The sequence below is a fragment of the Coregonus lavaretus genome (assembly GCF_964263955.1).
Source record: "Coregonus lavaretus genome assembly, contig: HAP1_SCAFFOLD_437, whole genome shotgun sequence".
Lineage (NCBI taxonomy): Eukaryota > Metazoa > Chordata > Actinopteri > Salmoniformes > Salmonidae > Coregonus > Coregonus lavaretus.
Genome location: NW_028161735.1, coordinates 302,772 through 374,860, shown reverse-complemented (window position 1 = coordinate 374,860; position 72,089 = coordinate 302,772). Strand labels below are relative to the sequence as shown.

At 42.8% G+C, this 72,089-nt stretch overlaps 1 protein-coding gene and 2 pseudogenes across 3 annotated transcripts in view; 1 reads left to right on the top strand and 2 right to left on the bottom strand.

Annotated features, from left to right (window-relative positions):
* Positions 1-1,982, bottom strand: part of LOC311120183 (transmembrane channel-like protein 3) — a gene marked incomplete at both ends in the record, with an annotated part of 26,165 nt that extends 24,183 nt beyond the window's left edge. The window contains one exon of the mRNA XM_084194799.1: positions 1,864-1,982. Within this exon, the coding sequence (XP_084050925.1) occupies positions 1,864-1,982 (119 nt within the window). The remainder of the gene's footprint in view (positions 1-1,863) is intronic.
* Positions 1,983-44,246: 42,264 nt separating this feature from the next.
* On the top strand, positions 44,247-50,220 carry LOC311120182 (macrophage-expressed gene 1 protein-like; annotated as a pseudogene). Its single transcript has 2 exons — positions 44,247-44,690; positions 48,592-50,220. The product of its transcript is annotated as a macrophage-expressed gene 1 protein-like (transcript).
* Positions 50,221-65,051: 14,831 nt separating this feature from the next.
* On the bottom strand, positions 65,052-69,675 carry LOC311120181 (major histocompatibility complex class I-related gene protein-like; annotated as a pseudogene). The gene is made up of 3 exons: positions 69,664-69,675; positions 67,171-67,321; positions 65,052-66,135 (listed from the first exon to the last, which is right to left on the bottom strand). The product of its transcript is annotated as a major histocompatibility complex class I-related gene protein-like (transcript).
* Between the last annotated feature and the right edge of the window lie 2,414 nt (positions 69,676-72,089).

Here is a 72,089-nt window from a genome sequence, read left to right as displayed (position 1 = left end):
TACACAGCCTGGAGGTGTGTTGGGTCATTGTCCTGTTGAAAAACAAATGATAGTCCCACTAAGCCCAAACCAGATGGGATGGCGTATTGCTGCAGAATGCTGTGGTAGCCATGCTGGTTAAGTGTGCCTTGAATTCTAAATAAATCACAGACAGTGTCACCAGCAAAGCACCCCCTCCTCCTCCATGCTTTACGGTGGGAAATACACATGCAGAGATCATCTGTTCACCCACACCGCGTCTCACAAAGACACGGCGGTTGGAGCCAGAAATCTCCAATTTGGACTCCAGACCAAAGGAGAAATTTCCACCAGTCTAATGTCCATTGCTCGTGTTTCTTGGCCCAAGCAAGTCTCTTCCTCTTATTGGTGTCCTTTAGTAATGGTTTCTTTGCAGCAATTCGACCATGAAGGCCTGATTCACACAGTCTCCTCTGGATAGTTGATGTTGAGATGTGTCTTTTACTTGAACTGTGTGAAGCATTTATTTGGGCTGCAATTTCTGAGGCTGGTAACTCTGATGAACTCTGGGTTTTCCATTCCTGTGGCGGTCCTCATGAGAGCCAGTTTCATCATAGCGCTTGATGGTTTTTGCGACTGCACTTGAAGAAACTTTCAAAGTTCTTGAAACTTTCCGTATTGACTGACCTTCATGTCTTAAAGTAATGATGGACTGTCTTTTCTCTTTGCTTATTTGAGCTGTTCTTGCCATAATATGGACTTGGTCTTTTACCGAATAGGGCTATCTTCTGTATACCCCCCTACCTTGTCACAACACAACTGATTGGCTCAAACGCATTAAGAAGGCACACCTGTTAATTGAAATGCATTCCAGGTGACTACCTCATGAAGCTGGTTTAGAGAATGCCAAGAGTGTGCAAAGCTGTCATCAAGGCAAAGGGTGGATATTTGAAGAATCTGAAATATAAATATTTGTTTAACACTTTTTTGGTTACTACATGATTCCATATGTGTTATTTCATAGTTTTGATGTCTTCACTATTATTCTACAATGTAGAAAATAGTAAAAATAAAGAAAAACCCTTGAATGAGTAGGTGTTGTAAAACTTTTGACTGGTAGTGTATATATTTTAATAGTGTGTTATATTGTAGCATTGTAATGATGTATTGATGTTGATTGTTTTCTGCCCAGGGACTACAGATTAAAATGAGTGATCTCGCTAAATCTGGTGCAATGGAATGTTGTACATGGTCCCTGACACAAACATAACAGGAGGACCACAATGGCAACAAGCCCTTGGGCTTTACTGAGTTTTATCCTCAATATGTTATTATATATGTAATGTTGTCTCCAGCTGGAGCAACCTTCTACTTTAATGATCAAATACATTAAATTAAATCACTAACCTGTTTGAGAACCTGGATAAGGATACGTTTCTACTACAACAGTTGCCATGTATAAAATGTAAATTACACTTTTGCAAGTCATAAACAAATTATGCTATGGAGTTGAGGTCAAAAACTGAGAAATAATCATGTCCTCTGTCTACACAATGTATATTCAGTTGGCACATGGAAAGCATCATTTCATATCAACATCAATAGAATAGAACTAAATAGAATAGAGTAGACTGTACACTCTTAGAAAAAAGGGTTCCAATAGGGCTTCTTCAGCTGTCCCCATAGGAGAACTCTTTTTGGTTCCAGGTAGAACCCTTTTTGGTTCCAGGTAGAACCCTTTTGGGTTCTATGTAGAACCCTCTAAGGAAAGGGTTTTACATGGAACCCAAAAGGGTTCTACCTGGAACCAAAAAGGGATCTTCAAAGGGTTATTCTATGGGCACAGCCGAATAACCCTTTTAGGTTCTAGATAACACCTTTTTTTTCTAAGATTGTAGAACTCACCCTGGCTGGTTGTCTTGATAAGGTGAATAAATCCGCCTGGAGTTCTTCCTGACACTCTTGTGTCGCTTCATGGTAGTCGAGGGTCTACTGACCACAGCAGTCTCAGACACGTCACTCATACTGACTGTAATTCAGCACCTGTGTGTGTTTCTGAGTGTGTGTGTGTGTGACAGGGGTCCGTCCACACTTGTGCAAGCTTAAACTTTCAGCTCTGTCTGTCCATCTGTGTGTGGCATGGGTCCATCAGTGTGTGTTAGGGTCAGTCTGTGTATGTGCATGATGAGTGTCCCTGCATGTGTGTGTTCTCCGTGTGTATTTGTTTGTCGGCGTGTGTGTGCAGTTCCGTTCAAACTTTCAGAAGGCACTGACTTGACACATCCCCCTGTGCTCTCCTGCGACTCTCTGCAGACTGATTGAGGCTAAGCTGAATGAAGTCCAGGGGCTGCGTGTGTGTGTGTGTGTGTGTGTGTGTGTGTGTGTGTATGTGTGTATGTGTGTATGTGTGTGTGTGTGTGTGTGTGTGTGTGTGTGTGTGTGTGTGTGTGTGTGTGTGTGTGTGTGTGTGTGTGTGTGCCAGAGCTGAGAGACGGGAGTGGCTGGGGCAACCTGCAGTCCTGGTACCGCATTGGAGCATCAGACAGACCCTCGGCCGCACAAGCCCTGCCTGACTCGCTCCCTGATCCAATCAGAGACATACTGACCTCTTAAAGGGCTAGTGCATGCAACACACTGCACTAGCACACACACCTCAATGGCTGTCATGGGGGAGTTGTATATTTGTGGCTGACACAACTATGGTTGATGTGTGTGTTTTTCTCCAATCAAACTCAAATAATGAATCAGTGATAATATCTTCTAACAGTTAAGCCTATGATTCCATTCAATCAAACCCATAATGCAGTATAGCCACTGTGAGGGGAGTTAATTTTTTGTGTGTTTTTTTACAAAAGCAATTTGCTAATCCATTTGACTCCAGTGAAATGAAACCTTTTTCAATTCACTTCATGAACTGACTGAATTAAAAACTGAATGGAGCTACCCCTGGTAGAGAGTGGATACCGATCATATGTATTTATACAAGTATATGATCATTTAAATAATACAGTGTACACTGTTATTCTCACAAATGTAATTCAGTGTCTTTCCTAAGTAGGTCTAAAATGAAACCCTAAGCATTAAATAAACCCCTTTGGAACCTTTCGCCAGGAACACACAGAGAATTTTAATCCGGTTCACATCCAGAGGTGCTTTCATAAGCCTTGGGGGTGTAGTAAAATCAGATCAAATCACACCTCTCAACACAAATACAAGGAAGCAGTTAGTAAATGTATCTTCTTGGAGAAGTAACACCACGGCTAGTTAACAATTATATGATAATAGACCATATGTTCAGTTGGCTCGTGGCATCTTTAGGCTGTCGTTTTAGAATAGAAGGCAGAAGGTTATCGTAGCCCAAATGAGGGGGGACGTGCATTTTTTAATTGAGCTCTCTGTGAGTGGACTCCATGGAGCACATCAGACAGGAACGACTGTCTATGCGGGAGTCGATGGAATAGTTTTAATTTGAACGGAAAACCTGGAGACGGAATTGTCGGATCATGGTCTTGCATGCTTAATAAGAGATTCGTGCAAAAGTCCAAGGATGCGTCCCAAATGGCACCATACTCCCTACATAGTACACTACTTTGACCAGGTCCTAGAAGGCTCTGGTCAAAAGTACTGCACTAGAAAATAGCGTGCCATTTTGGACATAGTCCAGAAAGTAGTGGTGTTATGAAAACATGTAGTTTTAGTTTCAAGTTATTTCCAGTTATTTTACTTATGTATTGAAGGCTGAATTAAGACAGTGAGTTTGTGAAAAGCCCTGGACTGACTTCTTGAAATCTATGCTTTAATATGTAACAACAAAAGTAACATTTTATTATGTACGGGCACTGACTACCAAGGCCAGCAGGCAAAACTGGTTGCAATAACGTTTGGCTAATGTCCTTTGCGGCGCCATGGGTTTTACACCGGTTGTAAAAGGACTGTTTTTTTTCTTTACACATATTTTTTGTGACAAGAAAACAACATCTTTACCTGGTTGTAATCTGGTTACCTAACAAGAAAACGTCAATATGACGTCCCATGCCAAATAGGGTGGTGTGAATTGGGAAACAGGAAACAGACATGCTAAACTAGGTCATTTTGCTATGTAGATTTACTATCCCTTTAAGGTGCCTGGGCGGAATAGGAGAGATGTGCATGCTTTCCTCTCGTATTCAGACAGACTAGCTATCAAAGCATAGCACCCTCATTATCTACAGTAATTAAGCAGTACTGCCTCACTGGGTTCCTCCACTGTATGGCTTAGGATGATTGAATTAGGCTCAGATCACAAAAAACACTGTCTCTCCCCCTACACACCCTTACAATGAACACACACACACACTCCCACACCCGAGCTCACACACACCCAAGTAATTCAAGCATCAATGGCTATTGTGACTAGTACAATGGGGCTGTCGGCTAAGCTTCAGAGCTTTGAACACAAGTTTCGATACTTCACAAGACATTAATTCGATGAAAAGTTAATTAGAAGTTTGTGAGAGCGTGTTTAAAGGCTTTATTAAAATTATCTCACTGTGACAGTTTAAGGAGACGTAGGTTCCGGCTGTAGGGCCTTCTACATCATCACACAAAGTTTTTAAAGAGTTTTACCTCTGGAGTCTACTTTGAGTTTCAGGATGACTTCGGGATGATATGTGATCATGAGTGGTGGATAAAATCGTATTAAACACCATAAACCTCTAGCCCTCTATAAAACAGCACTGTGGTTTACTTCATGCCAAAAGACCAAGATCAAAATGGCAGTAATCTAAAAGACTTTGGGGCCGTTCAGGACTAGGTTTAATCCGTGTCCGGGAAACGGCCTCTCAATGGTCATTACAGATTTTAGATATAGAAAATCCTCGCCCATAAAATATCAATACTGTAGCTCCATTTAATGGGATGATCCTAGGAATAGATGACAGAAAAGGTGATTCCATCTGTGGTGCCAGTGCTGTCCTTTATAAAAGGCCTATTTTGGTGTAATGCAAAAGCAATAGTGTTGGAACATCAATACAGTCACAATCACATTACAAACGGCTGGGTATTGGACCTCCTATTCTATTTCACAGATTTAAAATGTTCTTCTATATTTTCTGTCACCAGAGATGTCACTGTGAGCGCTGCTTTTATGATATCAAATTCACAAGAAAATACATTTATGGAGCCAATTATTTTCCTCAGCCTGATGTAATGTCCCCGAATTACAATGATAAAACAAATGGATAGACGTAACAAGATTGATCTGTGGGGAAAAAAACAACTCGATTTATGACACACACCATACAGACTTATACAAACACACACACACACACACACACACACACACACACACACACACACACACACACACACACACACTTATACACACACACACTTATACACACACACACACTTATACACACACACACACACACACACTTATACACAAACACACACTTATACACACACACACACACACACACACACACACACGTATACACACACACTTTAGCCTGAATTTAGATGTGTGTGACTTGTTTCTGATAACGATGGGAAAAGAGGGAGATTTTTGTATTTATTTATATGGCTTTAACACATAATTTAGGGTTAGGGCATAGGGATATAGGTTACTATATATATGTTATACTGTACACTATAGGTATGGTATAGGGTTAGTGTATAGCCTACCTTAGAGCATAACAACTGGATTGTGTGGGCCCCTAAAGTGTGTCCTGTAGTATAGAGTATGTGTTTAAGGCCCTCAAACTCAACTCTGGACCTCCAAGCCAGTTCCACTGTGTTTTTTCATTGTTCCCCTCTAACCAGGGACTGATTTAGACCTGGGACACCAGGTGGTGCAATTCATTATAAGGTAGAACAGAAAACCAGCAGGCTCCAGACCTCGTAGGGTAGGGAGTTGAATACCCCTAGTATAGGGTTAGTGTATAGGGTATAGGGTTAGTGTTTAGGGTATAGGGTTAGTGTATAGGGTATAATCAAATCAAATCACATTTTATTTGCCACATGCGCCGAATTCAACAGGTGTAGACCTTACAGTGAAATGCTTACTTACAAGCCCTTAACCAACAATGCAGTTTTAAGAAAAAAATTAATAAATAGATAAATAACAAATAAAAGCAAATAATTAAAGAGCAGCAGTAAAATAAAATAACAGTATGGAGGCTATATACAGGGGGGTACCTGTACAGAGTCAATGTGTGGGGGCAGTCATGGGTGAACAGGGAGTACAGGAGGGGACTGAGCACGCACCCCTGAGGGGCCCCTGTGTTGAGGATCAGCATGGCAGATGTGTTGTTACCTACCCTTACCACCTGGGGGTGGCCCGTCAGGAAGTCCAGGATCCAGTAGGGTTAGTGTATAGAGTTAGTGTATAGGGTATAGGGTTAGTGTATAGGGTATAGGATATAGAGTATAGGGTTAGTGTATAGGGCATGGGGTTAGCGTATAGGGTAAGTGTATAGGGTATAGGGTTAATGTATATGGTATAGGGTTAGTGTATAGGGTTAATGTATAGCCTACCTTAGAGCGTAACAACTGGATTTGAAGTTCTCTGATCTCAAAGTGAAAGAAGAGTCAATCTCCCTTCAGCGGCCCACAGCCCCTTGAAATAAAATAGGCCTAACAACGTCTGTTGCAAATGACACCCTATTCTCTTTATAGTGCACTACTTTTGATCAGAGCCCTATGCACCCTGGTCAAAAGTAGTGCACTAAATAGGGAATAGGATGCCATTTGAGATGCAACCCATGAAACCCAAGGCTCCACATGATCTATGGCCTATAAGGGTTTTCCCATTGAGAGTATAATTACAAGGATGACCTCTAACTCTGACCAAGGTCAGACATGTTAGTCTTTCTTTAGCCTCCATTACCGCCAGTTCATCTGGAGAGCGGTGGCACAAAGCTAAATGTAATCTCCGCCGAGATATCGCCTTGCCAAGTCGGGACTTGGTCCAGCGCTATAACTCTGTGAGACAATCAAGCGGGGAGAAATTGAATCATGAAGTTGTAATGATAAAGGAAGCAGCTGAATGATAGTGTCCCCTTCTGTAAATCCAATACGAGGTTTTATCTACTTTGTAATGAAGCTGATTCGTAACTAAAGGACCCTGGAGACATTAAAGTGACGTGGCAGGGATGGCGTTGTGAGGTATGTAGAGAACACACTCCTAGAGAGGAGTATGGAGACGTGTCTGGACCTAGAGCTGCTGTGTTAGGTTATGTTGAGAAAAGGTTGCAGATTGGTTGTCTAAAGTAGCCTACCATTGGTTGTCTAAAGTAGCCAACCGTTGGTAGTCTAAAGTAGTCTACCGTTGGTAGTCTAAAGTAGTCTACCGTTGGTAGTCTAAAGTAGTCTACCGTTGGTAGTCTAAAGTAGTCTACCGTTGGTAGTCTAAAGTAGCCTACGGTTGGTAGTCTAAAGTAGCCTACCGTTGGTAGTCTAAAGTAGCCTACCGTTGGTAGTCTAAAGTAGCCTACCGTTGGTAGTCTAAAGTAGCCTACCGTTGGTAGTCTAAAGTAACCTACCGTTGGTTGTCTAAAGTAGCCTATTGTTGATTGTCTAAAGTAGCCTATTGTTGATTGTCTAAAGTAGCCTACGGTTGGTAGTCTAAAGTAACCTACCGTTGGTAGTCTAAAGTAGCCTACCGTTGGTTGTCTAAAGTAGCCTACCGTTGGTTGTCTAAAGTAGCCTACTGTTGGTTGTCTAAAGTAGCCTACTGATCATCTCGGCCTAATGCTATTTTATTTTATTTTTGTACACATTTGTATTCATGTTTTGAATTAATCTAATGTTCCATGTTCCATTAGGCCAAATAGACTTGGCTGCAGGTGGCTTAGATTAGAGGTGGCTAGGCTACATGGCGTAGGCCTTTATGTTGGTTGGTTAAAAAGTCTTAAGGAAGTCTGCAGGTGATACGCAGGCTAATTATCAGGATAAAACTAAAAAAGGACACAACCTAGAATAATGCACTTGTAAGAGAGGCAAAATAATGGCAATGCAAAGTTATGAAGACACCGTTGGAAGGGTACACTTGAGATATGAGAATGACGTAATTCAGGTTTTAGATTAGGCCTTGTGTACAGTGTTTTCCTAGTCGAGCAGTTATTCCTTGCTCGGAAACACCTTAGTCATGACTTCTTCTCGCAGGAACTTCACGCCAATAGTGCTAAATCTGCCGGCGCGTGATTCACAGCGCGGGAAGGTGATGCCTGAGCGCTCGTTTCGCTGGAACATCTATGCATCTGCGATGAGGCTAAAAGGTCATCAAGATTTTAATCTCCTATGTCAGCAAAAACATATACAGGGCCTATACTTTCTCTCTCCTCTGCATCAATAGCATTGATAGAACTGACCATTTTGCAACTCCACTTCTTGTTTTGAATGAAATGCTGAATCCTTGTAGCCTTTGAACAATCAATTGTTAGTGAATATGAGAGATCCACAGGCCTGATCCAAAATAAAATATATCTATGGTTATTTATGACAGTGCATAAAACCCTTGGATAATTTTGACTCTGCCACTGATGATGGCACCGACAGAGAAGGGCGACATCTTATGAGTTCCAACCCAACTCTGCTATGTAGTGAGTGACTTTCATTGTGTTTATCTTAACTTTTTGTACGGAAAGTTCAAACTATTATCACATACACTGAGTGTACAAAACATTAGGAACACCTTAGTATTGAGTTGCACCCCCTTTTCCCCTCAGAACAGCCTCAATTTGTCAGGGCATGGACAAAAAGTTGTCAAACGTTGTCAAAGGTTAAGCGACTCCAATGCTTCCCACAGCTGGGTCAAGTTGGCTGGATGTCCTTTGGGTGGTGGACCATTCTTGATACACACGGGAAACTGTTGAGCGTGAAAAACCCAGCAGCGTTGCAGTTCTTGACACACACAGACCGGTGCGCCTGGCACCTACTACCATACCCTGTTCAAAGGAACTTAAATATTTTGTCTTGCCCATTCACCCTCTGAATGGCACACATACACAATCCATGTCTCAATTGTCTCAAGGCCTAAAAATCCTTAATTGACCTGTCTCCTCCCCTTCATCTACACTGACTGAAGTGGATTTAACAGGTGACATAATTAAGGGATCATAGCTTTCACCTGGTCAGTCTATGTCATGGAAAGAGCATGTTTTGTACACACACACTACACTCCCGTACAAAACCCACACACATTCACATACACTACATACGCACAGATACATGTAACACACACACCAACATAACACACACACACATATACTTTTACAGTCATCATATGCTGCTGCTACTCTGTTCTTTATTTTACTCTTATTATTATCTATTCTGATGCCTAGTCACTTTACCCTGCCTTTGTGTACAGTGCCTTCAGAAAGTATTCACAACCCTTGACTTTTTCCACATTTTGTTGTTTTACAGCCTTTTTTTGTCACTGGCCTCTATACACAATACCCCATAATTGCAAAGTGGAATTATGTTTTTTGAAATGTTTCCAAATTAATTAAAAATGAAAAAGCTGAATTGTCTTGAGTCAATAAGTATTCAACCCCTTTGTTATGGCGAACCTAAATAAGTTCAGGAGTAAAAATGTGCCTAAAAAGTCACATAATTGTGATGAGGTGGTGATGAAGGAGTCAGGCGCAGGAGGGTAAATCACAGAATAACAGGCTTTAATCCGCAAAATACAGGTTTACGGAGAAATGCGTCAAACACACTCCAGGGCACAAAACAGGCGCACTGGAAAAAACAAGGCATACGGGAAAAATACTTGTCGATACACAATACACAAGCTCCACCGAGCTTCACTAACCTCCACAAATAAACAATCACCCACAAGGACAAGGGGGCAGAGGGAACACTTATACACGGAGTAATTAGGGGAATAGAACCAGGTGTGTGTGATTGACAAGACAATTGTGATGATGATTGGGGCGGCAGTGGTTAGTACTCCGGTGACGACGAACGCCGAAGCCTGCCCGAACAAGGAGGGGAGGCAGCCTCGGCGGAAGTCATGACAATAATAAGTTGCATGGACTCACTCTGTGTGCAAAAACAGTGTTTAACATGATTTTTGAATGACTTTCTCATCTCTGTACCCCACACATACAATTATCTGTAAGGTCCCTCAGTCGAGCAGTCAATTTCAAACACAGACTCAACCACAAAGACCAGCGAGTTACAGAGTTAGAGTTTAATGACTGTGATAGGAGAGAACTGAGGATGGATCAACAACATTGTAGTTACTCTACAATACTAACCTAAATGACAGTGATAAGGAAGCCTGTACAGAATACAAATATTCCAAAACATGCATCCTGTTTGCAGCAAGGCACTAAAGTAATACTGCATAAAATGTGGCAAAGCAATTAAAGTTTTGTCCTGAATATAAAGTGTTATGTTTGGGGCAAATCCAATACAACACATTACTGAGTACCACTCTAATTTTCAAGCATAGTGGTGGCTGCATCATGTTATGGGTATGCTTGTAATAGTTAAGGACTGGGGAGTTTTTCAGGATGAAAAAGAAACAGTATGGCGCTAAGCACAGGCAAAATCCTAGAGAAAAACCTGGTTCGGTCTGCTTTCCACCAGACACTGGGAGATGAATTGACCTTTCAACAGGACAATAACGTAAAACACAAGGCCAAATATACACTGGAGTTGCTTACCAAGAAGACAGTGAATGTTCCTGAGTGGCCAAGTTACACTTTTGACATAAATCTGCTTGAAAATCAAATTGCAAATATTGTACAATCCAGGTGTGCAAAGCTCATAGAGACGTACCCAGAAAGACTCACAGCTGTAATCGCAGAAAAGGTGATTCTAACATGTATTGACTCTTATGGAAATGAGATATTTCTGTATTTCATTTTCAATCAATTTTGAAAAGATTATAAAAACATGTTTCACTTTATCTTTATGGTATTGTGGGTAGATGTTATATACATATATATATATATTTTTTTTTTACATACATTTGCAATTCAGGCTGTAACATCAACATTTTGAATGAGTCAAGGGGTATGAATACTTTCTGAAGGCACTGTACATATCTACCTCAAATATCTGGTACTGGTTCTCCCTTTATATAGCTCCATTCCTGTTTATTTTATTGTTACTATTGTATTATTTTGAAACTCTGCATCATTGGGTGCGTGCTCAGTCCCCTCCTGTACTCCCTGTTCACCCATGACTGCATGGCCAGGCACGACTCCAACACCATCATTAAGTTTGCCGACGACACAACAGTGGTAGGCCTGATCACCGACAACGATGAGACAGCCTATAGGGAGGAGGTCAGATGCCAGGATAACAACCTCTCCCTCAACGTGACCAAGACAAAGGAGATGATTGTGGATTACAGGAAAAAAAAGAGGACTGAGCACGCCCCCATTCTCATCGACGGGGCTGTAGTGGAACAGGTTGAGAGCTTCAAGTTCCTTGGTGTCCACATCACCAACGAACTATCATGGTCCAAACACACCAAGACAGTCGTGAAGAGGGCACGACAAAGCCTATTCCCCCTCAGGAGACTGAAAAGATTTGGCACGGGTCCTCAGATCCCCAAAAAATTATACAGCTGCACCATCGAGAGCATCCTGACTGGTTGCATCACCACCTGGTATGGCAACTGCTCGGCCTCCGACCGCAAGGCACTACAGAGGGTAGTGCGTACGGCCCAGTACATCACTGGGGCCAAGCTTCCTGCCATCCAGGACCTCTATACCAGGCGGTGTCAGAGGAAGGCCCTCAAAATTGTCAAAGACTCCAGCCACCCTAGTCATAGACTGTTCTCTCTGCTACCGCACAGCAAGCGGTACCGGAGTGCCAAGTCTAGGTCCAAAATACTTATCAACAGCTTCTACCCCCAAGCCATAAGACTGAACAGCTAATCATGGCTACCCGGACTATTTGCACTGCCCCCCCACCCCCACCCCCCACCCCATCCTTTTTATGCTGCTGCTACTCTGTTAATTATTTATGCATAGTCACTTTAACTCTACCCACATGTACATATTACTTCATGGGAAACATTTCAAACAATAAAAGCACAATTATTCTAAACACAACCGTCATTTACATAAAGTACACTTTATACCTCTCTCTTAATGCATTTAATGCATGCCTCAATTTGAATAAACTTCCAGCTGCCAATGAGCCACATTATCGTTTAACTGAGCAAACGTTTTTGTGAAAACACCACTAGGTCATAAAAGCCAATCAATAAAATGCATTGGTGATCATTCTTCTGTGTGTATGGCTGTCTGCAAACAGCACGAATCAATTAAGCATTAAGACAAAACATTATAGCGGCTGTCAGACTATGATCACTGGTATTACATTTCATCTGCTCTGGTAATGGTGCCCTAGCTCAGCAAATCGAGTCTAAACTAATATTACAGACAGCTCACCAGAGCCCAATACTATGAATCTGGTTTGAGGAGTTGGCAAGGTAACTTTGGTCAACGCTTAGTTCAACTCGGGATAACTGGTGACACGAAAGTGGCTCACCTTTTAGCCAGGTACATTTCTATGTCAACGAATCCTTCAGAACTAACCTGCTCCGGCCAGACTAATGTAGGACCAACTCCATTTATACCCGAATGAAGCATGTTGCGAGTTGAGGACCAATTAAATCAGAGTATCCCTCTCGCAAAGATTGCGTCATCATCCCCTTCATTTGAGGAAGACTACTGATTAAATATTGTATTAATAAAAAAATGTTGGTGTTAAAATATAGTAATAATAAAATACCTATCACATTACATATTTAGTAATGACAGAATGCATTTGAAACTTCAGGCACAGTAAAACATAAAATACGGCATTAACTATTTGGAATAAAAAAGTCAGTGACACCAAAGGCTGCTGAATTTGCAAGATAAACTTTTCTTTCATTTTGATTTCGTCACTGACTCGACCATGGATTGATGTTTCAGCGTTCTCAGTGACGAGTTCGGTGCTCGACTAGCCACGTGTGACATGAACGCGCAGTTACAAGCCCAGCTCCAGCAGCCTCGAGTATGCGGCGGGTGCACGATCAATATCCACCTTCGGAGTACGGCTACACAGTAGCCTGAGCTGGAACGTAAAGCTGATTGAGTCTGTCTAGCTTTAGAAAGCCCTGAGTAATTCTAGTTTGCATCGTAGTATACCCCTCGAAGCTGTAAACGGCCAGTGGCTGGATTTGTTAACAGCCTGATGGCACCTTCTAGTGGACTGACATACATTTGCAGCTTGTGAACCTTCCCAGTAGTCAGCGGTGAATAGGTACACAGGGAGGCATGAAAACGAAATGCATTCATCATTGCCCGTTTTTTAAAACTCAAGTCAAATTAACTATTTTCAGACCAGTAGCATATGTACAAAAACGTGCTTTTTTTTTGTTGTACAATCATCTTTGTTTGGCATCAGTCGTCAACGGATGCGTCAATTAAAAAAAACCATTGGCTCATTCTTTAATTTCCAGACACAAAATCCATGTCTGCAGCCTCACACTTCAAAACAGGATGATATTATGTATGGCCTCTTTTCAGCCCGTTATGTATACTGAACAAAAATACAAATTCAACAAGTGTTGGTCCCATTTTCATGAGCTGAAATAAAAGATCCCAAAAAAATTCCATACATGCAAAGAACTTATTTCTCTCAAATGTTGTGCACAAATTTGTCTACATCCCTGTTGGCATTTCTCTTTTGCCAAGATAATCCATCTACCTGACAGGTGTGTCATATCAAGAAGCGGATTAAATGGCATGATCATTGCACAGGTGCACCTTGTGCTGGGGACAATAAAAGGCCACTCTAAAATGTGCAGTTTTGTCACACAACACAATGCTACAGATGTCTCAAGTTTTGAGGGAGCATGCAATTGGCATGCTGACTGCAAGAATGTCCACCAGAGCTGTTGCCAGAGAATTTCATGTTAATTTCTGTACCATAATGTCGTTTTAGAGAATTTGGCAGTACGTCCAACCGGCCTCACATCCGCAGACCATGTGTAACCACACCAGCCTAGGACCTCCACATCCAGCTTCTTCACCTGCGGGATCGTCTGAGACCAGCCACTTGGACAGCTGATTAAACTTTCTGTTTGTAATAAAGCCCTTTTGTGGTGAAAAACTAATTCTGATTGGCTGTGGGTGGGCCTATGCCCTCCCAGGCCCACCCATGGCTGCGCCCCTGCCCAGTCATGTGAAATCCATAGATTAGGGCCTAATTTATTTCAATTGACTGATTTCTTTATATGAACTATAACTCAGTAAAATCGTTGAAATTGTTGCATGTTGTGTTTATGTTTTTGTTCAGTATAGTAAGATGCATAGGGTGTATACTGTATATATCCTTGATGGGTCCTAATACAGTGGACTTGTAAAGATGCAGGTACAGTAATGAACATGCCCCCTCAGTTTCAACCAGCGTGATGCATCTGCAGTCTCTCTCTCTCTCTCTCTCTCTCTCTCTCTCGCTCTCTCTCTCTCTCTCTCTCTCTCTCTCTCTCTCTCTCTCTCTCTCTCTCTCTCTCTCTCTCTCTCTCTCTCTCTCTCTCTCTCTCTCTCTCTCTCTCTCTCTCTCTCTCTCTCTCACTCACTCACTCACCTCACTCACTCACTCACTCACTCTCCGCCTCTCTTTCTCCCCCCCCGATCTCCAGAGAGGCTCACTAGCCGTATGGTAAACACTGTAGTGTAATTGGTTCTACCCCCAGGCGGCCAGGCTCTGCAGCAGCAACAGCATGGAGAAATGAAGACAAATTGGCTGTAAGAGACTTAACCAAACAGAGTAGAAACAGACTGCAGGGAAAATAACCACTCCATTTAGACTTGTTCTGAAGCGGCTGGTCAGAGTTCAGACAGCTCCCTTATCTTTAGATTTTGTGTTGATAGTTTTTTCAGACAGACATGTGGACCAAAGGACTTCCCAGTCCGCTGTCACCGAAAAAAGAAAGACCTAAGATTGAAAGCATTTAAATTTTTCTCTCTATAATGATACAAGCCCACATCATTTTCGAGACGCTATTGCCATCGCCAACAGTTCAGTAGTATATCTTTTGTTGCTTTTTTAGATATATATTTTTGTTTTATGGACAGTGACAGTTGGAAGGTAGAGAGGGAGACAGAGAGGCCTGCAGAAGGTGGGATTCGTAACCCCGTTGCCTGCAGGTATGTGTGGTCCAGAGTAGGCAGAGCTATCACTAGACCAAGTAATTCATTGTTTTAAAATGAGAACTAACCACCTTTCACTTGACCACAGTGTGTCTTTAACAATCAAATAAATTAAATAAATTGGTATCAGAGAGCAGCCGACATGTCAATCAATCAGCACACTAGATGGCAGAAGCGAGCCGTGTCTCTGTCTTGTTCTGTATGTATGGGAGTGACTTGATTCGTCCCAAATGGCACCCTATGGCCTGTGTAGTGCACTGCTTTTGACCAAGCCCTGGTCAAAAGTAGTGCACTATATAGGTGATAGGGTGCCATTTGGGATGTATTTAGATCTGATGGATATCCCTATTAAATGCTCACACAGCTAATTAAAGGCATTCTGTTGTTGCATGCAGTTTGTTTACAGTGGATTGATAATGCCCATTTAAACTAACCTCAGCCCATTGTATCAAAGCAAACATAAGCCCCATCAAATAAACAGTAAATACAACCCATTCTGTCTCCCTATATGCACCCTGGGTAATAATAGTTAATATTTGATGGATAGATTGTGGTGGGGTACTTATCTCCCGAGTGGCGCAGTGGTCTAAGGCAATGCATCGCAGTGCTAGCAGAATCCAGGCTCTGAGGTAGCCGGCCGCGACCGGGAGACCCATGGGGCGGCACACAATTGGCCCAGGGTAGGGGAGGGATGGCCGGCAGGGATGTAGCTCAGTTGGTAGAGCATGGTGTTTGCAACGCCAGGGTTGTGGGTTGATTCCCACGGGGGCCAGTATAAAAAAAGTAATGTATGCATTCACTAACTGTAAGTCTCTCTGGATAAGAGCGTCTGCTAAATGACTAAATGTAAAATGGGTATGCCTTAATTAAACAATGATACAATCTTCATTGGAATATTTATCACACACACACTGAAACGATATGAAGCGTGTTTCATATTAAGAGTTTGTTAGAACTATAAGGTTGGCTGGCAGCTTCAAACAGACTGCATTTGCTGCTGCTGCAGTCGAGACAGAGTGAGCCAGCACAGACATGAAAGGCTCATCCTGTTGGAAAGAGAGAGGAGCGCCAGTGAACTCTAGCTGAACTTGTCTCCTTGCTAGAGTCGCAACTAGAGCAGGTTATTTTAGATCGTTCTGCAGAGAGAAAGAGAGAGGTGACATTACTGATTTTTTCTGTTGGGTTGGTTTGAGACCTCTGTGTTAATTTTTAGGTCCACCAGCTCAAGTTCTGCGCTCGTGTGTGGAGCAGAGACATGCTCTAACTCTCCTCTCCTCTCCTCTCCTCTCCTCTCCTCTCCTCTCCTCTCCTCTCCTCTCCTCTCCTCTCCTCTCCTCTCCTCTCCTCTCTCTCCTCTCCTCTCCTCTCCTCTCCTCTCCTGCAGTCAGCAGAAACCAAAAAACACAGAACCCAAAACTGTTTCTCCTCCTCCTCCATGTCCTCCCTGCAGATGCACTGTGCAGCCAGTCACCGTACAAACCATTCTCTTTATTTCTGTCTCAGGGATCAAACGCTGAAACACAGACACTGAAAACACATGCTGGAGCATCACATAAATTACCTGGTTTTCTCTCTCTCTCTCTTCTCTCTCTCTCTCTCTCTCTCTCTCTCTCTCTCTCTCTCTCTCTCTCTCTCTCTCTCTCTCTCTCTCTCTCTCTCTCTCTCTCTCTCTCTCTCTCTCTCTCTCTCTCTCTCTCTCTCTCTCTCTCTCTCTCTCTCTGTATTGGGGAATCAGATCATATTGTGGAGATGTTAGGGACAGAAGACAAGAAGGGTTTTAGCTGTGTTTCTGTATAAGCACTTTGTGACATCTGCTGATGTAAAAAGGGCTTTATAATTACATTTGATTGATTGATAGGAACGTGAGCAGCAGACTCATGCTGATTAAATTGCTGTAAGAGTGCGTGCCAGCAACCAAAGCCTTCTGTTGAAACATTACAGATTAAAGTAAATCCCTGAGCCCAAACGTATCATGCCCTAGCAGAAGGTTTATCTTTTTAGAGGACTATCTTAGTAAATTAAGACCTCGGGTAAAGTATCAACTGTCTGTTGACGGTTTGGTTGATCGTGTTAATCATGCCTAAAAGAAAATGGTGAATATTATCAATTTTGTGCAGAATTGTTTAGTTTTTTGCATAGAATGCGATTTTGGAGGGAAGCTCAGATGAAAGAGAATGATCGTCTTTGAACATATTTTTTGTTGTTGACAGAAACACAGGACTGTTTTTAGCTGATTCATCAGCTCTGCTCCTGTCTTACTCCTCTATGTCCCATAGAAACATGTTTCATCCTATCCAATATTTACTTCATTTCTGAACAGGAAAGCTTTGACTATCTAATGCCCCTATTTCTGCTCTCAGGAACAACAAATACACATTTCCATTCTCATGTTCTGTCATGTGTTTGACACAGAGAACCTGTGTAGTCCTCTGTAGCTCAGCTGGTAGACCACGGCGCTTGTAACGCCAAGGTAGTGGGTTCGATCCCCGGGACCACCCATACACAAATAAATGTATGCACACATGACTGTAAGTCGCTTTGGATAAAAGCGTCTGCTAAATGGCATATTATTATATTATTATTATTATAGTCCTGACTGGCATGGTCCTCTACACTGTGACAGAGAGAGAGGTGAGGGGAGAACATAGAGAGAAGAGAAAGAGGTTCCCATACACTCCACTTCCCCAGTGACCTCTGACCCCTATAGAAAACCATCAGACTGTCCCTCCCTCCCTCCCTCCCTACCCCCCTCCCTTCCTTCCTTCCTTCCTTCCTTCCTTCCTTCCTTCCTTCCTTCCTTCCTTCCTTCCTTCCTTCCTTCCTTCCTTCCTTCCTTCCTTCCTTCCTTATTCCCTGCCTCCCTCCCTCACTCCCCCTCCCTACCTGCCTCCATCCCTTTCCATGACCAGGGGAGAGAACCACCCCCCACCTCCCATCACCTCCCAAAACAGGCCTTGGCATTATCTACACCCCCTCCTCACTTCCGCTCCGACTGACTCCACTTTTGTAACCCCTCACCCCCTCTCTCCCCAGCCCTCTGCCCCTGCTCAGACACTTGAACCTTGACCCTGGCCATACAATGTCAGACTGTGTGAACGACGTCTGGATAATAAAACAGGCTCTTTGTTGTTCATCACCCCTCCCTAAGCCAATGGCAGGTCATAGACCCTTCTAACCTGTTGCTCCAGACACACATTCTTACACACACACATATGCATGCATGCACACACACACACATACACACAGGCTGGCTGGCTGGGTTTCCCAGGCCTCTGGCTGCTGCTGGGGTCTTTATCAGCAGAGAACTATAGAACTTAAGACGTCTCTGACTGGTGTTTATTTACTTTAGTCAATTTGGACCTGTCACCGCTGCCTGATGCTGGAGTCTGTCTGGTGTGTGAAACTTAATACAGCTGTCTAATCCTGCCCTGCTACAAAGACTCTTTGTGAAGACCGGAGAGAGAACCTGGGAACACATAGGATTTTTGAGATTCGTCCCAAATGGGTGTCTAGTGGCACCCTAATCCCTTTATAGTGCACTACTTTTGACCAGGGCCCATAGGGTTCTGGTCAAAAGTGCTACACTATATGAATAGGGTGCAATTTGGGACCCAGACTTTGAGATGATCCCTTCTCTTTCCCACATGACTGAAAGTCTTACAGGATGGTCTCAAACTTGACTTTTTCGTATTATTATTCATCTGTATAACCTAAAGGGGAACCCCATGTAGAATATAATATAATATAAATAGTTTTCCCTTTTGTCCAATCTCACATGTAACGTATGATAACCACACAAGACAAGTTATAAAAAAGAAAGATGCTTGAGAAAGGCCAACACCGTAATCTAAGATGTAACTTTCTGTCTGTCTTGCTAAATCCCCCCCACTAGAGGTCACTATGAGGTTGATAAAGGTACTGTCATGTTCTGTCCCCCGACTAGAGGTCACTATGAAGTTGATAAAGGTACTGTCATGTTCTGTCCCCCCACTAGAGGTCACTATGAGGTTGATAGAGGTACTGTCATGCTCTGTCCCCCCACTAGAGGTCACTATGAGGTTGATAGAGGTACTGTTATGTTCCGTTATGAAACCTTCGTTCTCCTTTGTCTCACTGCAGCAATGCTGCTCTGTAGACAGTCTGGGGTGGGGTAGTGTGTGTGTGTGTGTGTGTGTGTGTATGTGTGTGTATGTGTGTGTGCAGTTACATACGTGTGTGTGCATGTGGGTTTTGTCTCACTGCAGCACTGATGCTCTGTACACTGTCTAGGAGGTTTCATTAAGGTCTCTCATTCTGTCTGTTCCAATGATGCATGTGTCAAGATGTACATGTTTGTGAGTATGTCTCTGTAGATGCTGGCTTTGGGACTCACATTCTGACCTGCATTATAATTCATGGATTCTGTCTGTCCCTAAGATAGCGTTCTGGCAGTAAGTTCAACACATATTTCAACTGATGCTTATCGACAGCACATGCAGAGGCAGACACTCATACATGAATACGCTAGACAGGTGTGTTTAACACCTGTGCATTCTGTCCTCACACAGCCAGACAGAGAAGACACATTGTCCTTAGGTAAACCCTACAGTCTCTGCTCTAGTATAATACACATACACACCAGTGGAGGCTGCTGAGGGGAGGACGGCTCATAATAATGTCTGGAATGGCGCTAATGGAATGGCATCAAACACATAGGAACAATGTTTGATACCATTCCACTGATTCCACTCCAGCCATTACCACAAGGCCGTCGTCCCCAATTAAGGTGGCATGCAAACACACACACACACACAATGCTGAGTGGCAGGAGATAAGGGTGAGAGGGTGGCAGTCTAGTGGTTGAGCGTTGGGCCAGTAAACGAAGGTCGTTGGTTCGAATCGACTAGGTGTGCCCTTGACTGAGACACTTAACCCTAATTGCTCCTATAAGTAGCACTGGATATGAGCGTCTGCTAAATGACTAAAATATCCCCATTCATGTGGCACAGGAACTGGACTAAGAAGATAGATATAACCAGAAGTCTACTTACAATGTGCTGTGTCAAAGAGTGATGTCTGTTTTAGTGTATTCAACCATAAAGGTCATCTGTCCATAGGAATATTAGGTTTAACTTAGATAATTGGGTGATAATTGAAACAAAGAAAGAACTAGTGAATGAGTGGGTGTACTGCATGTAACCCACTGACCCACATCCACTAGAGAGACTATATGTATGAATGACCAAACAAATACATGAATTAAAAAAATCGAGCCAGAGAAGAAAACAGTGGCTAGACTAGAGCCCCCAGGGCATGGATAGTGTGTGTGTGTGTGTATGTGTGTGTGTGTGTGTGTGTGTGTGTATGTGTGTGTGTGTGTGTGTGTGTGTGTGTGTATGTGTGTATTTGTGTGTGGGCGTGTGTGTGTATTTGTGTGTGTATGTGTGTATTTGTGTGTGGGCGTGTGTGTGTATTTGTGTGTGTATGTGTGTATTTGTGTGTGGGTGTGTGCCTGTGATCCCGTACAATCTCTTTGATCAGACTTTATTTGTGATGAGGGGGATGCTTAACAACGTAACACACTGACCCATTTCCGCTAGAGAGACTAGCGTAGGAACATACAAGGGCCTAGTTACATCTCAGAGCATCACTGGATGGACGGACAGGAAGACAGACGGACACAGACAGACAGACAGACTGAACACTGAACATCACTGCCTCCATACCTCACTGATCAAAGAGCATTATAGATGTTGGTTCTCTTTTAACACCCTGGTTCTCTGATTCTCAATGGGACTGATGACACCTTTCTCAATTCCTTACCAGGACTTTAAGACTACAGTTGTAACAGTGTGGTCACAGCCTGCTGCTGAGGTCATTGTTGTGTTGTAACTGTGTGGTCACAGCCTGCTGCTGAGGTCATTGTTGAGTTGTAACAGTGTGGTCACAGCCTGCTGCTGAGATCATTGTTGTGTTGTAACAGTGTGGTCACAACCTGCTGCTGAGATCATTGTTGTGTTGTAACAGTGTGGTCACTGCCTGCTGCTGAGGTCATTGTTGTGTTGTAACTATGTGGTCACAGCCTGCTGCTGAGGTCATTGTTGAGTTGTAACAGTGTGGTCACTGCCTGCTGCTGAGGTCATTGTTGAGTTGTAACAGTGTGGTCACTGCCTGCTGCTGAGGTCATTGTTGAGTTGTAACAGTGTGTCACGACTTCCGCCGAAGTTGGTGCCTCTCCTTGTTCGGGTGGCGTTCGGCGATCGTCGTCACCGGCTTTCTAGCTGCCACCGATCTACGTTTCTTTTTCCATTTGTTTTGTCTTGATTGTACACACCTGGTTCCCATTACATTATATTATTTCCCTATTTAACCCTCTGGTTCCCACATGGTTTTGTGCGTGTTTGTTCTTTGTTTTGTGTCTAAGACTTATGTGAGCTAGTGTGTTTTCCCTGCGTGGAAATTAGTGTTGTTTATTTTTTGAGTAAAGTACGTCGTTTACTCAGTTCTGTGTCCTGTGCCTGACTCCGTCCTACCGCTGCACATTGACACTTGACAGAAACACACACCACATATGGAGTCAGCAGGTGCATCCAGTCTTCCGGTACCAGTGGAGGAGCGCGTCCAGCAGCACGCGTTGATGCTCCAGAATCTTGGCACAGCCATGGATCGCGTGTTGCAGACCATGGAGAGATGGGAGAGAGGGGTTTTTCCCACAACCCCATCAACTTCAGATCAACCCACACCGATGTCCACCCCTCCGTCACTTGGACCCAGTGGGATTCGGCTCTCGCTCCCGAGGGCATATGATGGGACGGCTGCCGGGTGCCAGGGGTTCCTGCTCCAGGTGGAGCTCTACCTGGCGACCATCCACCCGGCTCCCTCGGGATACGAGAGCGTGTCCGCCCTCATGTCCTGTCTGCCGGGGAGAGCGCTTGAGTGGGCCAACGCCGAATGGGGAGGAATAGACGCAGCGTCGGTTCGCTATTAGGATTTCACCCGCCGCTTCCGGGCGGTCTTCGTTCATTCACCTGAGGGGAGAGCGGCGGGGGAACGCTTGTTCCACCTCAGACAGGGGAAGAGGAGCGCACAGGACTTCGCACTGGCCTTCAGGACCTTGGCGGCCAGCGCGGGATGGAATGAGAGGGCCCTGATCGACCATTACCGGTGTAGTCTACATGAGGACATTCGTCAGGAGCTGGCATGCAGGGACACCACCCTTACCCTCGACCAGCTGGTGGATTTATCTATACGGCTGGATAACCTGTTGGCCACCCGCGGACGTCCGGGTCAGGGTCCGTCCATTCCATCCCCCAGCACCTCCGACCCTACCCCTATGGAGCTCGGAGGTGCTGCTCTAAGGGTGACCGGAGGGGGGGCCGTTTCCTGCACCAACTGTGGCCGCAGAGGGCACACTGCTGGTCGGTGCTGGGGAGGTTCCCCAGGGAGTTGAGGCAGCAGGCAGGGCACTGGTGGATCATCCCAGGTGAGTAGGCACCCGACTCACCCAGAGCTCCCTGTTGTGCACATGTGTGTATGCATAGAATTTCCTGAGTTTTTCCCGCCTTCCCAGCATAAGGCGCTAGTAGATTCAGGCACAGCTGGGAACTTTATTGACGTTCATTTGTACGTAGATTAGGGATCCCTATTGTTCCTGTTGATGTGCCCTTCCCTGTACATGCCTTAGATAGTCGTCCTTTAGGGTCGGGCCTGATTAGGGAGGTCACAGCTCCACTATGTATGAAAACGCAGGAGGGTCATGAGGAGAGAATTAGTCTCTTCCTGATTGATTCTCCTGCGTTTCCCGTGGTGTTGGGGCTTCCCTGGTTGGCCTCTCATGACCCCACTATTTCGTGGCAACAGAGGGCTCTCAAGGGATGGTCACGTCAGTGCTCAGGGAGGTGTGTAGGTGTTTCCATAGGTGCAACTACGGTGGAGAGTCCAAACCAGGTCTCCACTATGCACATTCCCCCCGAATATGCCGATTTGGCTCTCGCCTTCTATAAAAAGAAGGCGACTCAACTACCACCCCATCGACAGGGGGATTGTGCGATAAATCTCCAGGTAGGCGCAGCACTTCCCAGGAGTCACGTGTATCCTCTGTCTCAGGAAGAGACGGCGGCTATGGAAACATATGTCTCCGAATCTCTGGGACAGGGATACATTGGGCCTTCTACTTCATCTGCCTCCTCAAGTTTCTTTTTTGTGAAGAAGAAGGATGGAGGTTTACGCCCGTGCATTGACTATCGAGGTCTAAATCAGATCACTGTGAAGTACAGTTACCCACTGCCTCTCATAGCCAGTGTGACAGAGTCATTGCACGGGGAGCGCTTCTTCACCAAATTGGATCTCAGGAGCGCTTACAACCTGGTGCGTATCCAGGAGGGGGATGAGTGGAAGACGGCATTTAGTACTACATCTGGGCACTATGAGTACCTCATCATGCCGTACGGGTTGATGAATGCTCCATCAGTCTTCAAATCCTTCGTAGACAAGATTTTCAGGGACCTGCACGGGCAGGGTGTAGTGGTGTATATAGATGACATTCTAATATACTCCGCTACACACGCCGAGCATGTGTCCCTGGTGCGCAAGGTGCTTGGTTGACTGTTGGAGCATGACCTGTACGTCAAGGCTGAGAAATGTCTGTTCTTCCAACAGTCCGTCTCCTTCCTAGGGTACCGCCTGTCCGCGTCAGGGGTGGAGATGGAGAATGACCGCATTTCAGCCGTGCGTAATTGGCCGACTCCAACCACGGTAAAGGAGGTAAAGCGGTTCTTAGGGTTTGCCAACTACTACCAGAGGTTTATCCGGGGCTTTGGTCAGGTAGCGGCTCCCATTACCTCCTTGCTGAAGGGGGACCGGTGCGACTGCAGTGGTCAGCTGGGGCGGACAGGGCTTTTGGTCACCTGAAGGCTCTGTTTACCTCGGCTCCCGTGCTGGCTCATCCTGATCCCTCCTTGGCATTCATAGTAGAGGTGGACGCGTCCAAGGCTGGGATAGGAGCTGTGCTGTCTCAGCTCGGGTACGCCACCAAAGCTCTGCCCCTGTGCTTTCTTTTCAAAGAAGCTCAGCCCGGTGGAGCGAAACTATGATGTAGGGGACCGGGAGCTGTTAGTTGTTGTCAGGACTCTGAAGGCATGGAGGCATTGGCTTGAGGGGGCTAAACACCCTTTCCTCATTTGGACTGACCACCGCAATCTGGAGTACATCCGGGCGGCGAGGAGACTGAACCCTCGCCAGGCAAGGTGGCCCATGTTTTTCACCCATTTTGTTTTCACCCTATTCTACAGACCAGGTTCCCAGAGCGCTAAGGCAGACGCACTGTCCCGGATGTATGACACAGAGGAGCGGTCCACGGATCCCACTCCCATACTTCCGGCTTCTTGCCTGGTGGCACCGGTGGTATGGGAGGTTGACGTGGACATCGAGCGGGCGTTACGTACGGAGCCCACTCCCACCCAGTGTCCAGTTGGGCATCTGTACGTTCCGTCTGATGTCCGCGATCGATTGATCTGTTGGGCCCACATGTCACCCTCCTCTGGTCATCCTGGCATCGGTCGGACAGTGTGCTGTCTTAGTGGGAAGTACTGGTGGCCCACTTTAGCTAAGGACGTGAGGGTTTATGTTTCCTCCTGCTCGGTGTGCGCCCAGTGCAAGGCACCTAGACACCTGCCCAGAGGGAAATTACAACCCTTACCCGTTCCACAATGGCCGTGGTCACACCTATCAGTGGACTTCGTGACGGATCTTCCTCCGTCACAAGGTAACACCACGATCCTGGTCGTTGTGGATCGGTTTTCTCCTTCCTTTGCCCGGTCTCCCTACGGCCCTACAGACTGCGGAGAACCTGTTTACCCACGTCTGACGGCACTACGGGGTGCCTGAGGATATAGTGTCTGATCGGGGTCCCCAGTTCACATTGAGGGTCTGGAGGGAGTTCATGGAACGTCTGGGGGTCTCGGTCAGCCTGACCTCAGGTTTTCACCCCGAGAGTAATGGGCAGGTGGAGAGAGTTAACCAGGATGTGGGTAGGTTTCTGCGGTCCTATTGCCAGGACCGGCCGGGGGAGTGGGCGGCTTTCATCCCCTGGGCAGAGATGGGCCAAAACTCCCTCCGCCACTCCTCCACTAACATGTCTCCGTTTCAGTGTGTACTAGGTTATCAGCCGGTCCTGGCACCGTGGCATCAGAGCCAGATCGAGGCACCTGCGGTGGATGAATGGTTTCAGCGCTCGGAAGAGACATGGGACGCTGCCCATGTGCGCCTGCCATCAGGCGACAGAAGGCGAGCGCCGACCGCCACTGCAGTGTGGTCACAGTTGTAACAGTGTGGTCACTGCCTGCTGCTGAGGTCATTGTTGTGTTGTAACTGTGTGGTCACTGCCTGCTGCTGAGGTCATTGTGATTAGGGCATCTTGGAGTGCTGATACAGGACCAGTTTTGCTATTTGGTTCATAACTAAAATGATTTATATGGACACATGGGAACTGATCCTAGATCACCACTCCTGCTCTAGGGTGCTTTTTGAAAATGGGCCTATGGCAGCATCTTCACTGCAGGGTTGTCGGTCAATTCCATTTCAACTCAATCAATTCAGGGAGTTGATTGAAAGTGACACAGAAAATAATGGCCCATTTTCAATTTATTGGATTTCAAACGCTCTCCTGCATTGACAAAGTAGAAAGAATTGAACCCAACCCTGTGTTTCACTTAGATAACAGTAATGATTATCATCTACAGGTTTTCTATCTATCCATTTATCAAAGAACTCTACCCTGTAACAGCACTTGGAACAGTCAAACAGTTTTAAATTCATATTTATTTTAAATCTTACTTTGTTTTGTTAGTCTTTCTTAATCTTGTAAAGTGTGTTGTTGTGACCCTTGTTAATGCATTTTAAATAAACCTTACTTGACATATAATAACAATTGTCATATCTCTATGGTTCCAACATGTTATGTTGCTTACTGTTGTGATCAAAGCAGGACCTTGACTGAACTCATTTCAGAAAGAGTGGATATCCAATTGTAGGGGTAAGCATTCAGAGGCGCTAAGTACTCTCAGCCCCCAAACGGTACTGTCAGAGCCCTAAAATGAACATCATATTACAATGATTTCTCATAGTTTAAAGATAGAGAGAGATATAGAGACAGAGAGAGAGAGCGAGAGAGAGAGAGAGTGAGAGAGCAAGTGAGAAAGAGAGAGAGACAGAGAGAGAGAGAGAGAGAGAGAGAGAGAGAGAGAGAGAGAGAGAGAGAGAGAGAGAGAGAGAGAGAGAGAGCACATGGTTTAATGAGCAGCGGTTTGCTCTGTTTTAATTTAAATGATAATTGGCTTAACAGAAGTTGTTTTTTTAAGACTCAAGATAATTAATTGCTTGCAGTAACAACAAGGAATTGATTTATTTCATTTAATTGATTTCCTGCAGAAAGTGTTTTCTCTCAGGGTTGATTGGAACTCATTATAAATGCCTCGAGCCTTGGGAGCCAAACACTTTCCACTCTTCCAGGTACACACATACATTTATGCTACACACAACTGCTGCTACCAGACTCTTATTTAATATTGCTAATACTGCATAATTTCAACACTTGCCCCCCAATCCTCCCTTGCCCAGAACATGTAAATATTGTACTATAATTTGTGCCTTCCTGTATTATACTGATGCTAAAATGTTTATTCTATTCTACTGAGCCATTTACTTTATGTTCGTATTCTTATCTTTTATTATTTCTTATTGTTGTTGTTGCATTGTCCAGAAGGAACCTGCTAGTAAGCATTTCGTTGGACGGTGTATACCATGTGTATCCTGGACATACGACTAATAAAACACTTGAAAGGTCAACTAAGATTATTGTGAGGAATATTTAGACTTCATATTGTCCACACGGCTCTGGAAAACACTGAAAATGGTTTATGGATATGTGGAAGGATTTATATTTTGGTCATTTTGTAGGCAACAGTCTATTCTATTCAAATATTTTCTATTCTATTCTATTATTTTCTATTATATTTGTATTTGTTTCTACTATGCTGTATTTGATTCTATTCTTTAGAGAGTCTGAGTCAGACAGAACAAAGGAATCATGTGTGAATGTCTGGAGGGAAGTTAGAACCATCATCTGCTGTTACAGCCCCACTGGGATGAAATAACACACCTGTCTCCCAGAGAAAATGGATGCTATTACGTGTGTAGGGGTGTGTGTGTGTGTGCGCTTTTCAAGGGTTCGTTTTAGAGGGAGTGGGTGGATTTCAAATCATCCCTGTTAGATAACACGTAAAAATGCACAGCTGACAGTGTGAATGATATACAGCCACACTGGAAGCCAAACTGTAATTGGCTGTAAGCCAAACTGTAATTGGGGGTGACTCTCTCTCTCTCTCTCTCTCTCTCTCTCTCTCTCTCTCTCTCTCTCTCTCTCTCTCTCTCTCTCTCTCTCTCTCTCTCTCTCTCTCTCTCTCTCTCTCTCTCTCTCTCTCTCTCTCTCTCTCTCTCTCTCTCTCTCTCTCTCTCTCTCTCTCTCTCTCTCTCTCTCTGTGTGTGTGTGTGTGTAGGTATGTGTGTGTGTATGTTTGATTTTACTATCCTTGTGAGGACCAGAAGTCCTCACATGGATAGTAAAACATGGACAAGTGGGGACATTTCGTCGGTCCCCACAAGGAAAATTGCTAGTTTAGGGTTAGGGTTAGAGGTTAGGTTCAGGGTTAGGGTTAGGAGTTAGGTTTAGGGGTTTAGGGTTAGGTGATAGGGTCCCCACAAGTATAGTAAAACAAACGCGAGTGTGTGTGTGTGTGTGTGAAAGAGAGAGAGAGAGAGACAGAGGGAGAAAGAGAGAGACAGAAGGAGGGAGGGAGGGAGGGAGGGGATGCATCATACTATACTGAACAAATGATCCATGGTATGACCATCTGAAAACAATTCTGTGGTTTTAATCTATGTTGCTGTTGTTGTGTTTCTGTTGACTTTGCTCTGCAGTGAGAAGATGTGAGTGTTAAGTGTGGAGACCCTGTGTAGCCCTGGGTATAATGGACCTATAGAAGAATACGTTCTCAGTATAGGATGTAATTAACTTCAGATTGCTTGGGTGAGGGACCTCAGCTGTACACACACACACACACACACACACACACACACACACACACACACACACACACACACACACACACACACACACACACACACACACACACACACACACACACACACACACACACACACACACACACACACACACACACACACACACACACACACACACACACACACACACACACTATAGCAATCCATTCTGCCTGGCGAAGAAGAGAGGACAATATATTAACCACAGCTGAATATCCACTGTGAACCCAAGCACATCTGACCTCATGGCACAACATTTCATAACATTCAATTATTGCTGTGGTTATTCATAGCTTTTAGACGTGCTGGGGATGGGGAGCTGTGAAAGTGTGTCTGCATGAGGTACCTAAACTGCTCTTCTAGAATAAATATCACGTCAACATTTTTGTAGTGCAAAACAATTGTTTAAAGTGCAAGAAACACAGTAAACTTCATTATAATCTCACAGTCTGATTTAATTTGAAACTATTCTTCAACAATGTTTGTTATAAGAAGGTGATTGGGTAACCTTGAGTTTACTGAGCAATACATAATTAGTCACCTCTTTATATCGCACATTGTTGAAGAAAAGTTTCAAAACACGCTGCCAAATTAAAATGATGTTTATGGTAGTTTTAGCACTTGAAAATGTTGCCCTGTGTGTGGAATTGAGATCTATCTAATCCAGTAACATAACCAGAATAAGATTTTGTTCTTACATAACTGATTTTCCTGATGTGGTAGACAAAGGATAAATAAATAAATACAAATAAAAGCATGAACTCTTGGCCTGAAAACATGGAAGAAGTTCAATGTACTTCAAATCAACTTTGAACGTTGAAGCCCAATCATTACTGTAAGACAACAACATGCTTCAGTCAGAGCTTGTTAGTACTACTCTAACACACACACACACACACACACACACACACACACACACACACACACACACACACACACACACACACACACACACACACACACACACTGGGTTATCGCTCATTAAACGGAGCTAGATCCTGACCTGCGTCTTAACTTTCCTTCATGAAACAGACTTAGAACATCATTAGGAGCCGAGCTGATATGTGAGCGATCTGCACCCCCCTAAAGACCAAGTCGGCATCCCAAATTGCACCCTGTTCCCTATATAGTGCACTTCTTTTGACCAGGACCCATAGGGCACATAGGGTCTGGTCAAAAGTAGTGTACAATTTAGAGGACAGGGTGCCATTTGGGATGGAGACCAAGATGAACCGTATAGAGACTGAGAGGAAGGCTTGGCTGAGAAACAAGGTAAAACTGGCAATTTGAGTGCAATTTGGGATTGGAGATTTGATATACTAGCTAAGTCTTCTGGAAAGTTGCAATGACAATGCAGCAGGAAGATCAGACATTGTAATTAGGGAGACAAGAACAGACCAAGGCATTGTAATTAGGGAGATAAGAACAGACCAAGGCATTGTAATTAGGGAGATAAGAACAGACCAAAGCATTGTAATTAGGGAGATAAGAACAGACCAAGGCATTGTAATTAGGGAGATAAGAACAGACCAAAGCATTGTAATTAGGGAGATAAGAACAGACCAAGGCATTGTAATTAGGGAGATAAGAACAGACCAAGGCATTGTAATTAGGGAGATAAGAACAGACCAAGGCATTGTAATTAGGGAGATAAGAACAGACCAAGGCATTGTAATTAGGGAGATAAGAACAGACCAAGGCATTGTAATTAGGGAGATAAGAACAGACCAAGGCATTGTAATTAGGGAGATAAGAAAAGACCAAGGCATTGTAATTAGGGAGATAAGAACAGACCAAGGCATTGTAATTAGGGAGGTAAGAATAGACAATATAGACCACACTTCAGCATGAGTACATTCTTAAACAAAGGAATTGTGAGTGTGGATTATACTGTGTATAGGAATAAGTGTTAATACCGGTATGCCAAATTCTATACTGATACATAAATGGAACAGTAATGTACTTCTAATTTCTTTTCTTTGTCATTTGTGATCAATTGTATTGATTTATAATAAGAAAAATAGGTAAGAACATAATACACAAAAATACCTAGATTTTGTAATAAATGAACACCCTACGCAGTACACAATATAAGAATTAGCTTTGCAAAATGGCGATCCTTTGTAGTTGCGTAACAAAAATATTCAGAAGTGTGCACAGCCACAATTTGTTGTGGCAAGTACGCAAGATTGCTATTTCACATGCAGCACCAGTCAAACATTTGGACACACCTACTCATTTAAGGGTTTTTCTTTATTTTTACTATTTTCTACATTGTAAAATAATCGTGAAGACATCAAAACTATGAAAGAACACATATGGAATCATGTAGTAACCAAAAAAGTGTTAAACAAATCAAAATATATTTTATATTTCAGATTCTTCAAAGTAGCCACCCTTTGCCTTGATGACAGCTTTGCACACTCTTGGCATTCTGTCAACCAGCTTTATGAGGTAGTCACCTGGAATGCATTTCAATAAACAGGTGTGCCTTGCTAAAAGTTAATTTGTGGAATTTCTTTCCTTCTTAATGCGTTTGAGCCAATCAGTTGTGTTGTGACAAGGTAGGGGTGGTATACAGAAGATAGCCCTATTTGGTAAAAGACCAAGTCCATATTATGGCAAGAACAGCTCAAATAAGCAAAGAGAAACGACAGTCCATCGTTACTTTAAGACATGAGGGTCAGTCAATCAGGAACATTTCAAGAACTTTGAAAGTCGCAAAAAACATTGAGCGCTATGATGAAACTGTCTCTCATGGGGACTGCCACAGGAAAAGAAGACCCAGAGTTACCTCTGCTGCAGAGGATAAGTTCATTAGAGTTAACTGCACCTCAGATTACAGCCCAAATAAAGGCTTCACAGAGTTCAAGTAACAGACACATCTCAACATCAACTGTTCAGAGGAGACTGCGTGAATCAGGCCTTCATTGTCGAATTGCTGCAACGAAACCACTACTAAAGGACACCAATAATAAGAAGAGACTTGCTTGGGCCAAGAACCATGAGCAATGGGCATTAGACCGGTGGAAATCTGTCCTTTGGTCTGATGAGTCCAAATTTGAGATTTTTGGTTCCAACCGCTGTGTCTTTGTGAGACGCAGAGTAGCTGAACGGATTATCTCTGCATGTGTGGTTGCCACCGTGAAGCATGGAGGAGGAGGTGTGATGGTGTGGGGGTGCTTTGCTGGTGACACTGTCAGTGATTAATTTAGAATTCAAGGCACACTTAACCAACATGGCTACCACAGCATTCTGCAGTGATACGCCATCCCATCTGGTTTTGCGCTTAGTGGAACTATCATTTTATTTTCAACAAGACAATTACCCAACACACCTCCAGGCTGTGTAAGGGCTATTTGACCAAGAAGGAGAGTGATGGAGTGCTGCATCCGATGACCTGTTGGAAAAGCATTCCAGGTGAAGCTGGTTGAGACAATGGCAAGAGTGTTCAAAGCTGTCATCAAGGCAAAGGGTGGCTACTTTGAAGAATCTAAAATCTAAAATATATTTTGATTTGTTTAACACTTACTTGATTCTTACATGATTCCATATGTGTTATTTAATAGTTTTGTCTTCACTATAGTGAATGTCTTCACTATTATTCTACAATGTAGAAAATAGTTTAAAAAAAGGAAAACCCTGTAATGAGTAGGTGTGTCCAAACTTTTGACTGGTACTGTATATCTAATTGTGTTCTTGTGTTGCGTATTCATAATCTAAGGCAGGGGCTAGAGCAGGGGTAGGCAACTAGATTCAGCCACAGGGCAGATTTTTGTTGGAGCGGATGATCGGGGGTCGGAACATAATTATATTGCAAATTGACCCCAACTAAGCCCAAAAAGAGATTGTATTTGAAATTAACAATCATTCCATAGCTTGATTACATTGAGAAACGATCACATCTCTATTTTCATTTGTGGGAATACTTGGGAACAGATTTTTTTACAAAAAACTTTGGGGGGCCAAAAACAATCAGTCTGTTGCTGACCTCTGCCGTAAGGTATAAATTAGGCTTAAAAGAGGAGCCCATTGTATTACAGCAACCCAGGCCAATAAAAACAGTCTATTTAGAGAGTAGAGCTATTAACAGAGAAGCCGGGCATATGTGCATTGGCCTGACTTACTTGATGTCAAGGTTAGAGAGCACACTACTGGCACTTTAACTTCTACCACAAAGGTGGATATAAAAGCTTTAACACCTTTTCCCCTGTCGGAGGCCAAACCTTTGGCTTTGTTAATTGAAACCAGTAGCACCCGTAAAAAGTCATTACAGCCAGATGAAAATACATTTTGCTTTTCACTCGGCCTTGATTTAACAGGAGATCAGAGTTCGCTCTGCTTTTCCCCACGCCTCAGAAACCACCTGGTTTCACTAAGGCTTCAGGAGAGAGTTCTGTCTGAGGAAAAGTGCCTCAGTCTTAATAAGCTCTCCTCTCTTTGTCAATATCCTGCAAATCTGTTTCATGTGCAGTGAAGTTAAACATGGTCAGTCAGTCGGTCTGTCCGTGGGTCTGTGGGTCTGTCTGTCTGTCTGTCTGTCTGTCTGTCTGTCTGTCTGTCTGTCTGTCTGTCTGTCTGTGGGTCTGTGGGTCTGTCTGTGGGTCTGTCTGTCTCTCTGTCTGTCTGTCTGTCTGTGGGTCTGTCTGTCTGTCTGTGGGTCTGTGGGTCTGTCTGTGGGTCTGTCTGTCTGTCCGTCTGTCTGTGGGTCTGTCTGTCTGACTGTGGGTCTGTGGGTCTGACTGTGGGTCTGTCTGTCTGTCCGTCTGTCTGTGGGTCTGTCTGTCTGTCTGTCTGTCTGTCCGTCTGTCTGTGGGTATGTCTGCCTGCCTAGGGTTCTGGTCAAAAGTAGTGCGCTATGTGGAGTAAAAACATTAATTACACAGCTAATGACAATGGCAGGGATTAGAATTGAAGCTGTGAAGCAGAAGACAGTTGTGTCAGCCATTAAGATGTCACCCCCTGTCTGTTCCTGGGTCTGATTTAGGCTTTCTGTTTTGACTTCTCTGGTCCCTGGGGTCCAGCCCCATGCAGCTGGCCTGACTGCACGTCTTTGAAAGCACTATGCATAGATAATAAACACACACACAGTCTCCTTCTACTCCCCAACAGTCTGCTACAGGCAACATCCGCACCGAGCTAAAGGCTAGAGCTGCCGCTTTCAAGGAGCGGGACACTAATCCAGATGCTTAGAAGAAATCCTGCTACGTCCTCCGATGACACATCAAAAGGGCAAAGCGGCAATACAGGACTAAGATTGAATCCTACTACACCGGCTATGACGCTTGTCAGATGTGGCATGGCTTGCAAAATATCATGGATTACAAAGGGAAACCCAGCCGCGAGCTGCCCGGTGCCGCCAGCCTACCAGATGAGCTAAATGCCTTCTATGCTCACTTCGTGGCAAGCAACACTGAACCATGACAGCACCGGCTGTTCCAGGCAACTGTGTGATCACGCTCTCCGTAGCCGATGTGAGTAAGACCTTTAAACAGGTTAACATTCACAAGGCCGCAGGGCCAGACAGATTACCAGGACGTGTACTCAGAGCATGCGCTATCCAGCATGCACTATCCAGGTGTCTTCACTGGCATTTTTAAACTCTCCCTGACTTAGTCTGTAATACCTATATGTTTCAAGCAGCCCACCATAGTCCCTGTGCCCAGGAACGCCAAGGTAACCTGCCTAAATGACTACCGCCCTGTAGCACTCACATCTGTAGCCATTAAATGCTTTGAAAGGCTGGTCATGACTCACATCAACACCATCATCCCAGAAACCCTGGACCCACTCCAATTCGCATACCGCCCCAACAGATCCACAGATGACGCAATCTCTATTGCACTCCAAACTGCCCTTTCCCACCTTTGTGAGAATGCTGTTCATAGACTACAGCTCAGCATTCAACACCATAGTTCCCTCCAAGCTCATCACTAAGCTAAGGACCCTGGGACTTAACACCTCCCTCTGCAACTGCATCCTGGACTTCCTTGACGGGCCGCCCCCAGGTGGTAAGGGTAGGAAACAACACATCTGCCACGCTTACCCTCAACATGGGGGCCCCTCAGGGGTGCGTGCTTAGTACTGTACTCCCTGTTCACCCTTGACTGTGTGGCCACGCATGACTCCAACACCATCATTAGATTCAGACGAAGATGAGACAGCCTATAGGGAGGAGGTCAGAGACCTGGCAGTGTGGTGCCATGACAACAATCTCTCCCTCAACGTGAGCAAGATAAAGGAGCTGATCGTGGACTACAGGAAAAGGAGGGCAGAGCACGCCGCAATTCACGTCGACGGGCTGTAGTGGAGCAGGTCGAGAGCTACAAGTTCCTTGGTGTCCACATTACTAAGAAACTATCATGGTCCAAACACACCAAGACAGTCGTGAAGAGGGCATTACAACACCTATTCTCCCTCAGGAGACTGAAAAGGTTTGGCATGGGTTCTCAGATCCTCAAAATGTTATACAGCTGCACCATCGAGAGCATCCTGACTGGTTGCATCACCGCTTGGTATGGCAACTGCTCGGCATCTGACCACAAGGCGCTAAAGAGGATAGTGCGTACGGCGCAGTACATCACTGGGGCCGCGCTTCCTGTTCTCTCTGCTACCGCACGGGAAGTGGCACCGGAGTGCCAAGTCTAGGACCAAAAGGCTCCTGAACAGCTTCTACCCCCAAGCCTGCTGAACAGTTAATCAAATGGCCACCCGGACTATTTGCATTGAGCCCCTTATTTTATTCGTATTTTTTGCACCTACTCTCTTGCACAGGCTCGATGTACACTCACTGGACTCTAACCACACACGCATATTGACGCCACACACGCACACTGCTGCTACTCTCTGTTTATTATCTATGCATAGTCACTTTATGCTCTACCTTACTTACTTTTTAGTCATTTAGCAGACGCTCTATTCCAGAGCAACTTACAGTTAGTGAGTGCATACATTATTTTTTTTATTTTTTTATACTGGCCCCCCGTGGGAATCAAACCCACAACCCTGGCGTTGCAAACACCATGCTCTACCAACTGAGCTACTTCCCTGCCGGCCTGGATGAAGCAAACTTGAAACTCACGTGCTGCGTATGTCTTTACATATACTAAATAACATATGTATTAATTTTTATTTATTTAGAATGGACCATTATCATGCACCTGTCTCGAAAACAGGGCCAGGGGAAAAAATTTGTAATCTATGCACTTAACTAGCGAATGGAGTACGCATTTCCCGTGATTCATTTTCATGCCAGTCAGGTAGGCTAAACTCCTGCTGTAAATATGAACCCCCAAGTCAAACCAAATACGACATGTCAACACGTCCTGTCAGCCGTCAGTCAAACATGCAACAACAGTGCTGTCATTCAAAATTATGACATTAACTCCTGGAAACTATCACTTTTAGAATGCAAGAACTTTGAGGGTTAGGTTTAGGCATTCATTCCAAGTGGTTATGGTTAGGATTAAAATAGAACAAAAATGAGAAGGAAAAGAAAAGCCCTAACATTGGGATTGAACAAGCAAAGCTTGGGGCCGTAGCTCACGGTTCAGCTGGTCTTCAACCCCACCCACCACACCATTGCTCATCACTAGGCTACTAGATGTTAACAGGCACATGCGTTGCCCCTCGTCGACGAGTCATTTACATGTCTTTTGTTCAGCGTCTGTTTTTATGTTGCACCACAGCCTTTTGTCCCAGTGTGTACTTGTACATCTCAGGTAGCCTAGTGGTTAAGCGGTTGGCCCAGGAACCAAATGGTTGCTGGTTCGAATCCCTTAGCTGACTGGGTGAAAATTCTGTCAATGTGCCGTTGAGCAAGGCACTTAACCCTAATTGCTCTGGATAAGAGTGTCTGCTAAATGACTAAAACGTGCTATGCGTACTTCTTGTTATTTTTGACTTGTACTGCAATATTGGGTGAGCTAGCACACAAGAATTGTACTACAACTTTTACTGTGTAGGTGATAAATAAAATGTGATTTGATTTGACATCGACTTGCCATCATGTCATTTAAAAATTACATAAACTCTAGGCTAGCTTGTAATCCACTATAGTTTGGGCTGAAAACTATAATAGTAGACAAATAGAGAAGCCAACACCCTTTTGTAGTAGGTGTGGCCAAGCCTGCTGCATAGAGAGCTACTGGGTGTGCAGGTTTCTGCTCCTGCTCTATACACACATGAGACGAAGAATAAGCTGATACAGTATGTAGAGTCAGCTGTGTTAGAGTTGACAGGCAGCTACAGTTCTGTAGAATGCTACGGAAACGTTTCTAGTTCACCATGGTTATTCCGGGCTTATTAAATAATTGTATTGGAGATCTGAACTAGTTGATGCCTGTGAGCCAAGTCATCGACTAGAATTTGTAAAAATCTATTTAGACATTACAGGCCAAGCTCCACTCAATGAAAACACAAGAAGAATCAAGACACTTGTATCCCTTTCCTGCAGTCAAATGACAAAATCGCCCTCTAGTGGCCTCATGGGTGGAATGTTATTAATATTTTTCACAATTTCATAATTAATAAACATGATAAAAATGAAAATATGGTGTTTCTATGTCAAACGGTTTTGTTACATTTCAGTCTTCTGTAATGTATATGAAGTGTAATATTGGGACGCAAACTCAAAATGTAATACATTTCAACTCTATATATGACATGGTCTAGGTGTGTTATTTTTTTAAGCCCATGACCATGTCATATATAGAGTTGAAAAATATTACATTTTGAGTATGAGGTGTATACTTTTGTTTCAAAGTAGATTTGTTTAAGACTACCTGATTTAGCCCACTGCAGTAAAAGGATAAGGTTTCCCTCAAAGGACGAGCTTTCTATTGTAGCCTGCCACTGTAGGAGTTTTCTCATACTTACTTTATTTATAATCTCCATTGTTTCTGTGACATACAAGTACAATAAATGTAGCTCTCTCCCAGCCCATGTCTGCATCCCAAATGGCAACCTATTCCCTATTTAGTGCACTACATTTGACCTGGGCTGTGGTCAAAAGTTGTGCACTACAAAAGTGAATATGGTGCCATTTGTGACACAGCCCATATCTGTTCTGTATCTTCAAAACAGAACATGAGAGAGAAAGACATACAGTACAATACCTGACCATTCTGTTCATGAACTGTGGAGGGGACATCAAATAGAAAACATTGCTCACAGTGTACAGAAAGACGTTACCTCAGAATGCAGACGTTTCTTTCTTCCTTTAGTTATTCAGCTAAGTAATCAAATCAAATTTTATAAGTCACATGCTTTACAAACAACAGGTGTGGACTAACAGGGAAATGCTTACTTATATTATTACGGGCCTTCCCAACAACGCAGAGAGAAAGAACATGGAGAAATAATAGGAAAGTAAAACACTTAATGATAAAAGTAATAATAGAAACACAAGGGGTACCAGTACCGAGTCCATGTGCAGGGGTATGAGGTAATAACTTGGCTATATACAAGGGGTACCAGTACCGAGTCCATGTGCAGGGGTATGAGGTAATAACTTGGCTATATACAAGGGGTACCAGTACCGAGTCCATGTGCAGGGGTATGAGGTAATAACTTGGCTATATACAAGGGGTACCAGTACCGAGTCGATGTGCAGGGGTATGAGGTAATAACTTGGCTATATACAAGGGGTACCAGTACCGAGTCCATGTGCAGGGGTATGAGGTAATAACTTAGCTATATACAAGGGGTACCAGTACCGAGTCCATGTGCAGGGGTATGAGGTAATAACTTGGCTAAATACAAGGGGTACCAGTACCGAGTCCATGTGCAGGGGTATGAGGTAATAACTTGGCTATATACAAGGGGTACCAGTACCGAGTCCATGTGCAGGGGTATGAGGTAATAACTTGGCTATATACAAGGGGTACCAGTACCGAGTCCATGTGCAGGGGTATGAGGTAATAACTTGGCTATATACAAGGGGTACCAGTACCGAGTCCATGTGCAGGGGTATGAGGTAATAACTTGGCTATATACAAGGGGTACCAGTACCGAGTCCATGTGCAGGGGTATGAGGTAATAACTTGGCTGTATACAAGGGGTACCAGTACCGAGTCCATGTGCAGGGGTATGAGGTAATAACTTGGCTAAATACAAGGGGTACCAGTACCGAGTCCATGTGCAGGGGTATGAGGTAATAACTTGGCTATATACAAGGGGTACCAGTACCGAGTCCATGTGCAGGGGTATGAGGTAATAACTTGGCTATATACAAGGGGTACCAGTACCGAGTCCATGTGCAGGGGTATGAGGTAATAACTTGGCTATATACAAGGGGTACCAGTACCGAGTCCATGTGCAGGGGTATGAGGTAATAACTTGGCTATATACAAGGGGTACCAGTACCGAGTCCATGTGCAGGGGTATGAGGTAATAACTTGGCTGTATACAAGGGGTACCAGTACCGAGTCCATGTGCAGGGGTATGAGGTAATAACTTGGCTGTATACAAGGGGTACCAGTACCAAGTCCATGTGCAGGGGTATGAGGTAATAACTTGGCTGTACACAAGGGGTACCAGTACCGAGTCCATGTGCAGGGGTATGAGGTAATAACTTGGCTGTATACAAGGGGTACCAGTACCGAGTCCATGTGCAGGGGTATGAGGTAATAACTTGGCTATATACAAGGGGTACCAGTACCGAGTCGATGTGCAGGGGTATGAGGTAATAACTTGGCTATATACAAGGGGTACCAGTACCGAGTCCATGTGCAGGGGTATGAGGTAATAACTTGGCTGTATACAAGGGGTACCAGTACCGAGTCGATGTGCAGGGGTATGAGGTAATAACTTGGCTATATACAAGGGGTACCAGTACCGAGTCGATGTGCAGGGGTATGAGGTAATAACTTGGCTATATACAAGGGGTACCAGTACCGAGTCGATGTGCAGGGGTATGAGGTAATAACTTGGCTGTATACAAGGGGTACCAGTACCGAGTCGATGTGCAGGGGTATGAGGTAATAACTTGGCTATATACAAGGGGTCAGTACCGAGTTGATGTGCAGGGGTATGAGGTAATAACTTGGCTGTATACAAGGGGTACCAGTACCAAGTTGATGTGCAGGGGTATGAGGTAATAACTTGGCTGTATACAAGGGGTACCAGTACCAAGTTGATGTGCAGGGGTATGAGGTAATTGAGGTAGATATTTACATATAACTAGGAATAGTCACAGATAGTAAACAGTAGCAGGACCGTTGTGATTAATCAAAAATGTTAGTGCAAAAAGGGTCTTATGGCTTGGGGGTAGAAGCTGTTCAGGGTCCTGTTGGTTCCAGACTTGGAGCATCGGTAACACTTGCCAAGCGGTAGCAGAGAGAACAGTCTATGACTTGGGTGGCTGGAGACTTTGACCATTTTTAGGGCCTTCCTCTGACACCGCCTGGTATACAGGTCCTGGATGGCAGGGAGCTCGGCCCCAGTGATGTACTGGACCGTACGCATTACCCTCTGTAGCGCCTTGCGGTCAGATGCCAAGCAGTTTCCATACCAAGCGGTGATGGTGCAGCTGTAGAACTTGAGGCTCTGAGGACCCATGCCAAATCTTTTCAGCCTCCTGAGGGGGAAGAGGCATTGTCATGCCCTCTTCACGACTGTGTTGGTGTGTTTGGACCATGATTGATCCTTAGTGATGTGGACACCGAGGAACTTGAAGCTCTCAACCTGCTCCTGTCAATGTGAATGGGGGCGTGCTCGGGCCTCTGTTTCCTGAAGTCCACAATCAGCTCCTTTGTGTTGCTGACGTTGAGGGAGAGGTTGTTGTCCTGGCACCATACTGCCAGGTCTCTGACCTCCTCCCTATAGGCTGTATCATCGTCGTCGGTGATTAGGCCTATCACCGTCGTAATGATGGTGTTGGAGTTGTGCGCTGCCACACAGTCGTGGGTGAACAGGAAGTACAGGAGGGGACTAAGCACGCACCCCTGAGTGGCCCCAGTGTTAAGGGTCAGTGTGGTGGATGTGTTGTTGCCTACCCTCTCCCCCTGGGGGCATCCTATCAGAAACTCCAGTATCCATTTGCAGAGTGAGGTGTTCAGTCCCAGGGTCCTTAGCTTAATGATGAGCTTAGAAGGCATTATGGTCAAATCATTTCATTTCTACAGTGGGGAGAACAACTGTGAGAGACGGAATCTAAAACAGAAATCCAGAAAATCACATTGTATGATTTTTAAGTAATTAATTTGCATTTTATTGCATGACATAAGTATTTGATACATCAGAAAAGCAGAACTTAATATTTGGTATAGAAACCTTTGTTTTCAATTACAGAGATCATATGTTTCCTGTAGGTCTTGACCAGTTTTGCACACACTGCAGCAGGGATTTTGGCCCACTCCTCCATACAGACCTTCTCCAGATCCTTCAGGTTTCAGGGCTGTCGCTGGGCAATACAGACTTTCAGCTCCCTCCAAAGATTTTCTAGACTGTCTAGGCCACTCCAGGACCTTGAGATGCTTCTTACGGAGCCACTCCTTAGTTGCCCTGGCTGTGTGTTTCGGGTCGTTGTCATGCTGGAAGACCCAGCCACGATCCATCTTCAATGCTCTTACTGAGGGAAGGAGGTTGTTGGCCAAGATCTCGCGATACATGGCCCCATCCATCCTCCCCTCAATACGGTGCAGTCGTCCTGTCCCCTTTGCAGAAAAGCATCCCCAAAGAATGATGTTTCCAACGCCATGCTTCACGGTTGGGATGGTGTTCTTGGGGTTGTACTCATCCTTCTTCTTCCTCCAAACATGGCGAGTGGAGTACAGACCAAAAAGCTCTATTTTTGTCTCATCAGACCACATGACCTTCTCCCATTCCTCCTCTGGATCATCCAGATGGTCATCGGCAAACTTCAGACGGGCCTGGACATGCGCTGGCTTTGCAGGGAGACCTTGCGTGCGCTGTAGGATTTTAATCCATGACGGCGTAGTGTGTTACTAATGGTTTTCTTTGAGACTGTGGTTCCAGCTCTCTTCAGGTCATTGACCAGGTCCTGCCGTGTAGTTCTGGGCTGATCCCTCACCTTCCTCATGATCATTGATGCCCCACGAGGTGAGATCTTGCATGGAGCCCCAGACCGAGGGTGATTGACCGTCATCTTGGACTTCTTCCATTTTCTAATAATTGCGCCAACAGTTGTTGCCTTCTCTCCAAGCTGCTTGCCTATTGTCCTGTAGCCCATCCCAGCCTTGTGCAGGTCTACAATTGTATCCCTGATGTCCTTACACAGCTCTCTGGTCTTGGCCATTGTGGAGAGGTTGGAGTCTGTTTGTTTGAGTGTGTGGACAGGTGTCTTTTATACAGGTAACGAGTTCAAACAGGTGCAGTTAATACAGGTAATGACTGGAGAACAGGAGGGCTTCTTAAAGAAAAACTAACAGGTCTGTGAGAGCCGGAATTCTTACTGGTTGGTAGGTGATCAAATACTTATGTCATGCAATAAAATGCAAATTAATTACTTAAAAATCATACAATGTGATCTTATGGATTTTTGTTTTAGATTCCGTCTCTCACAGTTGAAGTGTACCTATGATAAAAATTACAGACCTCTACATGCTTTGTAAGTAGGAAAACCTGCAAAATCGGCATTGTATCAAATACTTGTTCTCCCCACTGTACATATATGAGTGCTACGGGGCGATAGTCATTTAGACAGGTTACCTTGGCATTATTGGCAACAGAGACTATGGTGGCATGCTTGAAACATGTAGGTATTACACACTGGGTCAGGGAGAGGTTGAAAATGACCGCCTAACTCAAAAAGTAAGCCTATATAGACTGTTTTGGTGTGTGTGTGTGCGTGCGTTTGAGAGTGTGTGCATCCATACGTATGTGTGTGTGTGTGCTACAATTGTGTGTGTGTGTGTGTGTGCACCTGCGTCGAGGTGAGTCTATATTTAACCTGTACATTTTCCCAGCTGTTTCCATGGTACTTCATCACAGCTAATGACTGTTGACTCCTATCACCACCTCACTCCATCACAGTACAAGTAGACCAGTATAGGACATGTCGGATCTGTTGACGTCAGGTGACAACAACAGCATGAATCATTCATTAATTACAAGAGATCATTCTGGGAATAAACTTTAGAGGGCGGTGAGTTTCTTTGAAAGCTTTGTAGCAAACATTGTATTCTCATACCTCTATTAAAGGCCCAATCCTTAATTTGAAAGGAAAGAAATCCATAACTTTTTCAATTTAACTTGAAAGACAACAAACAGATAGTATGTTGGGGCCGATTTATATTCTTCAAAAATCAATGGGTATACTATACATAATTGTTTAAATTACCAAAATATCATAGTTTGCACCTTTAAAGAATGACCAAACGTCCTTATGGTTGTCAGAGCTGTCTGAGCAGGGTGGCCTTCTGATCTTCTCTATTGAACCACTCCTTAGCTGGAACTGATTGTTCCCAGTGGCTGGGATTGGGACTACTGCTACAAATACTATTGGGAATGCTGTTGGGAATGGGCGGATTAACTGCAATGACCCGAGGGTCTCGATTCTAGATCGTCTACTTGGACTCATCTCTCTGGAGCAGTGTGTGTGTGTGTGTGCGTGTGTGTGTGTGTGTGTGTGTGTGAAAGTAAGAAGAGCAGCAGTGAAGACTATGAATGAGACAAGGTATTTGTTACCATTCCACTATTCTGCACCAGCAATTACCATGAGGTCGTCTCCCCCAATTACCATGAGGTCGTCTCCCCCAATTACGGTGCCACCAATCTCCTGTGCTGTTATTTTTCAAGCCTTCATGAGTAAAAGCAGAGACTGATGTGAACTCTTTCCTGTAAGAATGTTGAACCCTTGGAGCCCATGAACAATGCACACCATCACAGAGGAGTGTTGTTTGTCGATACACACACACACACACACACACACACACACACACGTACAAAGCAAAGCATAATTTTGATCTGACAGCTGCATGCCACATGGTTGAAAAGATGTACAGTTTCTAGCGTATGAATGTGCATCTAGCATACATGAGGTAAAATAGTGCTGGCGGCTTTGGATAGAGGATGCTGCTTGTTGTTATTGTTGTTGTTGTGTGAAGCAAAGAGAGCATCATAACAGTGTATTTATCCTGCTAAGACTGTGTGGGCTAATCAAAGCAGGGCTGGTTGGAAAACATGAAAAAATATGGCTGCCACATGGTACTGTAATCCAGTCTAACCAGTCTTGTTTTGCAGGAGAAATAAGAATAACTAGATTACATTTATCTGTTTTTTGTTGACATTTTAAAAATTGCAGATTCATTTAACAATCTGTAAACGTGACTTTTAGAATGTTTCTCCTTGTCATTTCAAAGGAACATTTGTGTTAATCAGAAACCAGTAGTTTACAGACGACTGAGATGAAAGAAAATAGGGAACATTGACATATGATGACCCTATGGGCCCTTGTCAAAAGTAGTGCACTAAATAGGAACTAGGGTGACATTTGGGAGGCAGACTAAGACACCTCCAGGGATTTTCCTTATAGAAGGAAAACCAACAAACATGCAACCATAAAGCCATACAACCCGGGAAGTCTAGTAGTGTGTGCTTGTGCGTGTGCATGTGTGTGTCTCTGTTTGTTTGTGTGTGTGTGTGTGTTTGTGTGTGTGTCTGTGTGTGTTTGTGATGAGAAGGGATTGGAGCAATCAGCCCTACCCTTCCACCACTGGACCGCATACTAATTACACCACTTCATTGATTTAGATGACAGCAACATAGATATGCACACAAACTCGTCAAAAAGGTTTTTTCCATTTAGCCACTTATACAGTACTTTTATAAATAATACACAGGTATTCAGAGAAATGAAACCGGCTGATCTGGAAGTTTATGCTCTGCTTTTTGATATGCGTATATGAAACAGAAAGTCCAGTTGCATAGCTGTGAGCTTGTGACCGAAACCTACCAACATTGATCAACAACATTCCTAGACTGAAAATGTCTTATCTTGTCAGCCTCGTGACAAGGGAAAGGAAGGAACATTATATTGAATCACCTTTTCCTCATAGAAGTGACATTGACTCAGCCATGGCTCTGAGAGCATACATGCTAGTGCTCTCTCTGCTCCACCAGTGTGTCTCTCACCCACTCAGCCCTCCTGACAATGGACTTCGAAGTGCCGCACCAACCTGTCCGCTCTAGCCCTAGAGGTGCTCCCAGGTGGGGAATGGGACAACCTGAGGAACATGGACATGGGACGAGTCATGAACTTTAGCTACTCCCAGTGCCAGACCACGGAGGACGGAGTCTACCTCATCCCAGACGAGGTGTTTGTCATCCCCCAGAAGCTCACTGGTGTTGAGACTCATTCAGAAAATCATCAGTACTCAGCTGGAGCAGCACAGTTCCACGTCTCAATCCATCAATGTGGACGTGTCCTTCCTCCCAGTGCTCAATGCTAAGTTCTCCACTGAGAACCAGCGGGTGAAGAGCCACCAGGTCCAAGACAGGTCTGTCACTACTCGTGTGCAGGTGAGTTGCTCCTTAAGATTGAGAGTCAGACTTAACATTTGCATCACATTCAAGCATGTGTAGAAATACAGTATCAATTGTTGAATTACTGCTGTCGGAAAATGTATTTTCATCGTCAATCGTACACAAGGTCCAACCGAAACTTGACTTCCGCTTTTAACCCAACCCCTCTGAATCAGAGGTGCCGGTGGGCTGCCACATTGGGGCCCGGGGAGAACATACTGAAATGGGGAATTGACAAGGTGGACTCAGATCACCACTATAGTTGTGTATATTAAAGAGATGTTTTAGGTAGAGATATAGTTAAACCTATTTAGTTTATATATATACAATATTTAAACACATAGTGTTAAAGCTGTATTATGTAGCTTTGTGTGTATCCCGAATTCAAAAATAAATGTGAGTTGTAGATTTGCCATTCTGATTGAAAGCAAGTCTGATAAGTGATAGATCTGTTCTATGTGCGCTATTTCTGTTCTATGTGCGCTTCCCCTCCTTAAGTTTCATTTTTGCTTGTTGAAAATATATTTCTAAGTGTTTTACATGGTACAATGATTCTCTACACTATACACAAGTTTACGCGCTGTATCCCGGGTGGCGCCATAACTCTACACAAATGCATTTCATTTCCGCCGGAAGTTGTTGGCACAACGTCTGCCGGTGTAAACACAGCGATGTCGACGCTAGCTTGGGAACACGGTTCTACTACTATGCCGCAACCCGTCAAGGAGCGGAGGGGGAGGAACTTGCAAGGGACTATTTGGAAACTCTGGGCAACAGCATTGAAACCAAAGGCTTAGTGGTGTGCGAAAAGGAACTGCGGCTTGCAGCATCTCCCGATGGAGTGATAAACAACGACATTCTGTTGGAGATCAAATCACCTGTGATGGGAAACAAGTCACTTGCAGAATTTTTGGCAACAAAGAACTGCGAAATCACAACTGTGGCAAACGGAGATAGGGTAGATTACCATATTGCCTGCAATGGTCCAAAAGGCTACTACATGCAGTTACAAATTGGGATGCACTGCACAGGGCTTCAGCACTCCAAGTTGGTGATCTGGAACAAAACTGAGCACCTAGAAATCGAAGTACCCTACGACCAAGGCTTTGTCCAGGGGCATATCATAAGGCTGCGCACATTCTACTTTGCCCACATGCTCCCGAAAATTATTGATGATTTTGTTGAGGGAAGGTTACAGTTCTGCAGTAAATATCTCAGCATTTTAAAACCAAAATAAACTGCCTTATTTAGGTCATGCCCACAGGAGCCAACAGATGTCCATTGTTTACATGATCTCTTTATGCTGTGCAATATATCAGTGTGCCTACTGTTTGAGTGAAAATAAAGTTTGATGTAATTTCAATCCTTAGAGTGCTACAATTTATTTTAGCACAGTTCATAATTCATAGTAAGCTCATACTGTACATAAATAACACTGGATTAATTAACTGTTTTGAGGAAACTAAACAAATGGCTTCAACAAGAAAGATAGCGTGTTTAATCTTAACAGGTATTAAAAAGTAAAATACAAAAGCAGCCCACACAATTACATCACTATGAAAATATTCATATATAATATTAAAAAATACAATGCACGCAGTATTTGTTGTGTTTATCTGTATTTAATGAACAACATGGCTGGGTGTTGGTAGACAGGGACACAGGGCAAGATTCTAAACCTCACTGATCAGTGGACTCTTCAGGTTAACTAGGCCAGCACAGATGGTTAAGATGTTGTCCAGTTTCGGTGCCATGCTGATGGGAACATTCTGGGATAAAATCTTAAACACCTTCAGTCTCTGGATTTCTCTTTCCACATGTATGCGGACATTGGCTACTCGCCTGGTGCGTGTCGTCTCCTCATTGGTCAACTGATTGCGCCTGTAGGTGAAAGCAGGGATGTTCAAACTGACCCTTCGCTCATCAAGCAAGTCTCGAATGGTGAACCCACGGTCCGCCATGACCTCATCACCAGCCCTCAGATAGTCTAGGAACCCACTGTCCATGGTGATAAACTTATCGCTGCTTCTGCCAGCATAGGCATCAGATATAAACATGATTAGCCCATTAGGGGCCACAGCGACGAGATATTTCACAGTGTTGCGTGATTTATACTGGCTGAAAGTGTCACTCCTTGAGTCGTGGTTTGTGGCTCTCTGCATGGCACTTTCGGCACAGTCAATGATGCAGGTGGTTCGAGGGTAGTTCCTCTGAAACGACAAGGCGCATGGTGGCACGAATGGTCTCTCTTGGAAGCCAGGGGATCAGGACTTTGAACTGTTCACCCATCACGTCAATCCAGTGACTAATCACAATGCTTGCCATGGATGTAGACACATTGAAGCGGTGAGCAATATCTCCTAATATTAGGTTTAGTTTTAGTTTCATCAACGTCATAAGTATTTGGTCAACAACAGGAAGGGTAATTGATGGCTTACTGAAAGGCAACAACACCGTCACCAGGGTGAAGAATTGAACCATAAGCACTCCTGTATACAGCCGGGACCTAGCATCATCAATGACCGTGGTGCTGGTCACAGTAGGACCCATTTCTGCCTCGCACTGTGTGGCCTTGTCTACTTTAACAGACTGTGTTGTTGAACATTAAATGTGATCAATATGTGACGGATCCTCCCATTGGGTCTGGGCATCTCGAAGTTTTGGTGTAGCAGGCTCGGCCTCACAGACAGGCTGACAGGTTTCTGGAGCATCTAAAAAGGGGAAGAGAAAACATGGATGGAGCAAAATTAATGCAGGCATAGAGTCCTCTCACTACAAACATCACAATGGAAAAATGTGTACTACAACATTGCACTCACACGCACACACACAATCATCATCACAACAGCCTGCCACCTTGCATTGTATTTATGATGTAGACTAAGGCACACGCAGGCAGGCACACACACACACACACACACACACACACACACACACACACACACAATTAATGATGTAGCTATCGTGGGCATTGTTTGTCCCATCTCCAAAACAATCAACTGCCTTAGCAAAATACCGGTAGCAATGTTTAATGTATGACAACTTCTTCATAATTAACAGTATTGTCAGCTTCATAGCTAAAGTTGCTGAACTTACCCTCAGATTCAAGTCTGCGTTTCTTTATCTGGGGGGAGGCAGTGGTCCGCTGGGTGAGTTGACGCCTCTTTGGCTGGGGAGGGCGATTGTATCCCAACCACAACTCTGGGAAAGGATTATCCTTGGTAGGTTTTTGGTCAACAAAGTGATAGGAACAAACAAAAACGTTGAGGGGTGGTTTCTTTAGATTCAATGCCTTCAGCCAGGTCCTTGATTCCGAGTCGGTATCAGGCTTGCGAAAAAATGTAAACAATGGAGCGCATGGACATTGCCTCTTCGTAGCTGGTTTGTGGTCGTAGCACTCTCTATCTAACCACTCGTTCAGGTGCTTTCTCAAGTTTTTGCAACCAACTACCGCACACGTCGTTCCCGAACCACTTTTCTTCATGTTGTAATTGTAATTTTTATATCCTCTTTGTCACTGCGATATCAGTGCTTTGTCGGCACAACGGAGCTAGCTAGCAAAACAAACCCAGCCCGGCAGAACGGAAGTGGATTGCATCGACGGGAGGAGTTCAGGAAGTAGAGCGGAAACGGCTCAAAAACGTGTGTATACATTGCTTGTTTTGTCACATAAACTGAAATTAGGCGAATGTTTTAGAATTTTAGCAACCAAATAACTGCAGAGCAATTTCTATATTTGTGCCTTTAAAAATAATTGGGGTTTCGGCATACTCAGTTTGTAGTTTATTTAGACTTTTGAATATTATTTCAGTGCGCTGTTGTAACATGCCTTCGCATTGGCTGCCCCAGCAACTAATGACACCAAGCCAAAGATGAATTCTTCTCCTTTCCCTCCCAGGTGCGCAACTTCCTGTACACTGTAAAGGCTCACCCTGACTTCACTCTGGATGGCCGCTTTGTCCGCCAGGCTGAGGAGATCGCAGACGCAATAGAAAACAACCAGACTCGACAGGCAGCGTATTTATCTGAGAAGATGGTGCTTGACTATGGCACCCATGTGATAACCAGCATCGACGCAGGTGCCTCCTTAGTGCAAGAGGACTATCTCAGTGACAAGTACGTGTCCACGACAGACAAGTTCTCTGTCAAGGCATTGGCAGGTCTAAACTTCTTTTATAAACTCAAGTTTGACATTGGCAGCGAGCATGCACAAGAGACCTCAGACTCACTCAGTTATCAGGGCAACTTCACCTACTCCATTATACAGAGCCATGGTGGGGCACCCTTTTACCCGGGCATCACTCTGCAGAAATGGCAGGAGAGCACCAAGAACAACCTGGTAGGCATTGACCGGGCAGGACTGCCACTGCACTACTTCCTCAACCGGTTAACCTTGCCTGATCTTCCTGAACCAACAGTTGGCAAACTGTCACTGTTTGTGAGTGAAGCCATACATCGCTACTATACCATCAACACCCGGCCCGGCTGTGTCAACCCAGACTCCCCGAACTTCAACTTCCAAGCCAATGTGGAAGACAACTCCTGCGAGGGTCCGGCCACCAACCTCACCTTTGGTGGCGTGTTTCAGCAGTGCACCAAGCTCACTGACGATGCAGACCCAATCTGCCAGAACCTGGCTCAGATGAACCCCGACACAGGCTCTTACTCATGTCGTGAACCCTACACACCCACCCTGTTGCGTGGCGAGGTGATAAACCAGGGCTATAACAAGATTGAGTGCCACGACAATTGCTATGACTGTAACTGTTTTTGGGGGATGTTTTGCGATACATGCTGCGACAACGTGTGTGTAGACGTCTTCCATGTCCGCTCCGCTCGAATTGACAGCTACTGGTGCTCCACCAATGAGGTGACCCCAGAGTACTCAGGGTATCTCTTTGGGGGCCTCTACAGCCGATCCCTACTGAACCCTCTGACCAAAACCAAGAGCTGTCCCGTGAACTACTTTCAGATTAACTTTCTGTCCAACGGCCTGATTATCTGCCTGAGCAAAGACTATGAGACTGCCAGCAAGTTCTCAGTGCCATTTGGTGGTTTCTTCAGCTGCCAGTCTAACAACCCCCTGGCAGGTGGCCAACCTCGCTGCCCTCCCAAGTTCAGTCAGCACCTAGCTGGCATTATTGATGGCTGTCAGGTTCTGTACTGTGTCCAGTCTGGCCTGTTCACAGGTGGGCAGCTGCTTCCTGTCCACCTGCCACCTTTCACTCGTCGTCCACTGGTCAGCATACATGCCAATAAAACGATGGTTGTGATGACCGATGGTGATCAGGTCTGGGTCAGGGTTGGCGAGACCAACAGGTGGAACCTGACCAAGCTGACCGAGGTCAGAATGCTTAATCCAGCCTCAGCCCAGATGTCAGATGGGAAGAAGTTCGGTGTGCACTTTGGTGTGGACTTTGGAGTCGTTTGCCTGGTTGCTTTGGTGACAGTTGGGGCTGTGCTACTAGTGAGAAGGAGAAGGGGAGCTGGGTTCGGAGGGGAAAGAGGGTATGAGAAGATCGGGTAGAGTGAGATAGGAGCAGAAAGCCAAGGAGAATAGGCCATAACATAGAGACACAAAGCCAGAGCCCCACCCTAGGCACTGTGGCCATGAGAGTTGGCCAACAAAATAGCTTTGAGATGAAGCACTGAGATGAGATGAAGCGTTGAGATATAGCTTTACTGTAGAATCAACATCTCACTTTCGCTGCTGATTTACAATTTACAATCTACAATCCTGCTGCTTTAAAACGTACACTTTACAAACTACAATCCTGCTGCTTAAAGAGTTAGCTTTTTTTGCTATTGGCAAAAAGCAAAATTGGAAGTTAGATTTTCTTCTAGTCTAATGAGTTTTAATAACAATGTCCCAACATGTGAGGAATTAACAGTATCGTCAGGTATTTATTACATTTGCATCAGGGAAAATTTAAAAGAATACCTGCATCGCGCTGAAGGGTAAGAAATAAAGCAATGGAGCGGTGTAATCTTAGGGACTGACTGGAATTAAGTTATTCATTGTTATTAACTACAGTAGGGAAAAATACACTCTTGCTCCAATGCAAATTATGTAGTAAAAGACACAAACTTTCCAGTGGCAAGCAGCCTTCATCAGGGTTAAGTTATATCACAATATGTTACACAATACAATATGTTAAATGGGGGTCAATTTATGGCGGTGGTGAATGTGTGAACAAATTGATAGATTTTTTTGGGGGGCTAGATAATCTTATCATGTACATTTGTGTAATATAATGGAGACAAGTTTTAGACATATTAGTCTGAATATGGAAACTGTGTTTGTATGATTATATGATTTCATACTTTCTGTTTATACATTTTTACAGAAATGTACTATAGCATGGTAAGGCATTATTGTTTTCTGTTTTAATAATGTTGTAATTTTGGGCTTAATAAAACAAATTCAAAATAAACATCTTCCACAATATGAATTTTTCTATCCTTATCTTGATTTTCTCATGTGAGTGGTGGGTGGGGGGGGTGGGGGGGGGGGGGGGTTACTAAGCTAACATATGATACAAAGAAACGGAATAACGCTGAGCACAGGCAAAATCCTAGAGGAAAACCTGGTTCAGTCTGCTTTCCAACAGACACTGGGAGACAAATTCACCTTTCAGCATGATAATAACCCTAAACACAAGGCCAAACATACACTGGAGTTCAGAGGAGGCTGGTGGGAGGAGCTATAGAAGGACGGGCTCATTGTATTGGCTGGAATGGAATAAATGGAATGGAGTATGTATGTTTGATGCGTTTGATACCGTTCCATTAATACCATTCCAGCCATTACAATGAGCCCGTCCTCCTATAGCTCCTCCCTCCAACCTCAACTGCTGGAGTTGCTTATCAAGATGACATTGAATGTTCCTGAGTGGCCTAGTTACAGTTTTGACTTAAATCGGCCTGGCAAATCTATGGCAAGACATGAAAATGGCTGTCCAACAATAATCAAGAATTTTTAAAAGAATAATGTGCAAATATTGTACAAGCCAGATGTGCTAAGCTCTAAGAGACTTACCCAGAAAGACTCACAGCTGTAATCGCTGCCAAAGGTGATTCTAACATGTATTGTTAATACTTATGCAAATTTGAAATGTATGTTTTTCATTCTCAATAAATTAGCAAACATTTCTAAAAACATGTTTTCACTTTGTCATTATGGGGTATTGTGTGTAGATGGGTGAGAAAAAAAAATGTGTAATCAATTTTGAATTCAGGCTGTAACACAACAAAATGTGGAATAAGTCAATGGGTATAAATACTTTCTGAAGGCACTGTGTACTACCATACATGTTTTAAAGACGAGTCTTGTGAGGCCTGTGGGCATTCTAGAGCAAAACATGTACGTGTTCGTGAGAGCCTCACCTGTCAATAGAGGGGCCATGTAAGTGTGTAGCCCAAACCACGGTCGCTACAGACAGGAGTTGCCAGATCAGCTGTACCGACTTCAGACGAGTCCCGTGACACTTGTGGGGGTCGTAGAGCCCCACAAGCGTCAGTTTTGTGTCCCCCCCAAATGGTTAAAGTTACGATTGTGGGAATTAGGTAAACTGATCCTAGATCTGTGCATAAGGGCAACATTTTACAAAAAATAAACTTCTACCTGGAGCTAGCATCCCAATATTCCTTAGTCTGTATCATACGTTTAACATACTAGTAGTCTTCAGAAATGTACTTAGAGCTAAGCAGAGGCATCAAGTAGCATTAGAGGATCTAAGCTTAATATAATCATCCAAACAAAGCAACCAGACAGTAGTGTTTGGCAGCTGTTAAAGCAGATGTTAATATTTATGAATATGGATGGATCAAATTAATGACCGGATACAATATAATTATGTAGTTATAGATTTCTGAATAGGCTTCATTGACATGAAAATACGATACAAACACACAGGCAAGCACACACACACACTCACACTCACACACAGAGGAAAGTCACTACAATAGCTGCCGTTTTCTCAGGCCGATCTCAGGGAACTCACCTGACGGGAACAGGTCATCACATGGGGACGTCATTTATCACTGTACCGCTGCCTCACGTTGTGTACCGGGGTACAAAACCTGTCACAACATCTCACTGAGTCAGTTAATCAGCATTATATTTAATTCCCATTCCATCACATCATTGAATACTTTATTCATGACAAACAAGGCATGACTCTCAATGGCACCCTACACCCTATAATGGGCTCCAAAAGAAAAAAGCTAACACCCTACTGTTGTACTTGACCTTCTTGCAATTAATAACTGTAAGTCACTCTGGTTTGACTGAATGTAAATAGGGCCATCTGAAATGATGCCCTATTCCTTGTATGGTGCATCACATTTGAACCAGAGCCACCTCAAATCACACCCTATTCCACATAGATGGGTGGGTTGTTTAGCAACAAAATGGATGTTCAGGAACAAAATGAAACTAGCTGAAACAAGCCACTTATGATTCCCCACGTGGCAGTTTCTTGTCATTGTTGCTAGCTAACTGGCCATCCAGAATCACAACAACGCACAGACTTCTGCCCCATTGAACCATGCGCATCATTTTGGTGACATTGTCAGCTAACCCATCTCTCTGTGGAGAAAGAAAATAGTTCCAATATTGGCATAACCTTAGTGATTGGAGGAAAGCTATAAGGGTTATCGAATCAAGATAAAATCCTCTGTTCTCCTCAAGCTCATTAATGTTCATATTTGAAGATTGAAGAAAGGCCAGTCTCGTTGGCAAATGACAGGAGTGGCAAGGAGTGGAATGTTAGCTAAAAAGAATGGTACCCAGGCTAACTAAATCGGGCTTTAATTTCAGTTTGTCTACAAATTAATTAGTGATATGTTGGATTCCCGTCTCAACTGAACATCTAAGTTAAAGAATAGGACTAAATCAAATCAAACTTTAAATGCACTTTAAATAAAGTTTAATTTGATTTAGTCCCATTCTTTCACTTGTTTATATTTGGTTGAGAATGAGATTTAAATCTACTACTATGCCCTACGTCTTTATAATAACTTTTGTACTTTGATCCCTGATTAGACCACTTTGTATCTTAATAAACAAACAAAAAAGTATTTATGTTTTTCTAGTAACATGGGGTTTGATTAGCATTCGCACCACAGTGGCTATTTTTGGTAGCTAGCTAGTTAAACATGACAAACAAGAGAAAGATTATCATCATATCATGCATGGCTTAGCACATCAGCAATCAACATTAACAGCAGAATGCAACTGGCCAGCTCAGCTACAGTGGGAAGAACAAGTATTTGATACACTGCCGATTTTGCAGGTTTTCCTACTTACAAAGCATGTAGAGGTCTGTAATTTTTATCATAATTACACTTCAACTGTGAGAGACGGAATCTAAAACAAAAATCCAGAAAATCACATTTTATGATTTTTAAGTAATTAATTTACATTTTATTGCATGACATAAGTATTTGATCACCTACCAACCAGTAAGAATTCCGGCTCTCACAGACCTGTTAGTTTTTCTTTAAGAAGCCCTCCTGTTCTCCACTCATTACCTGTATTAACTGAACCTGTTTGAACTCGTTACCTGTATAAAAGACACCTGTCCACACACTCAATCAAACAGACTCCAACCTCTCCACAATGGCCAAGACCAGAGAGCTGTGTAAGGACATCAGGGATAAAATTGTAGACCTGCACAAGGCTGGGATGGGCTACAGGACAATAGGCAAGCAGCTTGGTGAGAAGGCAACAACTGTTGGCACAATTATTAGAAAATGGAAGAAGTTCAAGATGACGGTCAATCACCCTCGGTCTGGAGCTCCTTGCAAGATCTCACCTCGTGGGGCATCAATGATCATGAAGAAGGTGAGGGATCAGCCCAGAACTACACGGCAGGACCTGGTCAATGACCTGAAGAGAGCTGGGACCACAGTCTCAAAGAAAACCATTAGTAACACACTACGCCGTCATGGATTAAAATCCTGCAGCACACGCAAGGTCCCCCTGCTCAAGCCAACGCATGTCCAGGACCGTCTGAAGTTTGCCAATGACCATCTGGATTATCCAGAGGAGGAATGGGAGAAGGTCATGTGGTCTGTTGAGACAAAAATAGAGCTTTTTGGTCTAAACTCCACTCGCCGTGTTTGGAGGAAGAAGAAGGATGAGTACAACCCCAAGAACACTATCCCAACCGTGAAGCATGGAGGTGGAAACATCATTCTTTGGGGATGCTTTTCTGCAAAGGGGACAGGACGACTGCACCGTATTGAGGGGAGGATGGATGGGGACATGTATCGTGAGATCTTGGCCAACAACCTCCTTCCCTCAGTAAAAGCATTGAAGATAGGTCGTGGCTGGGTCTTCCAGCATGACAACGACCCAAAACACACAGCCAGGGCAACTAAGGAGTGGCTCCGTAAGAAGCATCTCAAGGTCCTGGAGTGGCCTAGCCAGTCTCCAGACCTGAACCCAATAGAAAATCTTTGGAGGGAGCTGAAAGTCCGTATTGCCCAGCGACAGCCCCGAAACCTGAAGGATCTGGAGAAGGTCTGTTTGGAGGAGTGGGCCAAAATCCCTGCTGCAGTGTGTGCAAACCTGGTCAAGACCTACAGGAAACGTATGATCTCTGTAATTGCAAACAAAGGTTTCTGTACCAAATATTAAGTTCTGCTTTTCTGATGTATCAAATACTTATGTCATGCAATAAAATGCAAATTAATTACTTAAAAATCATACAATGTGATTTTCTGGATTTTTGTTTTAGATTCAGTCTCTCACAGTTGAAGTGTACCTATGATACAAATGACAGACCTCTACATGCTTTGTAAGTAGGAAAACCTGCAAAATTCTCCCCACTGTAGCTAGCTGGCTATAATGTAACCTGTAGGCAACTGTCTACCTAGCTTTCTAACGTTAGCTAACAATAGCTAGCGATGAAAACAACTTGTTGATACAGTTGAGCCAATAACGTATACACATGTAGCTATCTTGCCATTTTGCCACTGTAGACTCTTTCCTGTGTGTGTGTGTGTGTGTGTGTGTGTGTGTGTGTGTGTGTGTGTGTGTGTGTGTGTGTGTGTGTGTGTGTGTGTTGCACGTGTTTTCCAAAAGCAAATAATTGTGTTGTATTAATCTCTGCTCTCAAGCAGCACTAACTCTGACTCATTTCAGATTGACAAATTACATTTACTCTTTATGAGGTATTAGTCTCCAAGACAAATACAATTCAGCCTTTTTTCTTCCTTTATGTAAAACACTGGAGCGTGCAGAACTGGGGAACTTAATTGACTTAAGCCAGTGATTATGTTTGCATCCCAAATGGCACCCTATTCCCTACCTAGTGCACTACTTTAACCAGGGCCCAACGTGCATTATGTAGGGAATAGGGTGCTATTTGGAACACAGTCTACAAAAATATACATATTGTGGTCCAGCCTTGAAGTGGAAATGTAGCCATGAATATTTGACTGGGGAAAAGTGACACAAAGAAATTATGTTTAAAACGAGCTGTGTACATTAAACAGAACAGGACTTTTCATGGCACTGACTACAATCCAACATATTCATTCCCCACTAACATTCTATAATAAAACTGTTTAATTGTTTATAATGTATACAACATTCACTTTAGTTTAATACTCATGCCAGTCTTAAAATGGAGTGAAAGTGTTCGATTTCTAACCCTTCCACAGTGATAAACATGTTCTCGAGAGTAGTTACAATAATACTTGACATTGCTTTAATTAACATGAGTTAATGTCGTAGTTAACATAAATCAATGCATTATTTGATTAGGCTACATTTTATTGTCTGTCATAAAGGTATTATTGTACATAGAATACTAAACAGAGACACTGTAAAGTCATTCCAATGATAAACAGACCTCATACACATGATCACATGATTCTCCTTCTGGTTAAGATACTGGATATCAGCTAATACAGAAAAATGTGTGGGTTGTAGACTCCGTCTCATGCTACCACTAGAGTTAAAGCACCGCCAGCATTCAAAAGTGACCAAAACATCAGCCAGGAAGCATAGGAACTGAGAAGTGGTCTGTGGTCATCAACTGCAAAACCAGTCCTTTATTGGGGGTGTCTTGCTAATTGCCTATAATTTCCACCTGTTGTCTATTCCATTTGCACAACAGCATATGAAATGTATTGTCAATCAGTGTTGCTTCCTAAGTGGACAGTTTGATTTCACAGAAATGTGATTGACTTGGAGTTACATTGTGTTGTTTAAGTGTTCCCTTTATTTTTCTTAGCAGTATATTTTAATTTGTTTAACACTTTTTTGGTTACTACATGATTCCATATGTATTATTTAATAGTTTTGATGTCTTCACTATTATTCTACAATGTAGAAAATAGTACAAATAAAGGAAAACCCTGTAATGAGTAGGTGTGTCCAAACTTTTGACTGGTACTATAAATGCAAAGTTGGACTAATGCCTAATGCCTAATGTTCAGATACCTGAACACAATTAACAAGATAGAGAATAGAGAGAGTTTTGTTGACGCTGAGAACAGAATTTATATATTTTTAAATAACATTCTTAGAACGTTATTTGAACACCATGACTTTAAATAGAACCAGGATGAAACCTGCAGAAAATGTTATGCTGAAGTACTGAAATTCCCACAGAAGAACATTGTTTCTTAATGTTTTCTGAACGTTCTGAGAACATGACTAAATAGAACCTTGAGGAAACCAGTAGAAAACCTTATGTTGAAGTACTAAAATTCCCACCTAAGAAATATATGGTTCTCAGAACGTTATGTGCCTGCTGGGTAACTGAATCACTCACATATTTTGTGTCTGGCCTCATAGGTGCTCCAGCAGTCATCTTTGCATTGTGAATTGAGCTAAATTGATAAAATTCCATCTGTGTCCAAAAAGTATATTAGGGCCAGATCGAAATTTACTTTGGGGAGAGCTTGTCCAACTCAAGGTGTCATAAAAAAAATATGCCAACAAGGTGTCATAAAAAATTTTTAAGCCCACAAATATCTTACTGTAGCGGCCCTGTGTTTATAAATGCTGATATCGAGTTTTTCACTTCAGCATGCTTTTGTGGCACAGTCGGTGCCACGCAGGGCCATGGGCGGTGTGTTCAATAGGGCGATATGGGCGACGCACTGCCAAACGGGAAAAGGAAGGGATTTTTTGTCTAATCAATTATATCATGGCAACAGTAGTTCAGTGTTCACGTCTGATCTGCCAGCCACTAAATGTCCAATCAGGCTAAAGTCGTGCTTCAAATGTCCCCGCCCGTTTTGGGGCGATTTCAGTCAGGTTGAAAATCGCCCAGAAGTCTCTCATAGCCTCTAATGTAAAATATTTTTTTTTCAAATTTCTGAGCTTTCAATACATTCTCTATGGGTGTCTGAGGGCTTGCACTTACGCGCTTTCGTCATACGTAACGTAACGTAACCATGAACGGCAGACAGCAACGCTTGGACAGCGACTGGTGTAACCGACATGCACCATCTTTCAGAAAAGATTAAGAAAAATGAGCTGTCAAAGACCCACATTGATAGCTGTTTGAGATTGTCTGCTTTGGTGAGAGTGAATATTGCCACTCAACTGGATGAGGGATACAGGCTAGCTGTCCGCCGCCACAACGATGAGGTTAGCAACAGCAGAGTCGTGAACACTGTCTACGAGAATCGAGACGACCTCATAGAATGTTTTGAAGCCATCCGGACGGGTTCATTGGGTTCATTTGACCAGCCCACCGTACCAGAAGCTACAGAATAAGGACATCGATGCTGTCTTTATCAAACGTGCCCTCGACAGCTTCGCAAGCAGTGTGCAGGCCATAAGGTAAGATAAAGATTAAACAATATCATTCGATCTTTCTCAAAGCAGAGCTTTATTTGAAAATGTATGCATGAAAGGAGACTGCATTTGTGTTTGAAATTACATTACAGTATTGTCATTATATATGGCCAGTGGTGTAATCTATCTTATTTTATATACTATGTGTACTGTACAGTGGTGCTCATAAGTGTATGAACACATTCTAAAGCTGACTAAAAAGAGGAATAAAAAAATAAAAAAATCATCTTTTGGAAATTGATCTTAATGACTTAATTAAAAAAGTTGGAAAATCCAACCTTTAAGGACACCAATTTTCTTTTCTTTTTTATTCCTCTTTTTAGTCAACTTTAGCATGGGATCATAAGCTTATGAGCACCACTGTATACTGTGCTGAACATCCAGGCTATGTGAGACACAAAGGCTAACTTAAACACTAAAGACTTTATGCATCCCTGCCCATTTTAAGTGGAACTGAAGTATTTGTACTATACATGGATACATTGCATATACCTGTGCATCACATAGACAACAATACTGTACAAAGCCAACAAACACATTGGTCTGTTTGCCTTCAGGGACTCCTCTCAACAGCAGCTGCAAGAAGCAACAGGAGCCAAAAGACCCAGAACAGCTTTGAGAGAAGAGGAGAAGCAGAGGCTGTCTGAAGAGGTCTGCAACACCATCCTGGATCACACCAAAGAAAGGTTCTCTTTCTCTGGCCACCTTGTGAGTGCTACCTTACTGCAAGCAGACATGTTTGAAAGGTACTGCCATTCAAAAAAATAAAAAATCTGTTCATGTTCATTTTTACAAATCTATACAATTGGCCAGAATATGGTTGTTCATATTTACAAATCTATACAATTGGCCAGAATATGGTTGTTCATTTTTACAAAGCCATACATATTGTTTATGCAGTGTTGAGGAATGTGAAAGAACACCCTTGATTATTTTTACTGTGATAACTTATTTTGCTTTTGTAAGCCAACACTTTTGAGATCAGTCAATAAATGCTTCTGGTATTGACTTATATGCTGCCCCTGTCTTCATGTTGTTGCTGGACATATCTTTTAAAAAATGTGTGTAGGTCACCTAAATCATCAGAAAAATTGCCCCTCCTGAGAATTTTTTCAGGAGCCGCCACTGCGCAGGGCTATGGGCATGAAGGTTCGCCGACCACCACAGACAAGCTCACTCTCCCTGCCTGTTTCATTACTTCACTATGACAGCAGTTTGCAGACAATGATCAGCTAGAGAGAAATCAGATATTCCACATTTTGATGCCATATTTATAATTATATAAAATATAATGTGCCAATGCACCACACAACCAATATACAAAGCATGTCAACTTCAGTCACTTCAATATCATGGTTTGCATTTTCAACACCACAATAAATAGACTATGTCAATCTGGACAAACATGAAACACACCCCTCCCTACCTTGTAGGCTTCACCAGTATCGAAGGCTTGGCTTGAAAATGTCCGAATGGAGTGTCATTAAACTTTTTGGTGTTTTGTAACAGATGTCTCTTTCCATTCATCAAATTTCCCCTGCACAGTTTGGATGGATTAATTGATTGATTGAATTTATGTGTCATTTAAAAATGACTGGGATTGCACAATAAAGTCGGGGACTTATTTCAATTGTAGTCCCTATTTGTTGCAGCATATTTTACAGTAATATACGGACTAAATGCGCCACTAATTTACACATCTCCATGTGGCTTTTGGCGTCATCTTATTTTTTAAAATTGTAAATTCAATGTCGTTTTTAGCCAATGAATGATGGGCTATGCATGAGGTTCTAACTCATAGCCTGTTTCTTGCGCAATACGCACCATGCACTCCATTGCCCTCTACTTAAAAAATGCTTCATAGCTATTGGAGTCCCAGGAAAAGCTAGACTAGAATAGCTTGCTGGAAGAATTTATTTTTAGAATTTCTTATACTAATAGACTATTGGAAGAGGGATGGATGCAAGCTCTTGTTTGCTGAATTAAAAATACAGCAGCCAATATAACTCATGGCCACAGGCTGGGGAGTTTGAAAGAGAGAACTCGGGATGGCGGTATAGCAGTTATTTGTTCAGACCAGTAACCATTCAATCTTTGTGAAGAGAAAAGAAAGCCATCTGCATCTTATTATTGTCCTATATTATTCAAGTAGCGAGAAAGGAATGGAGAAAGAGAACATAGGCTAATAGGCATGTTGCACAATAGTAGGATATATATTATGAAAGGTATGCATGCATCACGCTACTTATTATAAACATGTAAAATAGGCCCTATTATATTTCAACATTAAAATATCATTGATAGCCTATAATTGTAACTTTTTAGGCTGCATGTCCTGCACCAGAAACGCATGTTCTCTCCCAGGTTCATGGTTTGAAAGAGGTGCGTAATTCCAGTCCATATAATAGAGTATAATACAATACAGTAATACAGTCCACACTCAAAAATATTAGCTTACTGGAGCTTGTTTCATTTACTTACCCAAGAGAGCATAGCAACATCTATGGGCTTTTGTGTTTTTCTGTTGTGCGTAATGTGCGGTAGCCTATCATAAGCTACGTATTGGATAATGGCACAATCATTTGGTCTTTTTTGGTCATGGGCTCATAAAATGTCTTTGGGTTGGAAAAACAGTGTTACCAGGAAGAAAATTTATTATTCTTGGGATGTAACATTTGTAAAATACAGGGAAAATATTCAATACTAATCTGTAGCTTATTAGTTCAATGTTTGGGGCTGCTGGTGAACCGTGATCTGCAGGCATGATAAGAGTTACACTGGACTAGTGCACTTGCCAGTCTTTAGGGTGTCTGTCGTTAAATATGGCACAGCCAGCACCATCAATAAATTAGGGATATTGGCCAAATGACCCACATTTACATGTCCTTAAAAACAGCCTATTACAAATGACAATAACACTATTCCTTGTGTTTGGGTGTGTAGCAAATGCAAAACTTTATAGCCTATTTTTTTTATTGGTTTTTAAGCTTCTGTCCTAAAACAATAATTGTCCACCTCATGGTTCAGCTGTCAGAGATTTGAGCACTAAATGCATCAGGGCATTGCATGCATAGACCTATAGACTTAGATCAGTTAGGTGTTCACTGTATGATATATATTAATACTTTTTAATACAGCCTGTATAAAGGAAGAGAAGCTTAGGCCTATCCCCAGAGAGATCGAGAGAGAGATATACAGGGAGCACTCTACAACACCGATATGCATTTATTTTTGCAGATGGCTATTACATCTGATATATAGATATTTGTTATATATATTTTTAAATCCTGCTATACAGATATAGACTTACATAAGGAGGTTCATTCGTTAATTTTCGATCAGAATATTTGATATAAAGATAAGCATTATATTGTTGGATTTAAGGAGTAACTCTGGTAGGTCTGAAATATTCTTCCTCACCTCAAGTTAAACTGTGGGAGTCAGTTGGAGAGCCGGTGCACACTGCCTTCATATTATAGGCTTGAAGTAGGTAAAGCTTAATAATAGCCACACAACACCAAATCTTCACCAAAGTTGCTAATTTTTATTAGGGTAACATCAAAAGTAAGTCAAGAAGTTGTTTATAGGGAAAATATTAGCAGGCAATTATATTGCGGCAAACACAGCATTACAGTTGGAACTTTCATTTGGTTTAAAACTTCAAAAAAGTTTTGAACAGGTTATATTGCAGCAATTACCAACAAAAGGCAAGGGCCTACTGTACCCATCAAATGACAGAAATAGGCTAATGGTATTTATTTTAAACAGACCTACTTATAAACAATCTTAAATTAAATATGGAGCACAAATTTAAAAAGACTGATCAAATTTAATTTAGCCAATGAAAATGTCTCAACAGAATTAAACAAAACAGGTTTTGCATATTAAAAAATCTGGTTTCGATTAATAAATAGGCTTACAATAATAACAATGATATACAATTATAATAATGATAAAACAAATAATTATAAATACGATTTTAAGGTTCAAAATTGCATCCTACCTGAATAGGGAGTTGCACAGTAGCCTGCATTTGGTCTTGCCAAAGTTCTTCTCATCTTAGTCCACTACAATATTAAAACTTATATTAAATTCCCCTTGTAGGCTTTTCACTATAGGCTTACTCTTTTCCCTCTAAATGTTGTTTTACTTCAATGAAAAAGGCCTCCATCATCACAATCAACAGCAGCCTAGGCCAAGGCTCCTCTCTCCCTCTCTCTATCCCCAGCAGCTGTCTCACGTGTGCGCAAGTCGTGAGAGAATGGTGCTGAGGAGAAAATTCGGGGTGTAGGCCATTATAGACTCTCATGGAGAATTTGGAGACTACAATTGTATTAATTGGCTTTTAATTGTGGAGTTTCCATCAAATTGACTTGTTGCAGATTCAAGTCTGTGCATAAATATGTAGTGCACATGAAAATAACTTTTGAGGTTAAATTCCCATGTACCGAATAAAAAATACAAGTTAAATGGGTTCTATCACATTTTCAACTCCAGGCCTACTGAAGGTTTTGTTTTAAAAAAATGTTGGGTAGGTACAGTGCATTTGGAAAATCTTCAGACCCCTTCCCTTTTTCCACATTTTGTTACATTACAGCCTTATTCTAAAATTGATGAAATATTTTTTTTCTCTGCTCAATCTACACACAATACCCCATAATGACAAAGCAAAATGTTATTAGAAAATGATATTATTCAGACCCTTTGTCTCTGAATGTCCTTGAGTGGCCCTGCCAGAGCCCGGACTTGAACCCAATCAAATATCTCTGGAGAGACCTGAAAATAGCTGTGCAGTGACGCTTCCCATCCAACCTGACAGAGCTTGAGAGGATCTGCAGAGAAGAATGGGAGAAACTCCCCAAATACAGGTGTGCCAAGCTTGTAGCGTCATACCCAAGAAGACTCAAGGCTGTAATGTGATATTTCAGTTTTTTATTTTGTATAAATTAGCAAAACTTTCTACAAAAAACGGTTTTTGCTTTGTCATTATGGGTATTGTGTGTAGAATGATTAGGGAAAAAAACAATTTAAGCAATTTTAGAGTAAGGCTGTAACGTCAAGGGGTCTGAATACTTTCCGAATGCACTCTATATCGAATGTGCCCACTCTGGTATTGGCATGTGCGCTCTAGCCAACATCTTACAGATACAGCGCGGGTAAAGCGTACTACATGATGAGTTTATTATGGACAAAAGTGCAAGATTATTTTATTTGTCAAATGGCAGCCAAGCATCGATCATCATTTTCACCAGAATAAGATCCTCCATATGTATTGAAAGGAAGATCAACCTCATCACTGTGCACTTTCACCACCCTGTGAAGTTCATCATAACTTATTTCATTTGTAGTCTAATAAACTACATTCTTTCCCATGATGTCGTGACATTTTATATCCAACATGTATGCTACTTTACTCTCAAAAAAAGGTTGGATGGAAACCTGGTGAATGTCAAGCCATTTAAGGATGCTGGAATTATATTTTGGATGAAAGTGCGAACACCTACAGGAGACTTTTGAAGTAGCCTAATCAGATTAAAACATTGTGACTGGTTGTGTTTATGCCACATATAAAAACGTAATACATTTTAAAAGTTCAATGATAAATATTTATACTATATTAAAGCATTAAGTTCTAGGTGCCCGAGGAATAGCCACTCTGATTGGAGAGGAGGCTGAGCTTTCCTGTATAACTGGGCCCGCCGGGAGCATATGTGGTCACATTATTATAGGACAACTCGGGAGAATGATGATCTGCAACAGACAGTGCATTCAGTATCGGAAGTAAAAATACAGCCAGACTCCTGTGCCTTTTCTAGACCTTATAAACTGTCGAGAGTAGACCCACAACTGATCCAAATCGAATGAAACATTTAAATCACAGGGCTTTTGCACTATTATTCAAATGACATTTTAACTGCATCCTAGAGTAGAATTTTGAACTCACTTGAAATCAATAAGGCAATTATTAATTGCATTGTAGTGTTGTAGGCTACTATAGTCTAGGTATGATAATTGTATTGTCCCTGAACAAGATCAATAGGGGAGCTTTTTGAGCTGTGTGTTTCATGTCTTCACTGTTCTTTCAAGTGTAATGATGCACCTAACCTGTCGACTGCCTATCAGCTATTCCTATTTTTCCTTGTCGATTCATGTTTAAAATTGATGCACCTTTGAATGATTTTATGTGTGGTATGATTGCTAGTTAGCCTATTGCAGATCTGGACAAACGATCCACCTACCACTATTATCACTATGAATGGTGGATAGAGGGCAGGATAGACATTAGACTGGTAGACTATATTGACCTGTGGTATAGTAAAAGTTAGCACATGGAAAAGTGTGGTGCATAAGGGAAGTACCAAAACACCTTGATATAGGGGAGGCGCGTGCAAGCAGATGAGGAAATGTGGCTAGGATGGAAGAAATTACATAGTAAAACCTGCAAAAGAGCAATGTTAACCAGGAAGAAACGCACTACCCTCCCCTATACCCAATGAAAAAAATTTGAAAAACTCCCCAAAGCAAAAAAATACGTTTGACAACCCTCCCCTATTTAGGACCACCCTGCCCCCAGTAAATTATGATCTGTCCCTTATGTCGTAGAATCTGAAGACAGGTTCATTTCCTCCGCCACTTTTGCATCAACGTTGGTAAGTTGTGACAATGTCTGCTATACGGTGTGTCTCCTCCTTTTGAAGCAAATGAAAATGCCCAATAGAGTAACAATCAGCACCATCACCACTAGAGCTGAGAGTGTGGATAGGTGTACTCTCTCTGCCCCAGACTCCCAACTGACATCCAGCTTGTTGTCCAGACTGAGGTGAGAGGCAGTACAGGTGTAGTTGTGTCTCTTCTTTAGCTCCTCAGTACTGACCTCCAGACTCTTCCTCAGCTGGTAGGTCCCATCTCCACTAGGCAGCACCTCCCCCCCTGTCAGCTCCTGTTCTGCCACTGGCTGGCCGTCTCTCAGCAGGGTCAGGTTGATGTGGCGGGGGTAGAAACCAAACGCCAGGCAGCTCACCTGGAGCCCTCCAGAAACCTCTTTCTTTATCAACCTAAGTCTGGGAGGCACTTTACGCATCACAACATTATTCTCTCTCTTCAGGAATGTCTTCAGTGTTTTGATTCAAATGGGAAGGAAAACATTCCCAAAAAGTGTTCTAAAATATGCTCTCCTCATCCCATCCCATCCTGGCAGTAGTTTCCCTGCATCGTATGTAAAATGTGTCATGTTGTAATATAACATTCGATCTGTATAAATGGCATTGAAATTGTTCTTTGACATGACCAAGGCCGGTTCACCATTGTCCAACATCTCACAGCCAGCCATTCTTTGCTGAACTTGAACACCTTCTGTGAGATTAAAGTGGTGCTTTAGCTGAAAGGATCTCTCTTTAATGCTCTGGTACATAATTTCAAATACATAAGCTCCGTCCTGAGCTAGGTCATCATGTATTTTGTCTGTTGGGTTAAGTCCCCTGTAGATAAAGTGTTTCATGTTGGAGTCATAGTAACCCACTTGAACTTCATCCAACATCACCACAACCGTAAACTCAGGGAAAGGCGTCTCTCCGATGATGTGTGTTGCAAGTGCCCACAGAGAATGTGATCCTGAACCTGAGAGAGGAGTGATATTATCCACAGTTATCAACATTGAGAGCTATAAGGTTCTATCTGCAAAAAGATGATATTGAGATAATTGGCTTTAAAGTTCCGAACACTCATTGGTTTGCATGGTGTCAGGCAGGGCCGTGCACAGACTTTTCAGGGGGAACAAAGTGTTCAAAGAGAAAAAACCACACACACTCATCATCAAAAATGGTAAGCAAGCTAGTTAGTGCCTCCTAAAGTCATGATTGACGTTGGGAAAAGAGGGTGGGCTAGCAGCTGATCATTGATGTTGATGATTGATGTAAATCTGCTAGTTAGCTAACTCTATTTATTTTACTGATTGTGATTTACCTCTCTGTCTTCCTGCCTCTCTCTGCTGTGAGTATCAGCCAATCAGACTGAATATTGATGATGATGTAGGCTAAATCAAGTGTTATCAAGTGATAATTAAATGTTATTCTGCTGTGGCAGCACTGTTGAAATTTAAACTAGGTAGTTGGCACACACACTCGACCGGTGAACGTATCTCTCAAACCATGCATGTTTACATACTGGGCCTGGCAATATCTGGACAGGGCAGACTTGGAAAAAGGTGCAACAGGTCACGCGTGCTAGCTGAGCTCTGTACAGGGCAGATCAACAGGCACAACCAACAGACGACTTGCAGGCAGTGGGTCCAAACAACAATGACAAAACATTTTTTTTTAAATTACAAAACTTTTTGGGGAAATGATATCACCACCCAAAAGGACACTTTGGAGACTGGAAGGGCAAAGAGGCATGTGCTCTGCAGGTAGAGCCATATATGTGCAGCTGCCTAGCATCAGCAATTTTGATCTTGTATTCTCTTGAACTGAACAACATGAATTGGAGTATTTAGAGTACTATATAGGGAGAGAACATTGAACAGAACAAGGCTATGTCAATAACTAGTTTGACAAAAATGCAGATAGAACCTTATAGTCCCAAACTCTCCATTTAACATTGTATAACAGAAAAAATATTTCAATGAGTTGAGAGAAAGTAAATAGTCCATCTTACCTGCGTTGATAATGGTGGAAAACAAAATAACAAACAAAAAGTTTGCCCATGATTTAGAAATGTTCACTACTTTTGCAGTAGCCTCACATAGGAGGTTTCTAGCTCTCAAGTGAATCTGACTTTTCCTTTCGATAATGCTTATCTTCTTCTTCTACAATATTAAGGTGGTCTGCAAACAAACTTTAGAGGTGCATGTCGCCACCTACTGTACTGGAGTATGTAGTCAATCACAGTTTACAGACTAAATGAATAAAGAAACAAACATTAAGCGAAACTAAACTATCTAATCCTGTGCTACTAAGAAAATAAAAAGAGCCCTACTAGCCATTATCAAACCCTCCCGCATCCCCCAAATACCTTTCACATCCCCCCTGTTGGAAAGCAGACTGAACCAGGTTTTACTCTAGAACATACCCATAACAGGATTCAGCCACCACCATGCTGAAAATATGAAGAGTGGTACTCAGTGATGTTGTGTTGGATTTGCCCCAAACATAATGCTTTGTATTCAGGACATAAAATGTATTTATTTGCCATATTTTTTGCAGTTTTACTTTAGTGCCTTATTGCAAACAGGATGCATGTTTTGGAATTGTTGTATTATGTACAGGCTTCCTTCATTTCACTCTGTCATTTAGGTCAGTATTGTGGAGTAACTACAATGTTGTTGATCCATCCTAATTTTTTCCCCTATCACAGCCATTAAACTCTGTAACTGTTTTAAAGTCACCATTGGCCTCATGGTGAAATCCCTGAGTGGTTTCCTTCCTCTCCGGCAACTGAGTTAGGAAGGAGGCCTGTATCTTTGTAGTGACTTGGTGTATTGATACACTGTCCAAAGTGTAATTAATAACTTCACCATGCTCAAATGGATATTCAATAGCTATGTTTCCATTAACTTGCATAGAAAATAGATGCAACAATTGTCTGCTAGGGTGAGTTTCCATTGAACGCAATAATTGACTAATATATTCCATATTCTAATAATTACCATATGCCAACGAATCGCCACGGTCCGTGCCATGGTGAAACTTGCACTCCTGTAGATCTGAAATATTTAGATGGTGAAACTTGCCAGCCAACCAGGAAATGCAAGGCGAAGCAATTCAGGCATTCTTAAAAGTCAGGACAAACAATGTCCTGCAAAGAAACATTATTTTTTATAGTTTAAAAAATATATTTTGTAAGACATACACATTTATAATTAATTGTGGAGTGGAGCTTTATAGTTACGAGGTGACATCACGTGCCCCGCATATCTTCAAAATGATTCGGCAGTCATCATTTATTCGAAAGACACTGTTTCCATCCTCATTTGTTGCAATAAAGTAAGTCAGACAGAAGAAAAATCCACCCTTGTCGAACGGATTAAAATGTTGTCGATCTTTAGAAAATGTATCCTATATCTGCCATTTCCATTACACGTCGCAATGATTTTTTATTGCGTCATTGGTTTTGACAATGGAAACCTGCCTACTGAGCATCTTCACCGTCTTTCATTTGCGGTACCTCAAACTGTTGTGATTACCATCTAAAACAAACTTTTATGAGTTGATTTTACTTTTGTCTGGGCAGTGTCTTAACATCGTCCTAAAACCTACCTTGAACTGGGAGTTTTTTTTATAAATAGTTTTTTGTTAAAAAATGTTTTAACAGGATTCCTAGTACCTTTTCTGAGATGCTTTGTGGATACGGACCGATGGCACGTATCCGCAAAGCGACTCAGAGTAGAAAATTGGTCTGAGAATAGAGACATTTTACTCCTACTCTTATGGGTAAAAAATAAAAGCTATGTATGAAACCTCTTTAGGCACAAGAGTCCCACTTAGTTGACAGATACTCATTAGGTGTTCTAACCAGTTAAGAGTTACCAGCAAGTGTCTTGATAGTAGAAAAAAAGCAGTGAGTCAGTGGATCCTGCGCCACATGCAATTGCTTTGGAGTTGTTGAAAGAATGTTTTGATATTTCTATATGATTAATCCATAAATAATCTAGACCTACATGCAACAGTATCTCTTGCATTTTTGAAAATTATTTAACATTAGCTACATTTCACATGATATGCCTAAATACTTATAACCACATAGGGTAATAAAAAATCATATTTTTCTTTTGATTTTTTAATTAACCTACATCATGTTATTTCAACTTATCCCTTTGGTGCACAATAACACGTTAAAAAATATGCCTAAACTGGGCATTCCTATAAATTGGCAATTGAAGGCATCTAGGTCTCATGTTAACTTTGATTGTGTTTGATGAAAATTATAGATTTTTCAAACGTTTTATGCAAGTGATTTGATGCCAACTGTGCCAAAGTGATTTAGAGTTGTTAAACGGGAGTGACGAGTGTGTTGATATAACGATAATATTATCAATTTTAACAACCATCAGAATTGGTTAAAAAAAACAAAGTTTATGCATGCCAACATATTAGCAAAGAATTAAGAGTAGGCAAAGTGATCGTGTCAAAATTATATCAAACGTTTTACCGTTGCAGTCATATTCACCGTTGACTGAAGCGTGCATAACTGTTGATGCCTCATTGGTTATTCCCCATCATTTGCAACAATGTCAATGAGCGTCATCACTATTTTTCCTTTGCGGTACCAAACTGTCGTGATTACCAGCTGAGGCAAACTTTTATGAGTTGATTTTACTCCTGGTTCAGACTTTGTCTGGGCAGTGTCTTAGCATCATCCTAAAAACGTATTCTTTAAAACGTTATTCTTAAAACTGGTTTTAACAGGATCCCTAGGAACTTTTCTGAGATGCTTTGTGGATAGGGCCCAGGACTCCCGGAGTAGGCAGAATAGCCCAGCTAGCACATTTGGTTCCTTGGAAGTTGTGGGAACGTATGTTTTTGGTTTCACATTGGTTGTAGGAATGACGCCATACATTTCCTGACCGGTAAAACTGAACGTTTTTTTAAACATTCTGAGAACAGAAGTGAAAATGTTGCCTTTTTTGGGAATGTTTATTTTTAGGTTCTGGGGAGGTTCTGAGAACGTTTTACTCTGGTTCCTTGAAAGTATTCCTGGAAGGTTTTATTAACGCTCTGAGAATGGAAATTATAGGTTATTTCAAGGTTTTTGAATAACTTCCTTAAAACTTTCACTGAATGTTTCAATAAGACTATCACGACTCAGGATATGACCCAGATGCAGACACAGGAGGCGGATAGTACAGTTCTCAATAATCATTTATTAGAACATGGGGCAGGCAAAGGGCTGGTGGAGGACAGGCAGAGGTTCGTAATCAGGTCAGAGTCAGGCAGGTACAGGACGGCAGGCAGGCTCGGAGTCAGGGCAGGCAGAATGGTCAGAACCGGGAAAACTAGGAAATAAACACTTGAGAAACAGGAAAACGGGAAAGCACGCTGGTAAGTCAAGACAAGACGAACAGGCAACAGACAAACAGAGAACACAGGTATAAATGCACTGGGGATAGTGGGGAAGATGGGCGGTACCTGGAGGGGGGTGGAGACAAGCTCAAAGACAGGTGAAACATATCAGGGTGTGACAAAGACTTTTAATAACACTGCTAGCTTATTTTGGATAAACTTTTTTTAACTGCAAGCACGGATAGGATACATTCATTGCCATATGTATTAATCATGCAAACACATTTCTTTTTTATTACACAGCATCAGTGAGATTCAAACCTATAATCTTCTGTTCTCTAGCCAAGACCGGATCTTTCATTTCTGAGGCTCCGTATCCATGAGTGTGCAAATTCATGCAGTATCTCACGGGAATTTGGGACTTCACTCATTTTCTCATGCCGAAACCGGATTAGATACATACCGGTAGTTAAAGAAGAGTTAAATGCCAAAAAGATTATATTCACAATGTCACTTAGCAACCAAACAGCAACCCAAACATCAATAGTCACTACAATGTCAGGAGTTCAGTACCATTTGCTTGATTTTGTGGACCCATAACTATGGTGTATCGACATTAGCTAGCTAGCTAATTTCAGCATGCTTGCGCGATAGTCAGCATAAGCTACTATCTAGCTAGCCAGCCTAGCAAGCTCTAGTCCACTGGAAACTGATGCAAACCTGCTGGCTAACAAAGTTGGTAAAATTCAAAGTTTTAATACGTGCCATTGGGCAGAAATAGCAAAGAATATACTGGTTGAGGAGCTAGCTAAGTTAGCTGGCAAGACAACTTTGACAGTTACCAGTGTACCAACAGGACCCTGAACAGTTTCTTCCTCCAAGTCATAAGACTGCTAAATACTTTGTTAAATAGTTAACCAAATAGCTACTCGGACTATCTGCATTGACCCATCGACTCGGTACTGGTACTCCGTGTATATAGCTAAGTTATCGTTACTCATTGTGTATTTATTATTATGTGCTATTACTTTTCTATTATTTCTCTATTTTATTTTCTGCATTGTTAGGAAGGGCCCGTAAGTAAGCATTTCACTGTTAGTCTACACCTGTTGTTTACGAAGCATGTCACGAATAACATTTGATTTGATTTTAGTGGACTCTATCAAGTACTGTTGAAATCAATTTGATCTGTGGGTATATGATGACACCTAGTGGTCGTATGGTTGATGTCTCTCTAACCATCATTTTTATCTCCCCCTCGCTGTTCACTGTTTGTTGTGATCTAGTAGATCTGAAAACAGTCTCTACTTCTTTCCTGTGCAAGAACTACAAGCCAAATGTCTGAGAAATTGTGGACTATTATACAACGGGTGGGTCTAATCCTGAATGTTGATTGGTTAAAACCATTATTCCAGCCGGTGTCTATTCCACAAGTTACCACCGGCTAAATCTATGACGTTAAAATGCCTATTTACTCTGTTCCATCTGACTGCGCAATCCACTGGCTCATCAACCCAGCCAGGCTATTTATAAACTTGACCTCCACTATAAAAAGCATCTAGACATTATCTCACA